This window comes from Carettochelys insculpta, chromosome 27 (genome assembly GCF_033958435.1).
Source record: "Carettochelys insculpta isolate YL-2023 chromosome 27, ASM3395843v1, whole genome shotgun sequence".
NCBI lineage: Eukaryota > Metazoa > Chordata > Testudines > Carettochelyidae > Carettochelys > Carettochelys insculpta.
Window position 1 is genome coordinate 8,458,228 of NC_134163.1, and position 60,948 is coordinate 8,519,175.

Here is a 60,948-nt window from a genome sequence, read left to right on the forward strand (position 1 = left end):
CACCCTAATCCCCACAGTGCATCTAGATCAGTGGTTCCCAACCTTATCAGTAACACAGCACACTTCAGGGAGACAAACAATTCCACATACATCCACTTTTTCTGGCTGATTGATTGCTCATAAAGGTCACGTTGATTTATGTTTACTATGGTTGCAGTCTTACTAGAGAGGTTTACAATTTCCCCTCTCCCACCTTCGCAGAGTGGGGAAAATGACCACCCAGCGCCAGCTGGCGGCTCAACCAGCAATGCTCCCTGAGAGCCTCTGTGAGGGGAAATTGACCAACCCAGCACTAACCAGGAATCAGGCAGCCTTGCTGATTGAGCCCCCAACTGGGTGCATCTAAGCGTGCTGTGACATTTCATCAATTCCCCCACTTCTGGCTCTGCAAAGAACTTCGGGGGGAAAAGGAAACTGATGGAATTTCTGCCACATGCAACAGTTGAAAACCATTGATCGAGATGACTACCAACAGGCGTTCAAGAGACCGAGTTGTCTCTGTCTTTTCCTATAAATTATATATTTCATTCCGGCATGTTTAATTTATAAATGCTTATGGAAAGCAGAGCTAAGATAAAACAAGAGTTACTGTGCTGACCCACAGCTTTTATTGGATGTGTTCGTTACAATAACTCCTATTATGCTGACTGTGTGATACAGCAATTGTCACTTAACACTACCTGTAATTTTTTAAATCCAAAGACTTAAAACCATGCTCCTGCATCTAATCAGATCTGGCATTATTCAACCGTCTGTTAGACTGAGCATCTTTTGCCAGACACAGCCCCCCTGGGCCACAGAGCAAGCTAACTTTTTGAAGATCTCAGTCTGGCTGAAAGATGGGCTGTAAAAATGCCCCATTTAGCTTCACGCCAAAAGGACGTTACCGCTGTTTTGTTAAGTGAACACTTGCTTGGTTGTGTAGTTCAGCCGTGCCCAGGTTGTGATCGCCTCTTAGCTAACTGATCACCCTGCATTTGCAGCAATGTTTTATTGCTCACTATATTTCAGCCACAAGATCAGATAGAAGTCGGGGAAGACGGCTTTAAACAATGGGATGGTAAGAGCGGTGGTCGCTGTAGGAAGCAGTAATGTATATTTTTCCTAAGTATTTCTTTTTCATTATACTATTAAGACTTAATAGTAAAATTTCCATAATTCTATATTACACGTTTATATTTACACACTTTCATGCCTCTGGGGTTTGCGGCTTTTGACTTTTCTCCCCCATATTTTCTTCTCACTAGCAATGGAATCCCTGGATATGGAGGCAATGGTGAACACTGTGCATGCCTGGATGGAGAAGCCAAGGAAGTTTGCTCGCTGCCATGGGGTGAATATTCGGCCTAACCCTAAAGCGCCTGCCCCAGAGGAGCTGCACATTCTGGTCATTGAAGGCTTCCTGCTTTACAACTATCAGTAAAGTGTCTTTTTACTTACAGACCATTTTGTGGCAATGAAAGTGCTAGATGTATAGCTCTGCTGGCAGAAGCCTCCTTGCCATTAATTAACTGATCCTTGCAGAGTGGCTGTGGGGTGCCTTAGGTAAGAACTTCTCTGATGGGGAAACAGACACTAAATATATATGTATATAAAAGAGAGATAAATGTCTCATAGAGCTGGAAGGGGCCTGGGGAAGTCATTGTGGCCAGTCCCCTGCTCTCTCAGCAGGACCAAGTGCCAGCCCTGACAGGTTTTTTTAAATGTCTTTGCCCCAGACGCCTAAATGGCCTCCTCAAGGACTGAGCTCATAACTCTGGGTTTAAGGAGGCCAATACTCAAACCACCGAGCTGTCCCTTCCCCGATCAATGGAAGTTGACTTGTTCAACACGAATTTGGGAGCAACCAGCTGCCAGCCCTCGGCTTAGACCAGAACATCTCACCTGCTGGTCCTGTGATGGTCTTTAAAATTTCCTCAAGAGGGCAGGTCTCAGCCTAGAATGGGAGTGATCCCTGGCAGGGTCACACCATAACTTATTCTTCAAGCCCAGTCAGCCCTTGGCTTCCTGGGAGGTAGACACTCCATTAGGAACTGGGCTGAGCTCATCAATTAACTTCACATTTGAGTTTTGGACGTGCGAGTGGGGAAACAGGCTGGAGAATGAGGAGCTGAAAGGTTCCAGGGCTCACATATAACCTCAATGCAACTTCCCTGAAATACAGTATATAGCTATAACCTTTCAAGACTTTCAGTGGCCTTATATCAGCATCTTAGCTCTCAGCTCCTGGTTTCGTTAGGGTTATGAGGTGACTTGAGTTCCATCTAGCAATGCCTTTGTGGGGAATGAATATTTAATAATGGGCTCTCCAGTCTAGCGGAGAAGGCAAAACACGATCCAATGAGTGGCAGTGAGACAGCTGCCAAGTGGAAATAAGATATGATGTTTAACTGAGGTGGGATGTAGAACCTTTTGTGGTTCAGGGGCCACTTACCTGTAGACAGGTCAGTCAAGGGCAAAAGGGAGGGTGCAGTGGGTGATATGGGCTGCAGTGGGGTGTAGGTGGGGGGATGTGGGTGGGAGGAGGATGCAGGAGAGGGGTGGGGGTGCAGGTCTAGGTGAAAGGAAGAGTGCAGACGGTTTGGTGTGGGGGGTCTGGAAGGGAGGAGTCAGGTATCTGATTGGGGGTGAGGAGTTGGGGGTTAGGGTCAGGAACAGTGAATGGGTGAGGAGTCTGGGCAGAAGGGAGTAGAGGGTTTGGGGTGAGGTGTCTAGGAGGGAGGAGTCGAGATGGGTGTCTGGGTGCGAGGGGGTGCAGGAGCTGTCTGATGTTGCAGGATCTGGGCAACAGGAGTTCACTTACCTCCTCCTCCTGCTCCCTGGCACCACCCTCCACTGCTCTGATTGGCTAAAATTCCAGCTACTCAGAAGAGTATTGAAACAAAAAAAAAAGTAGTCCTGTAGCACTTCAGAGACTAACAATAGAAGTTATTAGATGATGAGCTTGCATGGGACAGACCCACTTCTTCAGATCTGGACAATCCTGACCAGTGATAATTGAGATTAAGAGTATCTAACAGAGCTAGGGTAAAAGATAAAATAAAAGATGACAAATCAGCTAGATAGGACAGAAGCATGGGGAGAAGGAAAACTCAAATAGTTTCTCCAGCTGTCTATACTTGGGCTGCCTGGGATCACTGTGAATATCAAAGGTGGAGAAACTGTCCTGGGCTACATCTACACGTGAAGCCTACATCGAAGTAGCCTATTTTGATGTGGCGACATTGAAATAGGCTATTTCGATGAATAACGTCTACACATCCTCCAGGGCTGGCAACGTCGATGTTCAACATCGACGTTGCGCAGCACCACATTGAAATAGGCGCTGTGAGGGAACGTCTACACACCAAAGTAGCACACATCGAAATAAGGGTGCCAGGCACAGCTGCAGACAGGGTCACAGGGCAGACTCAACAGCAAGCCGCTCCCTTAAAGGGCCCCTCCCAGACACAGTTGCACTAAACAACACAAGATCCACAGAGCCGACAACTGGTTGCAGACCCTGTGCATGCAGCATGGATCCCCAGCTGCCGCAGCAGCAGCCAGAAGCTCTGGGCTAAGGGCTGCTGCACACGGTGATCATAGAGCCCCGCAGGGGCTGGAGAGAGAGCGTCTCTCAACCCCTCAGCTGATGGCCGCCATGGCGGACCCCACTATTTCAAAGTTGCGGGACGCGCAACGACTACACGGTCCCTACTTCGACATTGAACGTCGAAGTAGGGCGCTATTCCCACCCCCTCATGGGGTTAGTGGCTTCGACGTCTCGCCGCCTAACGTCGATGTTAACATCAAAATAGCGCCCAACACGTGTAGCCGTGACGGGCGCTATTTCGAAGTTAGTGCCGCTACTTCGAAGTAGCGTGCACGTGTAGACACGGCTGTTGGAACACACGAGGTAATTGCTATCTCTGTTGAGTCCGAGGTGTTCAAAGTGCCAAACTTGAGAATGAACTCCAGTTCAGGAGTCTCCCTTTCTAACCTGGTGTTAAAGCCTCTTTGTTTCAGAACGCACACTTCCAAATGCTGGGTGCTACCACCTGCTCGATTGAAATGCTCACCTATGGGCTTATGTGTATTCAGATTCCTAATGTCTGATTTGGGTCCATTTATTCGCTGGCAAAGTGATTGCCCACTTTGTCCAACATACATAGCAGAAGGGCTTTGCTGGTGCATGATGGCATATATCACATGGATGGAAGTGCAGGAATATGAGCCCCTGATCGTGTCGGATAGAGGTAGGAAGCCTCAGGGCAGGCTGATGAAGCCAGCAGCTGCTTTCTGCTCCCCAGCCTCCGGCAGAGCCACAGTCTGGATCTGGACTGCAGCTTGCTTGATCCAGCCCGCAAGGTTTGGGCTCTACACCTGCCATGCCCCAGATGCTGTGGAGGGGAGCCCTGAGCCTCAGGGTCCAGATCCAGAGAGGGTGGGGATTCCCCACTCCTGTATTATTGCAACAATTTCATGAGGTTTGGGGTAGGTTCTCCCAAACTTGATTTTAACGTGTCCAGTGATGAAGACATGTGAAGAGTATTTTTGGAGATGTCCTCAGGCCCCTCCCTTCTCGCCTTACAACCCGTCCGTGGCTTTGTGAGGACGACCTACACAATGACGCCTGCTCAATGCTGTGTAAGTGCTGGGCCTATCAAGCTGCACAAGTGCCTGCAACCTGCCAGCTGAAGCAGACTATCAGGTGGAAATGGGTTGTCTCCACACACGATGCATTTGGAGAACCTCATTGAGGCCTACACTGGTAACACGCCAGGGGGTCTACACGTGTACATTGCCTAAAGTGCAGCCACTTTGCCCCAATGAGACTTTGGCTGCGTCTACACGTGCACGCTACTTCGAAGTAGCGGCAGTAACTTCGAAATAGCGCCCGTCACGTCTACACGTGTTGGGCGCTATTTCGAAGTTGAAATCAACGTTAGGCGGCGAGACGTCGAAGTCGCTAACCCCATGAGCGGATGGGAATAGCGCCCTACTTCGACGTTCAACATCGAAGTAGGGACGTGTAGACGATCCGCGTCCCGCAACATCGAAATAGCGGGGTCCTCCATGGCGGCCATCAGCTGGGGGGTTGAGAGATGCTCTCTCTCCAGCCCTTGCGGGGCTCTGTGGTCACCGTGGGCAGCAGCCCTTAGCCCAGGGCTTCTGGCTGCTGCTGCTGCAGCTGGGGGTCCGTGCTGCATATACAGGGTCTGCAACTAGTTGTTGGCTCTGTGTATCTTGCACTGTTTAATGAAAGTGTGTCTGGGAGGGGCCCTTTAAGGGAGCGACTTGCTGTTGAGTCCGCCCCGTGACCCTGTCTGCAGCTGTGCCTGGCTCCCTTATTTCGATGTGTGCTACTTTGCCGTGTAGACGTTCCCTCGCTGTGCCTATTTCGATGTTGGGCTGAGCAACGTCGAAGTTGAACATCGACGTTGCCAGCCCTGGAGGACGTGTAGACGTTATTCATCGAAATAGCCTATTTCGATGTCGCAACATCGAAATAAGCTATTTCGAAGTTGGGTGCACGTGTAGACGTAGCCTTTAGGTCCCATTAGATCAGTGGTTCTAACCTTTACTGAAGCTTGCACCCCGTTGGTTCTCAACATATGTTCTCGCACCCCTTATCAAAAATAAAGATAGGGGGCCTATGCACTTTTAGATGCATATTAAATATATGTAAAATAGTTTTATGCTATTTAAAACATGTAAACTATTAATACATAGGTTTGATGAAACAAAATAGTTGTATGTAGGTGCCTGTGCTTAATTTGTGGTTTTGATGACTTACCTTCTAAAAAAATCTGGCATGTCTCACACCCCCAGAAAGGGAATCATGTACCCCGTTAAGAGCCACTGCATTAGGAAATACTCCCACTTCAGGTGGACAGCCTATATTTAGGCCAAGATAGAATTCAGATGATTTCTTCCATGAAGGCTAGCAGTATTCTCTCAGTCAAACTTCGTCCAACCCTGCTGTATGCATCTGATTTGTCTCAGAGATCCTCTGGTCTGAGCTGACATCACCAATTACTTGGGGATGTGGGGGTGGAGAGAGGTCAGCCTAGTAGGAGCATATTGTCAAATGTGAAAGAATTAAACAGCCTGAATGGGTTTACCACCAGGATGACAGGCTGATTAGCTTTCCTGTGCCATATCTGGCTGTTCAAGGCCTCTTCAGGTCCCTTACTTCTGTGCAATATACAGAAAGTATTTAAGTGGGTCCACATCAGGCTGCTTGAAACATTGCTAAGAGCCTGATCTGCTGCAAACAGAATTTGAACCAATAGCACAACAAATTGTAGAAGAAAGGTAGAAAGAATGTATTTGCTGCAGCATGACCGGGAGCATTGTCTCTGATCTTCTATTGTCTTCCCCACTTCCTCAGACCATTGACTGACTTGTTCAACAGACGCTACTACCTGACAATTCCCTATGATGAATGCAAAAGGAGGAGGAGGTAAGCTTTGCTCTGGTATCCATTCTGTGTGTGAGTGAGAGAGTTGTGCAGCAGTTGTGAGTGAACAGATCTATACTGAGATCCCTTTCCAACCGAAGTTACAGTTGCAACCTTTCCAGGCAGGCTGAGGATGAGAGCAAATTGGGTGTTTCTTGTAGCTGTAGGAAACCAGTGTCTTGGGGGAGTGGCTTTTCTTGCGAGTTCCAGAAAGTGCTTTTTTTGTGCCAGCACCGAGTACTGGCACCTCGGCACCCCCAGCCCCAGGACTGGCTGGGATTGGAGGGTGAACAACCAGCTGAGAACCAGCTCCTCTTTTTGTTTTAAGAAAAAAAAAAGGGGGGGAACGGGGAGGGGCACACTGGTTAGAGATGTGAAAGCTGACATTCGGGGGTAACCTTAAAATACGCACAGCTCCTGTCCCTTAGGACAGGTGAGCAAACTTAAGAACGACCATTACTAGGTCAGACCAAAGGTCCATCTAGCCCAGCATCCCGTCTGCCAACAGTGGCCAGTGCAGGTGCCCCAGACTGGATGGACCAAAGATGCTGATCAAGCAACTTGTCTCCTGCCATCCGTCTCCAGCCTCTGACAAACAGAGCCCAGGGACACCATTCCTACCCCCTGGCTAACAGCCTTTTATGGACCTAACTGCCATGAATTTATCTAGCTCTTCTTTGAGTTCTCTTATAGCCCTGGCCTTCATAGCCTCTTGTGGCAAGGACTTTTTTTTAAAATATGGGGCCCCACTTTACATCCCTGCATTTAGCAGGGACCCCCCACCCCAACCTGTCTAATGTAATCCAAGCTGATGGGAATTTCCATTATGTTTATAGCAAAAAACCACCACCACTTCAGGTATGTATAAGAAAATGAATGTATAAATGTGGCTACACAGACATAAAAACCATAACAGATTTCAACATTTTTAATGGCACTGCTGAGCCTGAGACCCAGAAGCTGATTCTACTGCGCTGCCCTTTATAAAATGTCATGTCCCCCAGGAGCAATCCTGGTCCCCACTCTGCACACCCCTGCCTGAGGAAAGAGGCTGGTCTCAGCAGTTTATTCCACAATACTACAGAACAATCATTAGATAACCCCATTTGATCATTAGCATTGTGCCAGACACAGCTCAAAACATGGCAATCTAACCGATTCCTTTCCATTTGAACACTGACAGCACACGACATTATCCTGTACCTGACCCACCTGGTCTTTTTGACGGACACGTCTGGCCCATGTATCTAAAATACAGGAAAGAAATGGAGAGCAACGAGGTTGATGTTGGTACGTTACTTTTAATGCAAACAGTGGCCTTGTACTGCTGATCTAAGGCAGTTCAGATTTCATCCACGGAAGGGTGAATAATTAAGCCAAGAACGTTGGCCTAGAGGCTGCTCGGCTAAACTTTTATGCCTCGTTAGCTTTGACGAAATTGCTCAGGTGTCACTAACAGCGAGATCTGGCCCAGTGTTGTAAGTGGGTAGATCAGGATGAGCTGCACCTGAAGTCTTGTTTGCAAGACAGGGTGACCCCCGTATGACATCCTTCCCTGCATGCCTGGCTACCTTGACGAAGAAGAATATTGTGGCTAAACACAGAACTGAGACTATGTCTATACTACCAGAGAAGAGCAACCCGCTCAGGGTTGATCTTCCAGGGTTTAATTTCATGCATCTAGTCTGAACATGTGACATCGACCTCACAGGGGTTGCAGTTGACCCTTTACTCCTCACAAGCTGCGAGGAGCAAGAGAGGTCAAAGGGAGAAACTCCCCTCTCGACTTTTCCCAGTATAGACAGCCGATGCAGCCGAGGACGGATAGGTCAATTTTAGCTACACAATTTAGCTAGAATTGTTGACTCGTGACAGAGAGGTCGCCGTGTTAGTCTGTATTCTATCAGAACAAAACAGCAGTCGTGTCACACTTTAAAGCCTAACAAAATAATTTGTCAGGTGATGAGCTTTTGTGGGACAGGCCCACTTCTTCAGTTCTGAAGCCAACAGCAGTAGAACCTGGAGCTGAAGAAGTGGGTCTGTCCCACAAAAGCTCATCACCTAATAAATCATTTTGTTAGTCTTTGAAGTGCTACATGAAGTGCTGCTTTTTCGTTTAGCTGGAACTGTGTATCTGTAGTCAACTTACTCTGCCTACTGTAGATGTAGCCTCAGGCAAGTGGCCTCTACTGTGCTCCCGTCTTTGCTCTGGGACCTTAAACAGGTCATTTCACCTCCATTTCCCCACTCACATGGGCAGCTTTTATCTCCCGTCACCGGGCATTGGGGTGAGCTGAGTCCATGAAAGAAATCTTTCATTAGGAAACACTAGTCAAAGGCAAAGTTATTTATAACCATGCCCCCATAGGAACAGGTTATTCCCAGAAGTCTAAACCCAGAGGAGAGACTCTGTGGAAAGGGAGGGGGACAGGGAAGGGGGCTGGGCGGGGGTGTCATTTCAGGAACGGTTTTAAATTTGACCCTCACAAATGCCTTTCTGACCATAAATTAACAGACTCCTCATTGATTTTTTGTTTTCCCTTTTCAGTTTATCTGGATGGATTGAAGTCCAGAGAGGACCTGTACAATCAGGTCGTTGAAGAGATCCAGAACATGCTTTTTAACTGTTCATAGGTAAACACGCATCTGTTTCTCTGTGCATTGGTCCAAGCCACTAAAACAGCACCACCTGCCTTCCATCCTCAGCTATAATTTTCTTCTTGCTTTTCAGGGTCTGAAAAGAGCTGAAAGACCCAGGTACAGGTTGGATGTAAATAATACGTTGGAAGATAGAAATACGTAGGGTGAACCAGTGATGTACTGTCCTTGCGGACAGCTCTTGTGTATATAAGAACTGGAAAAAATAAGGATATGTTATACAGTTCACCCACAGGCAGTGTTTCAATACATAATGTTTTAAGATGCATTTTTATAACCAAATAAACAAACATGCACATTCAGAAAACCACCTGCTGGTCTGTTTGTCTTTTTAAGCAGCTGTTAAGCCTTTGTTTTTATTGTCTGTGACACCACCTTTGAAGGGATGATATGAAGGAAAGTAGCTGTACGTAAACCAGCCTCTAAATATTTATTTCATGCTTGAATCAAATTGGCACTTGCTATAAAAGACTGTGGCGGTCACAAGCCTAGGTCCTCTCCCCCCTTGGAGGGCTTCACAAACACTGAGATGCCTCTTAATTGTCAACACTGCTGTGAGTTTATTGACCTTATCGCAACAGCAATGCAGAAGACCTACCGGCAGCATCCTTTAAGTCACTGTCCTTTCTCCAAGAAGCAGAAGCAGCCTTTCAGCCAGCCAGAAACATAACCCCCTGCCCACCCGGCCTGGGGTTCTTCTAGCCCTGCTACCTGTGCTTTGTAATTACTGTCTCAGCTGATGGGTTAATTAGCCCATAAGTTCATCAGTCCAGTCTGATTACATAAGTACATCTTCCTCCCCTCAATCAGAGCTTCTTTAAGGGGACTAGTAAATGACCAGAATACTGGGCCATCATAGAGTTGGAAGTAGACCCTGGGGCAAGGTGGGCCCAGCTGTGTGCCCCCCAAGCAGGGGGTTCTAGGGCATTCGGCCCTCAGAGCTGCCTGGACCATGGTGCTGCCCCCACCCCCAATCCCTCATAGCCATGCCAGTTCAAAGGGGCCCAGGGCAACTGCCCCCTCAGCCCCGGGTAACAGGTTGGGTTGGAGGAGAGCTCAGGAGATCAATGAGTCCAACCCCCTGCTCAAAGCAGGACTGGCACCAGCTAATTCACCTCAGCCAGGGCCTTGTCACGCAGGGACTTAAAAAACCTCTAGTGTGACAAAGTCCTGAGCTACTGCTTGTGGGTCCTGCACTTTGGGGCAGTTAAAGAGATGCCTCAGAAGCTCACTGTGCCCCTTTTCCTCTACCACCCAGGTTTCCCAGGGGCAGGCCACAGCCCATAGAGCCCCCCTCAGTCATAAGCAGCGGGAGGTCCACCATGGAGGTTGGGTCTCCTCCTGCTCCTTCCAAGCTGCCCCAGAGGGCAGGGACAGTCTCAGGGGAACCCAATCCCCTCCCACCCAATCCAGGTTCCAGCCCAGGGACCCTAAGTAGCTGCTGCTGGAGGGGTTGTCTCCCTCAGCCTGAAGTGCATCAGCCTCCTCCCCAGGCCGCATTCCCCAGTACCTTCTACCACTGCTGTTCTTTATCCCATCCAGCTTCCTACAGGCTGTCCTCTGCAGGCCTTTCCTGATCTATCCCCTGTCTTCTTCCACCTCCTTACCTGAGGGGAAGCCTTTTAAAAGGGTTCCACAGGCCTTAATTGGCTGCAGGTGTTTGATTAGCCCCAATGGCTGGATTAGCCTGCTGCTGCGGGCTGATCCTGGGTGAGCCTCAGTCCCTGGCAAACTGGAAGGCACCGACCCAGCTGCCCACACATGTGCCCTCCATATGGCGTATGCTACAGGCTGTGGTCCCCCACACTAGGGATGAGGATGCCACCCCCTCCGTAATTAAGCTGCTGGTTCCATGCATTCTGGCCTGTTTCACACTGTATAGTCGATTGCCTTTTGTAAGCGACACAGTGTTGCGTGGGAATACACATCTCCTCTTCCGCTCGCAACCTGAGCAGGAAAGTTATTCAGTCCTGAATTCCCCGCTTGCAAGGGCAGCAGCGAATGCCATACAAGGGAGCTTAAATCTCAGAGGGCAGAATCTGGACCATGGTTGTGTTTCGGCCCTGCCCGCGTCATCGGTGGTGTTGGACGGAGAGGAGGGAGGGTAAAGTTGGCTCCAATTTTAATATTAAACTATTGACCTGTAGTGGGAAACGGATCCCTCTTGGAAAAGGTTTTCAGCTGTTAATCCTGCAAATGTTTCGTGTTCTAAGATAGGTCCTGATCCTGCAGATGTTTAAGCATCTGCTTCAGGCGCCCGTGCAGTTTGAGTGAATTCTGCAGGCCTTGCCTCACGTTTACAGCTCCGTACAGAAACCCCTCGAAATGCACGATTTTGAGTTGCACTTAACTCGTGTTGAGTGCAACTCAAAATCCTGCTCCCCCCGTGCTGGTTCAAGCCCCCTGGCCCTGCATGGCCCCAGTTCAGCACCCCTTCCCTGGCTCACCCCTCCCCCACTGCACGTGGCTCCAGCTTACCCCTCCCCCACCTAGCAGCCCCAGCTCACCCCTCCCCCTGTGTGTGGTCCCAGGTCACCCCTCCCCACCATGCATGGCTCTGGCTTACCCCTCCACCCAGCACACGCCTCCGGTGCAACCCTCCACAGGGCCGCGCGGCCCCGGCTCCACTCCACCCCCCTGCAGCCCTCACCCACCCCAGGCTTATTCCGCCCTCCCCGCCTCCCAGCCCCAAGCCACCACCAGGCTTAACCCTCCCCAGCTGCCCCCCCGCAACCCCAGGACTTACCTTCCAAAAGGAGGTCCAGGTGCTCCTGCTGCTTCCCCGGCTGCACAGTGTGCGCTTCATTGGCGAAAAAAGTCGCCCCCAACTTACGTGAAATTCAAGTTATGCGAGGGTGCGCGGGCCCACAACCCTCATGTAACTCGGGGGGCTGCTGTACGTCAGCGCGTACAATCCCACCGAAGTCACGGGCAGTGCCAAGCTGTGGTCCAGATTCTGCCCTCTGCCCTCCACAGCCTGGCAATTTCTGCTGTTCAAATGCTGGGCTGAATCGGTTTCGGACCGGACAAAACCCTCTCCGATATCATTTCAGGATCAAGCGGCTGAAACGGTAATCAAAATAACGTGCCCTGGAGGGTCGTTTGTCCTCATTAATAAATTGTACACTTGGCAAAAGCTTCCTATCGCAGCAGAAGGCCCTTGTCTCTATTTCCCTGAGCTGTAAACGTCACAAGGCGTTCTGCTTAGCTCCAGTTATTCCTCCAGAAGGGTGAAGAGCACGCAGAGTTTGCTGTGAGAATGCTGCAAGTCCCCAGCAGCGGTTTTTTTTTTAAAGCCAAAGCACAGAGAGCAGCAAAGTCGGAGTCTCGTTTCCTTTGTTCCGTTTGGTCGCCTTTTTGAGAAACTGCAAAACCGCAATGGGATGTTGCTCGCCGTTCCTGCCAGCAGAGTGAAAAAAAGCTTTGAGTCAGGCCCAGTCAGGAGACAGAGACAACGGCTGGGCATCTGAGTGCGGAAGTGGAGAAACAGAACTTGACCTGGAGGATAACTCCACTTGGCGTGGTTCTTTGGAGAGCCCTCGGAGGAGTAATGCTTCTGCCGCCAACGAATGGATCATGGAACAAGAGATCTAGGTTCTAGTCCCAGCTTTACTACACAGATTTTCTAGGGGCTCTTTGGGAAGTCATTCTGTCTCCTCCACACTAAAAGTGCCGCATGGGCCCAGCTGGACCAATGCCACTGTGCCACGGTGGCACTTCTCCCGCTGACAGGAGAGCGCTCTCATGCTGGCGTGTTAATCCACCTCCCCGCAAGGCGGCAGCTCCATCGGCAGGAGAAGCTCTCCTGCAAACAGGGCTGTCTGCATGGGGAGAGGGGAGGTTGGTCAGTAGAACTGCAGGGGTTGGATTTTCACACCCGAGGGATGCAGTTTTGCAGTGCAGATGGACCTTAGTGAAATGGCACTGACAATACCCACAGACCTCAGAGGGCTGTTGGACACTTGTAAAAGAGTCAGATCCTTGTACAGAAAGCACTTTGAAACCCCACAGGAAGTTTAGTCTCCTAAAACACTACATTCTGCCCCTCCACCTGTAGGGTCCACCCACTTTTCTGCTTCTACTGGAAGTACTCTGGGGAGGGTCGCTCTTTCTGTTACATGGATACAATGCCTAGAACAAGGGGAATCAATTGGATTTAGTAGACTAAGTATTATTGCCATGTTTCTAATTAACTAGCAGATGCCTCTGCCCTAGCCCTTCGACAACTCTGATCTAATAATTCTTAGCATTTCCATACTTCTTTGTGGCCATTTATTAGTTAAGCCTCAGTCCCCTGGTAAGCTGGGTTACGGGGCAAGCAGCATCTAACTAGCTATCAAAATTCACTGGCTAAAGACAGATAGTGCCATTAACTCAATGTACTTGAGGACAAGCAGTGCACCAACGAAGACTGAAATCTGAAGCTTTGTCATGCTCAAGTACAAGGCTCCCCACAGAGGCACTGGGCAAATGGAAACTAAAATAACTTAAGGTTTCTGGCCAGCCTTGATACAAAACGCTGCTCCAGGAAAGTACCGGCCATGGATGGATGGCCAGAAGGGGGTTGGTGAGGTTTTGTAGCCTCAAGTGTGCAGATGATCCTGGTGGTTCCTCCTCTTCTTTGCTGTAGTTAAGATGGAGCACTGAGTCAAAGGTAAGTCGCTTGAAGTTTTGATGGGGGCTTTTAGCAGCCAGATGGAAGGAGAGACTCCCCTAGACAAATCGGAAGGTTGAGTCAAGAGGAATCGGATGAGGTTTAAGAAGGACAAATGCAGAGTCCTGCATAAGAATCCCAAGCACTGCTACAGGCTGGGGACCAAATGGCTAAGCAGCACTTCTAGAGAAAAGGACCTGGGGGTTACAGTGGATGAGAAGCTGGACATGAGTCAACAGTGTGCCCTTGTAACCAAGAAGGCCAACGGCACATTGGGCTGCATTAGTAGGAGCATTACCAGCAGATCTGGGGAAGTGACTATTCCCCTGTATTCAACACTGGTGAGGCTGCATCTGGAGTACTGCATCCAGTTCTGGGGCCCCCAATATGAAAAGGATGTAGACGCATTGGAGCAGGTTCAGTGGAGGGCAACAAAAAGAATTAGATAGTTGGAGCACATGACCTGTGAGGAGAGGCTGAAGGATTTGGGTTTATTTATTCCACAGAAGAGAAGAGTGAAGGGGAGATTTGACAGCAGCCTTCAACTACCTAAGGAGGAATTACAAAGAGGATGGAGAGAGGCTGTTCTCAGTGCTGGCAGATGGCCGAATGAGGAACAATGATCTCAAGTTGCGGTGGGAGAGGTCTAGGTTGGATATTAGGAAAAACTATTTCCGCAGGAGGGCGGTGAAGCACTGGAATGCGCTACCTAGGGAGGAGGTGGAATCTCCATCCCTAGAGGTATTTAAGTTCCAGCTGGGATGATTTAGTTGGGGTTGGTCCTGCTTTGGACAGGGGTTTGGACTTGACTTTTGAGATCTCTTCCAAACCCATGATTCTAGGACTCCTCTGGAGTTTTACCACCTTGGTTGTCACCCCACCATCTCTTGGGACCTTCTTCATCCTAATGCCAAGGGGTATCCTGAAAGCCCCACTCCTGACCTGGCTAGAGGGGTGCCACAGTCATCTGGACCCCGCTCTACTCATTCCAGCAGCATCCCAGCAAAGGGCTTTTACAGCAGCCACAATCGCGGCTCCAGCTCTTTTCAGCTGACTTTTCCCCGGAGGGTCGACCGTTATTATCATCTTTCATATTGTCTGACAGACTGTTGGAGGGCACCCATCAGAGGTCAGGAACTTCTGCTGTACACCAATCCTGCACCTTAGAATCATAGAATCCTAGGGCTGGGAGGGACCTCAGGAGGTCTTCAAGTCCAGCCCCCTGCCCAAAGCAGGACCAACCCCAACTAAATCATCCCAGCCAGGACCTTGTCAAGCTGGGACTTAAAAACCTCTAGGGATGGAGATTCCACCACCTCTCTAGGTAACACTTTCCAGTGCTTCACCAATCTCCTGGTGAAGTAGTTTTTCTTAATATCCAACCTACTCCTCTTCTTCTGTAACTTCAGACCATTGCTCCTTGTTCTGCCATCTGTCACCACTGAGAGCAGTTTCTCTCCATCCGCTTTAGAGCTCCCCTTCAGGAAGTTGAAGGCTGCTATGAAATCACCCTTTAGTCTTCTCTTCTGCAAACTAAACAAGCCCAAATCCCTCAGCCTCTCCTCATAGGTCATGTGCTCCAGTCCCTTAATCATTTTTGTTTCCTTCCACCCGCCACATCACTCCCCCATGTTCCTCCAGGCCCATCCTAGAAGATCCCCACCCTTGCTCTGGCTTATTTATACCTGGCCCTGCAGATTTCCAAGACCAGCATCTGATGAAGTGAGTCTGTGCTCACGAAAGCTCATGCTCAAAACTTTTCTGTTAGTCTATAAGGTGCCACAGGATCCTTCGTTGCTGCTTCAGAGTTTGGGGACTTCTGCTCTAGACCCTTCCTGCACCTTGTCCAACACTGTCTAATGTTGGATAGTGACCGGGTTACATAACCACCCTTAGCCCAGATAGTCCTTCCAAATGAATATGTAGGTCAGTCATGCGACCAGGCAGGAGACTGAAGCAGGTATTTCCCACAGGCAGAACACAGTGAATCAGTGGGTGGACTCTGTTTCCCGCGGGGGCCTAGGATAAGAACGGTTGGCAAGAGAAATGCTCCACAAGCTTTGGCGCTATGTGGATCTTGCAGAGCTGCCCGGGGCGGTGGCTTGTTTCCATGCAGCCTTTCCCATGCTGATGGTGGTGACAAGTATCTGTGCAGAAGGGCCGGCTCACAGGAGCAAGGGTGGAGGTGATCCACAGCACAAGGAAGTGGGACAAATTCCACCCTCGTGCAACTGAGGGGGAAGGCAATAGATCTGCACCTGTTTATGCTGGTGCAACCGTTGGTGCTGTGTTAAATGTTTTCCTCCTCAAAGGGGAAAACAGCCTCAGCAGGAGCTACTGGGCATTGGGCAACTTGACTTAAACCTTCATGCTCCAAGGTCACAGGTCATCTACAAGCCTCCTTGCCAGGGCTCCAGGTGCTGCTGTCACACAAATAACTCCAGGTGTGGCCCCCACCAGCCAGGGCACCCCATCCTCACACTTCAGCACATAGATCTAGTTCCCCGCAAGGGCTGGAAGGAGTTCATCCCCTCCCCACTGGCAGCCTTGCAGTCATCCATGTGGGCTTCCTGGAGCCAGGGGGCAGGAGGCTGCTGAATGGGACGTGACCAGTGGTCTGATGGTGGATGGGTAAATCCTCTGCTGGATCGACTGGAACCGGCCTGCTCCCTCCTGCGTGGTGAGCGCCCGGGTTTCATCCGAGCTGTTCCTTCCAGCCCAGCACCCAGGGTGGGCCAGCTCTCAGAGACACAGCTGGAGTAGGGGAGAGGCTGACAGGCTATAATTATCCCCGAGCATGTGTCAGAGTGAAACCTACACCCCTGTTCACGTAAGCAAGCGATCCAGTGTCTGCGAGTCCAGCTAGGGCAGGCTGGCTGCCATGGGAGGGGATGGGCAGCTGGTCATTCTTGTCGTCCATCAGCACGCTCAGCGGGGAAGACGCCAGCCTTACCTGAGCTCAGCGTGACTCCCAGATTCTTTCCAGGAGCTGGATCCCAGACGCCACCTGCTGAGAGTCAGCACTGTGTGACAGCCACAAGAACAGCTGTGTTTGCCCCAACCCCCAGCCATGAGCTGGGTCAGTGCCACAGTCCGTCAGTCCAGCCCTTCCCCTGCCAGAGGCTGCTTTGCCAGGTGTTCTAGTCACAATCACGAGGGGTAGCCAGCAGCCTGGAGCTGTGTCTACACGTGCACGCTACTTCGAAGTAGCGGCACTAACTTCGACATAGCGCCCGTCGCGGCTACACGCGTCGGGCGCTATTTCGAAGTTAACTTCGACGTTAGGCGGCGAGACGTCGAAGTCACTAACCTCATGAGGGGATCGGAATAGCGCCCTACTTCGACGTTCAACGTCGAAGTAGGGACCGTGTAGACGATCCGCGTCCCGCAACGTCGAAATTGCCGGGTCCTCCATGGTGGCCATCAGCTGAGGGGTTGAGAGACGCTCTCTCTCCAGCCTCTGCGGGGCTCTATGGTCACCGTGGGCAGCAGCCCTTAGCCCAGGGTTTCTGGCTGCTGCTGCGGCAGCTGGGGATCCATGCTGCATGCACAGGGTCTGCAACCAGTTGTTGGCTCTGTGGATCTTGTGTTGTTTAGTGCAACTGTGTCTGGGAGGGGCCCTTTAAGGGAGCGGCTTGCTGTTGAGTCCGCCCTGTGACCCTGTCTGCAGCTGTGCCTGGCACCCTTATTTCGATGTGTGCTACTTTGGCGTGTAGACGTACCCTCGCAGCGCCTATTTCGATGTGGTGCCGCGCAACGTCGAAGTTGAACATCGACGTTGCCAGCCCTGGAGGACGTGTAGACGTTATTCATCGAAATAGCCTATTTCGATGTTGGCTTCACGTGTAGACGTAGCCTGGGAGTAAAAGGGTTAACCTCCTTAGCCAGGTGGGGTTGGCCTATAGGAATGTAGGTAAGAATTGAATTTTGGCTCCTCCCTTCTTCTGTTCTCTGTTCTTTTTTCTTCTTTCCAGCCATGAGGGAGAGAGACACAGAATATCTCTCTCCAAGAACAGGCCCTCCAGTCTTCTGTAAGTAGGGTAAAGTTTAGATAGATCCATTAGGCTTTATTGTTTTATGGTTTGGGAAGTGGGATCTGATGTCTGGGCACTTTTTAGAAATGTTCTTTTACTCTCCTTGTAACTAAGTTCTAGGCCCATGGTGAAAACTCCCCATGTGTTTTACTTTATAACTCTTCCATCTAGTCATAAGGCTTACAACACAAATATTGTTGTAATAATAAATGTTCTTTCTTTTTCTTTTTATTAACTTGGTATTAGTTAATGTTTGTGTCCTGGTTTTTACTTTTGGGGCTGAGATTTCCCAAGTCGTCTCTCCCTGGTTTCCTTATTATTACTTGGGTGGTGGCAGCAAATTTTATCCCCAAAATCTAAGGTTTTTAGGATTTGTGGGGGGGGGGAGTTTATACCAAAACCTGGTAAATAAGGCTTTGGAGGTACTTTTGCTGGCCCCCACTTCTGCATTGATCTTGCTAGAGTGGGAAAGGAGCCATGACACCAGGGCACTGAAAGTTTGGCTTCCTCCGGGGTTCAAGGAAGCCAGGTCGCCTAGTGGGTAGTGCAGTAGACAGGCGTTTAGAAGACATGGGCTCTAAGCCAAGCGCAGCTATTGGCCCATTCGGGGACCTTGGTCAAAACATCTTCCCCACTCAGTGCCTCAGTTTTCCCTCCTGCAAAATGGGAATAATGATACTGGCCTCCTTTGAGAGCCACAGAGAGAGTGTGGGGTGAAGAGTGCTCTGTCTGAGCGAGGCATTGTTAGCAGGGGCCTATTTGAAGTGCCTATTTGAGGAGGGCACATAAATTCAGCCAGGCGCGGCTGCCTGTGAATTGAGCTGATAGGATGCCCTCAACCCATGTGGCCTACTGCAGTGGCACAGCACGGCACAGTAGTTGGTGAATGGCAGGCTGACCCCAGCCTCCCGCCTAGAATGGGCTGCGGGGGGGAGTAAATGCCCCCATCCCCCCTCAGTCAGGAGCATCCAACGGGTGTCTAACGGAGCTGGTGACTCATCAATAGCGCAACCCCACAGGTCCGAGGGAAAGAGCCAGCGGATGCTGTCTCCTGAAATACGCCTTATGCATGTACCTGGGGGGACATGAGCGCGTAGGGCTGGGCACAGCTTGGAGCTGAGGCAGTTCAATGCATGTGGTAACCAAACCGCCCCTTTTCCATGCAGAGCAGGCCAAGGCAACAGCTGCATCAACAAGGCTCTGCCGGCCTCGTTGGCAACGCGGGCCCCTGTACAAAGTGAGATGGGAGGGACAGGGCGCGGGGCTCCACAGCCAAGAGGAGAGCGAAACGTACGACACGGGTCAAGCCGCATTCCGCAGTGGGACCAAGTGCGAGTCAGATGACCAGGACGTGTACCCAGGCAGCTCTGGCCCGGACGGTGGACGGTGGATGCTATAGTCGATCGGAGCATGGGGCCCTGAAGGCACAGGGCCCCAGCCAATCACCTTGCTCGCCTGCTGCTGAGGCTGGGCCTGGTCTCCCATTGAACGTAACTGTAATATACACCTAGCTTAAGTCTCCAAGTGGTGCAGAGGGACCTCAAAGTGAATCTGGCCCTGCATTTGCTGCCCTGGAATAGACTCTATGGCCCACCTAGTTCCTGTTTCAATGTCCAAGGCTGGATGCTTTAGACTCGGAGACTGAAAGCTCACGTCTAGCAAGCCTAGAAGGGCAGTAAGAGGTGGCATGATGGAGGGTAGGGGTTAGGGTTCTGAGTGACCTAGATAAATTGGAGGGTTGGGCTAAAATAAACCTGATGAGTTTCAACAAGGACAAGTACAGAGTCTTTCACTTTGGATGGAAGAATCCCAAGCGTTGTTACAGGCTGGGGACCAACTAGCTAAGTAGACATGCAGCAGAAAAGGGCCTGGGGATTACAGTGGATGAGAGGTTGGATATGAGTCAACAGTGTGCCCTTGTAGCCAAGAAGGCTAGCGGCGTATTGGGGTGCATTAGGAGGAGTGTTTCCGGCAAATCTAGAGAAGTTATTATTCCCCTCTATTCAGCACTGGTGAGGCCTCATCTGGAGTATTGCATCCAGTTCTGGGGCTCCCAGAATAGAAAGGATGTGGATGCATTGGAGAGGGTTCAGCGGAGGGCAATGAAAATAATTAATGAGCTGGAGCACATGACCTATGAGGAGAGGCTGAGGGATTTGGACTGATTTAGTTTGCAGAAGAAAAGAGCAAGGAGGGATCGGATAGCAGCCTTCAACTTCCTGAAGGGGGGCTCTAAAGAGGATGGAGAGAGGCTGTTCTCAGTAGTGAGGGAATGGCAGAACAAGGAGCAATGGTCTGAAGTTAGAGAGAGAGAAATCTAGGTTTAGGTATTAGGAAAAGCTATTTCACCCGGAGGTGGTGAAGCACTGGAATGCGTTACTGAGAGAAGTGGTGGAATCTCCAACCCTAAAGGTTTTTAAGTCCCAGCTTGACAAAGCCCAGGATGGGACGATCTAGTTGGGGTTAATCCTGCTGTGGGCAGGGGGCTGGACTCGATGACCTCATGAGGTCACTTCCAGCCCTAGGATCCTATGATTCTATGAGACAGTCTCTCCCAAGAAAAGAGGTGGAAGCTGCATCTGTTGACACATTTAAATGCCAACTAGAAAAAGCTCTGGTTAACACCCAGCAGGGCCCACCCATGAAGCAGCCTAGATGTCTTGAAAGGTCTTTTCCATCCCTAGTTGGTACCCCCAGAAGGAAGCATCTTCCTGCCCTGCAGACAGTGAGGACTCCATGCCCTAAGCCTGGTGACCAAGAGTGGTCATTTGATCCCAGCCAGTGAAACAACTTAAGGGACTCTGCCTCCCACAAGGGCAATGGGGTTACCGAAAGAAAGGTCCAGCGTGACAGAGGGGGAACCAGATTTGTATATTTCAGCCAGCTGTGCGCCCAAGCCAGAATGCAGGCTCAAGATTCCACCCCACCTCCCCAGCACTGCACTGTCAGACCCTCATCTGACTGGCTCAGCTTGGGCCCAGGGCAGGCAGGACCAGCCATGCCCTCATCCTGGCCAGCACTCAGGAGAATCTCTGCTATCCCGCCTGAGCTATTTGGAACACGGCGCCTTTTATCGCCAGGGTCACGCTCCCATCAGACGCCACCCCTGTCCCGCAAGGGAGCAGAACTGCAGGAGGTGAAAAAGGAATGGACGGAAAGCGGTGGCCCACGTGCTGGCGCACACAGGTGGCTGGGGATCCAGGCACCATGAGGGTTTATTATTCTGACACCCAGGGCACCTCACCTGCCACCTAATTGCAGGCTCGCTGAATGCTGAGCCGCGTGGCTGGCAGGGACAAAGCACGCTGACTCCCTGGGCTCCTGTCTGTTTGCCAAGAGCACACAAGTGCCAGGCCAGCCTGTCCTTGTGCAGAGGGCGCTCCACCCCCCCTGAGATTTACCCAGACAATCCTGGTTTTAGTGTCTGTGCCGGGTGCTATTTAGGGTTGCCTGGGTTTTGGGGACCCAACAACTGTAAATGGCACCTGAACCACAACCCCGGTTACTGCGAGCAGGGGAGGCACCATCCTGCAATCTGCCGCTCAGTCGGGGCTACCTTTAACCTGCAGACAGGCTCCTTGAGACCATTTACCAGCAGGGCAGGGAGGAGAGGCTCAAGCAATGGGGGCGTGGCTTCAGGGGAGGAGGCGGGATGGGAGGCAGGCCTTGACGGAAGAGGCGGAGCAGGGGGTGGGGCCTTGGGCAGGTCCAGTTACCAGTGGTTAGAAAGGTGGCAGCCCTAACTGACCCAGAGAGGGAAAGGACAGCGCGTTAGCACCCATGTTAGACAGGACTGGGCCCCTTGCTGTTTCCAATGGGCCACAAGCCAATCATTGTGGTATCTGTGCACCTCGCCCTCTTTACGGCAGCATGGCCCCCTGAGCAGGGCTTTGCTCCCCACGGTGCAGATGGAGGCTTGAGAAGCAAACTGACCTGCTGAAGGTCATGCAGCAAGCCTGCAGTGAAAGAGCAAATTGCACCAGATCTCTCATGTGCCAACCTCGCAGGCTAACCACTAGGCCACCTGGCTGCTGACCATTCCCTGACACTGAAGTACAACTCCAAAAGTTAACCCTCTCCTGCTGGCATGGCTGTGAACACAACACTCCGTGTCTGCCCAGCTCGTCAACAGGTGTTAGACCCCAGTGTCACTTCCTGGTATAAGTATCAGAGGGGTGGCCGAGTTAGTCTGTATCTTCAAAAACAACCAGAAGGTCTATCAAAACAAAAAGCAGTCAAGTAGCTCTTTAAAGACTAGCAAAATAATTTATTAGGTGAGCTTTCGTGGGACAGACCCACTTCTTCAGACCAAGAAGTCAGTCTGAAGAAGTAGGTCTGTCCCACGAAAGCTCACCCCAACCAGTTCTCCCATCTACAGCGCCATCCTACACCCTGCTCCCACCCTCACCCCATCCCTATCCCACACCCTGTGGCCCCCTCCTGCACACTGAACCCCTCATTTTTGGTTTCACCCCAGAGCCCAGGGCTGGGGGCTCACAAAATCTGCCACCGCCAGGACTGCAGAAGAATTAATCCGGCCTGTGCATAGCCCTGAAGCTTGGTCCTCCTTGTCTTCTCTGCCCCACACCTCCTGCTGTGGGGCTGGAGCTCCAGGGGTTTGAGGTATCTCAGATGGGGGCCAGATCAGTGGGATCAGGGGGGAATTTTGGTTTGGGAGGTTCCCTCCCACTTGTCTGACTGATTTTTCTATAGATCAGAGGCCCCCAGCCCAGAAAACATTTCCTCACCCCTGCCACAAATAAAGGCAACCTTGAACCTGTTTGTTTTGGGCATAAATTATAACATGAGGACGGCCATACTGGGTCAGACCAAAGGTCCAGCTAGCCCAGTATCCTGTCTGCCAACAGTAGCCAATGCCTGGTGCCCCAGAGGAGGTGAACTGAAGACAATGATCAAGCAATTTGTGTCCTGCCATCCATCTCCCGCCTTCGACAAAAGCCTAGGCACCATATCTTACCCCTTGCTAATAGCCATCTATGGACCTAACCTCCAAATATTTATCAAGCTCTTTTTTAAACTCTGTTAGAGTCCTGGCATTCACAGCGTCCTTTGGCAAGGAGTTCCACAGGTTGACTCTAGTTCTTATATTATGGGAACAAGTAAATAACTTTTCTGTATTCACTTTCTCCACATCATTCATGATTTTATATACCTCTATCATATCATCCCTCAGTCTCTTTTCTAGACTTTTACTTCCTTTAAAATAAAGGTTGATAAACTAACATGATAAAGTTAAAGTGCTTAATCAGTTTCATTAAGATTTTGATTAATCATATTTCCTTTTTCACCCATTACGCAGGCCCCCTTATGTTATACACTAAACTCTTTCATATATAGCAGCCCCGAGACTGGGAGGTTGCGGGGTATGCAAATATTGTGAAAAATAGAGAGGTGGATAACACTAAAGAAAAACAAGATTCAATGTTTAGAAACAAACAATCTGTGCAGTGTTTGATCTACCCAACAAGTCGTATTGTACACAGGAAATGTACACTGTATTTATTTGCATTTACTCTCACTAGGCTGACAAGTATCAGAGAGGCGTTCGTGTTAGCCTGTAGCTTTGAGAACAAGTCCTGTGGCACCTTAGAGACTAACAGATATTTTGGAGCATGAGCTTTCATGGGCAAAGACCTGCTTCATCAGATGCAGGAGTGGGGGTGGTGGTTTCAGAGGGGTATTTAAAGAGTGGGGGCCCAGTAAAAGGGAGGGCCAGAGCTGACAAGGTCTATTCAGCAAGGTGAAAATGGCCCAGTATCAATAGTAGGTATCAAAAAGTATCATGCATCTGATGAAGCAGCTCTTTACCCACACAGGCTCATGCTCCAAAATATCTGTTAGTCTCTAAGGTGCCACAAGACTTCTCTCACAAGGCTGTTAGTCTTTCAAGTGCTCCTGGGCTGCTTTTTTGTTCTGCTGTACTTGTGGAAAATGGAGCTAAAGTTTACTTATGGTTAAGATGCCGGTTGTTTGAGAGTTCCGGTAATAGTGTGCCGGATCTGGCAGAGTTTACTGTAGCTCCAGTAGCCGAACACGACCAATCTAGTATTTATGTAATTTGGAGATGATTGAAGACATTTTGTCATCATGGGGGGTTGGCTGGTGAGCCCCAGAAAGGATTATAGGGCGGGCCACAGGCTAAAAAATTGAGAAACACAGCTCTGTCCTAGGCAGCTAAAAGGCCCTTGCTAAGGGCTCCCACCTGTACCTCGGTCGCACACTGTCAGGCTGACGCTGGTCCTATATACACCACAACGTGGGTTCAATCAGATCACCAGGGAGAAAACACACGCAAGCGTAAGGACACAGGACTGCTCCCCAGCCCGTTTGCGTGCCTGCTTTCAAGTCAAAGCAGCCAGAGTGTCAGCAGAGGCAGGCTGTGTGCCTGAGACACCTTTTACAGCGTCTCATTTCACTCTCCAGCCGAGTGGGGTGCTGGCCCTCTCGGGGGGAGGTGTGAAATTTCTGAAAGGGAGGGGTGACAATCAGCTGCTGCTCTCAAGCTCATCCAGCTCACTGAAAATGTTGGACTCTGTTAGTTTTTATATCCATCTATTCACATTTATATCCTGCTTAATAAAGTTTTTGCATTCAACAGACTTGTTTTCTCATAGCTGCCGAAAGCAGGTTTTTTTCCATATGAACATAACCGAAATTTCCGTCAGTTTGGATGACATTAGCCGGGCTGGGGAGGCCCTGCTAACTTCAGGAGCAAAAAGTGGGGCTCGCCGTAGAAAGTTTGCTCACCCCGGTCTAGCCGTTACCTAGACTCCCTGGGCTGAGGGTGGGCTTGTAGAGGGGTCTGCAACCCAAATAGTGAGAACAGCCATTTTTTTCAACATTTGGTTGCAAAATCAATACTTCCCGGTTGCAATGCACATGAACACAAGACAATTCTTAATCAAGAACGTCAAGCCGAACTTTTCGTCGCCCCCAGTTTAAGACCAGCAATACACGCACACGCACACAATGATTTGTATCAGAAAGTTTACATTACTTTCACCCCTGGATTGGAGAGCAAATGAGGCCAAGGAAAATGCTGCCCCTGGACCTAGGCTAAGCAGGAAGGAACAATGTTTGCATCAAACCTCCATGCCCACACCCCACAATCCCAGGCTTTACCCCCCCCCGGCCCACAAGCCCACCCCCCTTCTCCAGGCTCTACCTGCCTCAGACTCCAAACCACCCCCCATCCTGAAGCTTTACCCGCCCCCCAGGCTTAACCTCTCTCAGCCCAAACCTGCCCTGTCATCCCCAGGATTAACCCACCTCAGCTGCCAATCTCCTCCAGCTGCACACGCTGCCGCTGCTCTTCTGCGGCCCCCACCTGCCTCTCAGTGGGGCTATGCACCTCCAGCAGGGGCAGACTCCGCCATCCCTCCCCCCAGCTCTCCTGAGCATTTAGTAGTTCCCCCACCTGCAACGTGGGTGGCTCCCTGCCCTGCTGCTGCTGAAATAATGGAACTCAGCGGAATTGGTTTCATGGCCAGATCCCTCCTGCTGCCCGATGGACATTAAACCAATTAAATTGAGTTCCATTATTTCAGCGGCAGCATGGCAGGGAGCTGGAGGAGGAGTCAGTGGCAGCAGCGGCAAATGGCTCCTTAAAGAGGCACATTCAGCTCCAGAGCCACGGGTTGCCAACTCCTGGTCTTGTACTTTCAGGGGTTTAGCTCCCTTTCCCCCAGCAACTTTGGGGGTTGGGGCCCTCAGGGCTGTGGCCATCAGACTCTGCTGACGGAGATGCTTTTCCGGCTCCACCAGCCAATGTCCCATGCATTTAAATCAGCAGAACTGCTGCTGGTGGGGGCGTGTGCCGCTGACCCAGAGGGCAAAGCCGGAACACGAACCACCACAGTAAATACAGCAGTGGCTGTACGTCAACCTAACGGTGGTTGAACTAATGATGACTTTGCTGGGCTCTGGGCAAGTGGGGTATGTGGCTCCAGGTCCCCAGACAGCATGGTGCCTTAGGCAGAAAGGGCAGGGCTGGGTTGGCTGCTCCCATCCAATCCTTCAGCATCACCTGGGCAGGAATCACCCTGTGCCGCTGGGGCGCCGAGCCAGGGGAGGCTCAGTCTCATGCACAGCAAGGCACGCAGTGGCGTTACCCTCTTCACACGCTCAGGTGAGCTTTGCTCATGCAGCAGACAAAAGTTCCCAGCTGCTTTGGGCCCTGCAGGGTGCCTGCTCTCAGCCTGGGGCCTGACCAAAGCAAGCACTGCAGAAATTGCTGCAAGGGGAGAGAAACCAGGGATCTCTGCCCTAGCAGCTGCACGGAATACAGAGCAGGTAGTTATCCCCCCGGGCAGCTCCCATAACCAGAGGATAATGGGTGCCAAGGGCAATACACTGACCCAGCGCCCCCTTAGTGCAGTACCCTGGGGCAGGGGGACAGCCCTTTAACTCAGCCTGCAGAGTTCAGAGCCTGCCTAGGAAGCAGAGCGCTCCTGCCACAGGGCATCCAGCTGCTGCAGAGGTGTGAATTTACTGCCTAGAGGAGGTCATCAGCCTCCCAGACCCGGGGAAGACAGGCCTGTGTGAAACCACAGAACAGCACCCTGCCCTCTGAGACATGGCTGGGGGAAGACGGGAGCAGGTGGGGGGTTACGCTCCCATGGACAGAGCAGACTCGTGTAGGGCAGTCACGGCCACCTACCACCAAGCAGCTTAACTAATCGTTCTGTAACTGGATTCGAACCGGTGGCCAGGAGGCGAGAGGCACCGACAGGTTAGGAATATGCCCTCTCTCTCTCCTGAGACTATTCTGTGCCCCCTTCCCTGCAGCTCCCACCTCAGAACAAAGGCCAGCACCGCAGCCCTTAGATACAAAAATCTTTATTCCTTTAAAATAAAGCCAGGCTGGTCCGACCTCTCGGCGCCGGACTGCGAGTCGCAGCACAGAGCAATACAAGACTTCGTTCATTCCTAAGAAAAACAGACCTGGCCCCCGGGTAGCACATGTCCCTGCAACACAGGCAGGGGGACTTGGCACAGAACACAGCCCATGAGCCCAGACACCAATGAGGGGGGCCCCAGAAAGAGGGCTGAGGCCTGGTCTATCTCGACGACAGTGAGAGTCAGGCAAAGCTGAATGGTCACCGGCTGCTAGGTGTTGCAGCCAATTCTCTGCGGGGGGAGGAGCTGAGCCCATTGGCAGCCAAGATTCTAGGCATGTTCCCAGCCACACCTTGAGAAGCTCGTGGCCCGGCCTTTCCTGGGAGGTGTTAGGAATGGACCATTGCTCCACTCCTGAGACACCAACCAGCTGGAAAGCGAAAGCAGCCTGTGGTCAGGCCAGCTCCATTTCCCTTCAGTAGGAGCATCAGCCACCACCAAGCCAGAGCGCATGCCGCAAGCAGCCACGAATGAGGGGACACAGCAAGGCCCAACCCCGAGGTGGGGCTCAGGGACGCTCACGCTCACCCACTCGGAGACTCCTCGCTCGCCAGGATCTGTGACCTCCCGCCGCCATCCCTGGTCCTGGGAAAGGAGCTCTCGGAGAGACAGCCCCATCCAGAGACAAGCGCCTGCTGCAGCCAGTGGCGCTGTCCATCCAAACAGCCACCTGCTCTCGGGGCCCGGCTCCCAAGGAGAAGGCTTTACACACCCATCTTCCAATGCCAGGTTCTGATACGACCCCGGGAACTCTACATCCCAGGCAACGGCACAGCTGCTCTCCGGAGCCCCTCGCAATTTGTCCTTCGGGGACCCCTTGGCAAAATGGGGACCATGTCCTCGGAGCTCTCCCACAGCAGCGTTTCTAGATGTCACACCCTCAGGATTCCCAGCGATGGCTCTTGGTCCCTCACTGCATCAACATCCGCTCACAGCTACAGGCGCTGCCGAAGAACTTTCCCGTGCAGGCGACAGAAGCTGACCCTTTTTGGAGGGCTGCGGCAGCTCAAAACACGCAGGTGCACCAGGGCAGAGCATCAGAGGGCTCCCAGCTAACCCAAGCAGCTCTAGACCAGACGTGGGCAAACCCCACATCTCACATGGTAGCTCACATCCATCTCCTTCCTCCCACATGGGGGGCACAGCTATTCTAAAACCAGCGTCCCTCCTCCAGCCCCTCGGAGCGCAGCGTGGAAAGAAAAGGGCACTTGGTGATCACACACCACACGCAAGAAAACAGGAACACACACGTCTCGAGCAGACCTGGTCCCAGCTTGAGTATCAGGGCCCTCTAATCCCCTGCACGTCCACCCAGGCCAAGAGATGAACTCACCCCGGTTCAGGCCCTGCCCTCATCTTACACAGACATTTCTGTGCAGCTAGAACAAGCTCGGTTTCAGAGCGCCCCTTAGACGGCCTCCACATAAGGTAGGGGCTGGGTCACGTCACAAGCACTGGGGCTTTTGACTCGGCTTGGCACAAACACACAGGTGCATTTAATCTCTGCGGTGGATGACACAGCTTAGAGTTCGAGAGGTATTTGACAGCCCTTGACATTGCACCTTAGGCAGGCCTGGGGCTGCCTCTCGAAAGCCTGAGCTTTGGCGCTCTGGCACAGGAGAAGGGAATACAAGGGGGATGGTGGCATAAGTGCCGTGGCAAAGACACCGCTCTAGTCTCCGCTAGGCATATTCTTGCTCACTCATTTTACAGTCTGGAAGCCAAATCCTGAAGCTGGGTGAAGGGAACGGTGGAGAGATCTCTAGCTGTAGCTATCACCACCCAACCATACCTAGGAGAAGCCTTGCAGCCTCCCAGCCCTGACCCGTGACCACCAGAGACCAGACTATGTAGCTTGTCAATAAGGGAACGAGCACAGTTTAAGTTGTACCCTCTGCAGAGGTTGAGTCAGATCCTAGGATGCACCGAGTGATCCCTGGTTCCCAGCGAAATCCCCAGGACTGGAGTGTACCTGGCAAAGGCCCCTGTGAAATTTCAAGTCTGGACAGAGATTGTCTCAGCCTTTGCATTCTGCCCCTCCTGCCACTAGAGCCCACAGACTAGAAGAGACCAAACAAGCCGCACGTGCCAAGTTTACAGCCTGATCTTTCAGCTCGAGAGAAGGTTTCTTCCTGCCACAGCCAGTCCGTAGGCAGGCTCGGCCACAGCGGCGGGAAACCAAGAAAGGGCACCGCTTGGACCAGAAGCCACGATACGGCTGCCATGGTCAAAGTCCCAGAAATGGAAATTAAAAGGTGCACCACAGACTCAGAACAGCCGTCAGTACAACCCCGCCAGGTGGAGGAATCAAGACAGTAAACATTTCACTGACGAGAAGTTCAAGCTGGCTGGGTAAGAAGCCACGGAACAGCTGTCACCTGGGTTGGCCCAGGGAGGCAGAACGTGGTTTAGCTCGCAGGCAGGCAGGCAGGCTGGCTGGGGGAGGGAAAGCCGGGATTTCAGGGTTCTGTTCCCATCCATAATGACTTGAATGTGCAGGTTACCTCTAAAAAGATATGCGGGCTCAGCCCACAGGGTCAACTGGGGTTTAACTGGTCTTTTCAAAGAGCTCCGAGGTCCCTGGGAAGTGATCCATCAAGTACTAGAGACCAAGGGCCCCGATCTGGTGCGTGCTGCACCCTGGAGGACCAAATCGGTGGCGTGCTGGGAGAGGGCAAGCGCACGCAGGTCAAGGAACAGCAGAGACACACTCAGCACGCAGTGCTGGAGCAGGGACAGGGGTGGGAAGGGCGCAGCATGGACCAGTGGCTTCTGCCCACACGATGAACAGGAGGAGAAGGCTGGGGAGAAACATGCAAAGGACCAAACACTGAATCAGGCCCCAAGGGCAAGAGAGCAGAGAGAAACGTGTCAGTCACAAGCCACGGTGAGGAACACAGAGAACAAGAAGCAGGAGTCAGGAGAGACCTGAGTGGACCTGCTGTGGCAAAGGACATCGGCTAAGATGAGATGCCCAGGTCAGGCGAGCTTGAGGGCCGGGTTAGGGACTGGCCAGTCGGAAGCACGTTTCCCAAAGGATTTGGCTCTTAGCTCTCCAAATGCAACAGGGCTATAACCTCCGCCTGCCTGTACAATACACAGGCTGAATGTTCCAGCAGTCAAGACCTGACAGAACTTGTGCTCCTGGAAACACCTGTTGGTCACTCTCACCATGAGCTTGCAAGAGCGCCTCCCGCAGCCAGGATGCTCTAGAAGTCCTGGTCTGGAGAACAGCAGCCATGGTGGCAGAGAGTTAGAAGACAAATCACAGCACAAAGGCTGGTGGTCCGAGTAAGAGGAGTAGAGATGGGGTATCATAAGGAAGTCACTTGATGACTGTCCTTAGTTTCAGAGTCAGGAGCAAGGACAAGTCCCACGCGCAAGTGATTAAAAGTTGCCACTGCCAAAACAGGGGCTGGCCAGAGATTGGCCCATAAATAGTACAGCTTTAAAATGGGGGGTGGGGAAGCAACTTGGAGAAGACTACAAGTCCCAGCATGCAGTGGGCTCAGCAGACTATAGCGCAAATCACAAGCAGTGCATGATGGGAGTTGTACTGTCCAGGCTGCCCTAACCACACATTAAATGCAGCTGCAGTCTACTCCCATTTTACGCCAGGAAGGGAGACCCTGCTGGGCTCCTGCTGACTTGATGACCCTCAAAGGGGCAGAGGTTGGGCGGTGACCGCCCCATATAAGCCACAGCAACGAGATTCTCCTCACTGTGGCATCCCACTCACCGCTCCTGCTCTGCCCCTCCCCACCGATAAACTCAGGGGACGAATGCTAGCGGAGGCTACCGTCCCCCTCTCCACCCTGCAGCTTCTCCTGCTCCATTGACCGCACCAGCTCCTGCACGAACTTCATCTCAGAGGCCACCTGCTTGGCCAGGGCCTCGTAGCGGTTCTCCAGCTTCCGGTAGCGCCGTTTGAGCCCATTGGCCACCAGCAGCGTGTTCTTGGTCTCCTCCTGGGTCTGCTTCTTCAGGGCTTCCGTCTTCTGCAGCTCCTGACGGATCTGCCGCAGGTCCTGGCTGATGCTCTCATTCTCCTCCTTGTACCACGACTCCTTTTCCTCGTAGATGGAGCGCAAGGCATCGATGTCCTCCCGGAAGGACTTCTTGTTCCTCTCCATCTCCCGGAGGCTCTCCTCAGCGGCAGCCACCTCCTCCAGGACCTTGGAGAAGCGCTCGAAGTTGATGTAAGTGTTGTTGGGGGGCATGCTGGAGTGGGACTTGATGGTGTACTCCTTGAGGCGAGTGGTCTTGAGACGCCGCCTCTCCGGCTTCTTGCCGTTGTCTTCGTTGCGGACGTTCCTCCTCTTGATCACCTGCAAGGAGAAGATGGGAAACCTCAGTTCTCAGGAGCCACCCAGGCTCAATAACTTTCCCCTCCCACCCGCAGGCTGCACATTTAAACAGCAAGCCCTACGCGCGCACCCGCGCCGTGTTCTTCATGCAGCGTTCACCACCTCTGCGGTGCAAGCAAATATTGACGGAGATGCAGACACCGAGTCCCAGCTCCCCTGCGGGTAGGGAACTCCACACCATTGCTTTACCTCCCCTGCTTGCTTCAAGCTGGGACAGGAGTCAGCCCCTGCTCAGCCACGTCTGCTCCATCTCTCCATGCTGGTGTGGCGAATGAGAAACAGACACCTCGCCTACCGGGAGATGCCAAGTGCCATTTACTGAGCAATTTTGAGACGCCGAGATGAATGACCCGCAGGGCTGAGCACATGCGACCCCGGCGGGGCGACTCACACCGTTTGATACTTTTGGGACCACGAGAGTTTACTTAGTTTTACCTTAATCCAGGGATGCTCCAGGCTCTGGGCAATCGTCATCCGCTTCCTGTAACGACAAGAGGCCTGTTCATTAGGCTACAGAGGCTGAGCCAAGCTTTTGGCACGCTCGGGTCAATAGGTTTCAGATTAAATCCGCACTCAGAGAGTTGGACCAGGTGTATGCAGCCACTGCTTTGGTCCCACCAAGCGCCAGCCTTCCAGATGTCAAGTCAGCAGCCACTTCCCTCTTCCCCCAGCTGACCCAACAGACCCCGCACCGTGTAACTTTCTCCCTCCTGTCAGTGGACCCTACCTCTGCCCAAGGCGAACTCTCTCCTCTGCCAAGTGCAGGATCCCTGTTTGAGGGGAACTGGTACAGGATACAGTCCTGGATAGAGAATAACCAGGCCTGGGGCGCCCTTTAAACCCCCCACACCTGGAACAGCTGGGGACGAGCGGACACTTTTGCTTTGAGGAAAGAGAGAGAGACGGGACCCGCTGGACAGCAGGTAACAAGCATCCGCCAGAGGTTACGGGTGCGAGAAAACAGCACTATTAGCGGATTTCTCACGTAAGACACCCAGTGAGTTTCACCCCACGGATCTCGTACTTGGGATCTTTGACGAGCAGGCGCCGGATGAAGTCCTTGGCCAACTCGCTGGTATTGCTGAAATACTCCTCGTCGAAGTCGTAGTTCACAGCCGAGATGTTGGTCAAGGTCTCCTGCTTCGTTTCGCCCAAGAACGGCGAGGCACCACTGAGACTGCAGGACGAGATCAGACACCTCCTCAGGCCTCGCCACGCCCGGATGCTCATTCCCCCTCCCCAGCTCTGTGACGCTCACACGGCCTCCTGGCCTGGCCCACGCAGGGGGAAAGGACTCGCCCCAGATCAGGCAGCGACCCGGTGCCAGAGCTGGGAAAAGGACCCAGGAGTCCTGAATCCCAGCTCTTGACAACACTGTCTCCTCAAGAATGGAAGGGCACATTCTTACCCAGCGAGAGCAGTACTCACAGGATGTATGTGATGACTCCAATGCTCCTAGGGGCAGAGAGAGGAAGTAAGATCACGGCGCTGTGTTTAGTCAGGCCTTTCCTCACTGTTTTCCCCCAGGTCTTTCCTCACTCCAGATACACCCATCCACCCTGCAGCCAGCTCTCCCGTGGCACAGAGCTTTGTCCACTACAAGGTTTCCTGTTCACCACCTCAGTTAGGGATCAAAGCTCAGGTCAGGGAAGTCAGGCCTGGGTTATTTCACTGGAAGTTTCCAGGGTGCACAGGTCACCCAAAACCCGCTCAGACTTCGAGCAATTATAGGCTTTAGCCTGAATCCTGGTCTACAAGCCCAACCCTGGGATCCCACACCACCCGGTGCCAGATTGAGCAGTCTGGAAGCCGGAGAGACGAGTGGGGTCCACCAGGAATTAACGGCCTACCCTGCTCAGCAAGAGAGGGACCACGGAGCCAGGACTCGACTGATTACCTGGGACAACCCACAGGAACGGCAGTGGGACAAAAAGGCAAACGGAGGAAACGAGACGGGGACACTGAGCAGACAGCAATGGGGTCAGCAGACCCCAGCCACAACACAGCTGGGATACAAGAGCCAGCTAAGGGACCGGCCTCCCAGATGGACTGCCAGTACCAAGCTGACTGACCCGCAGACAGTAGCAACCATTTACCAACAAGAACCTGCTCCATGCATACTAGCATTGCAAGGGGCAGCGTACAGCCTGCTTCCTTCACACTGCCCAGCCAGCACACCCCCACCTTGGCTTAGAGGGACTCCCTGCCAGCAAGACGACGATAGTTCTGTTTCCAGGTATATTTAATTCTTGGGGTCTCTAGAGAAGCTGCCAGCTAGCGACTTCCAACACCTGCCCAGGAAGAACTGGGCCAAAGACACGCCTATCGGTAGGTATTCTACCACCAGCCTGTGAGTATACTGCAGAGTCCCAGCATACTCACCACATGTCAGCCTCCAGCCCCAAGGGCTCATAGTTCACTATTTCAGGGGCTTTAGAAGGAAGGAGAGAGAGAGAGAGAGAAAGTTATGGGGAAGGCAGAATCCGTTTCAGACAACTCAAACCCTCACCCAACCTGGCTAAGCAAGAGCTTTGGTGGCACAAGGCTGACACACTCGTCCAGCAACAGCTGAAATCTGACATGATTTTAGTGCGCCAGGCAACCGCGTATCACGGGTGTGACCAAGTTTTCTGTAGTCCCATCAAGTTTGTTTACAGCCCCCAGTCCTGACTCAATGTTCTGGGCTGTTATTTAGCTGCAATTTACCCCTGAATGTCTTCTAAAAGCCCAGTCACCAGTGGAAGTGTTGGTGATGCTGCTAGACAATACTGACCTCCTGTAGTGTGGCAAATTCTCTCGTCCGGCACTGGTCAGGGCCCGAGGGTGCCAGACTAGAGGGGTCCAACCTTTACTTTGACACACCCAGGAGAAAAGAGCTGTAGCAGGGTGCCCATATCTCACCCTCTTCAGGGCTGCGCTTGCCCCTGTAGCTGATGGAGCCCACAGCAGCCTGCCCGCACTGTGATACACAGGGACAGCTTGAAGAACACAGCGCCCAGCGCACCAGGCCAGGAGACTGCCGGTGAACTCAAGGGAAGCCCCACATTTGCCAGCATTCCCGCCAGCCTCCAGGGAGACACTGCAGGAGGTTCTTGGGAGACGAGGAGCTGAATGAAGAAAAGCACATTCCTGCTGCTCTTCTTAGACACCTGCTTCTAAACTCTTCTTCTCTAGGGGAGAACTTCCTGCGTCCGACTGGGCACCGCACCAGCCACGGCCCAACGAGCCACCTGGACTCTCCTTCACTGCACTGTCCTGGGGCTTCCTGCAGACGCCAACAAGCCTCCCAACCGCCCACAGCCCTCCTGCCCTCATACCTACGAACTCCGGGGTCCCAAAGATGTTTTTGAACTCGTTCCCGGCTTCGATTTTGTGAGCAATGCCGAAGTCGATGAGCTTGATGCGAGGGCTTGGCACGTTCTTGTCCAGCAGCATGATGTTCTCGGGCTGGACGGGACACCAAAGCAGTGGGTAGATTAGGTCTTTATCACATCGGCTTCCCGCTACGTTCTCACTTAAATCCCTGCACGTCTGCGTGCAGCTCAACAAGGGCAGGACAGGCCCTGTGGTCCCCTCACCTCCTTTCCCACCTTGAGCGCGGTCTGCAGAGTTACCTCCCTCTCAAGCAGCTCACACTGTTGGGGGCTGGGGGCTCTGGCTGTCCGTCGCAGGGCAGGGGGCTCCAGCCGCCAGTGTCCCACGCATTTAAATCAGCAGAACTGCTGCTGGTGGGGCGTGTGCCGCTGACCCACAGGGCAAAGCCAGGACACGAACCACCACAGTAAATAGGGCAGTGGCTGTACATCAACCTAATAATGGTGGTTGAATTAATGACGACTTTGCTGGGTCCTGGGCAAGTGGGGTATGTTGCTCCAGGTCCCCAGACTGGGTGGGGCCTTAGGTGGAAAGGGAGGGGCTGGGCTGGTGGCCCCCAGCCAATCCTTCATCATCACCTGGGCAGGAATCATCCTGGGGCTCCAGCAGGGATTTACAGACCCCAGAGCTCTGGCTGTTGCCACTGCCCTTGTGGGGCCAGGAGCTGCAGACCTTGTTAAATCAACCTGCCCCAGGGCAGCTGCCCCCTTCCCCCCACCCTCCATCTGCAGCCCTGGGTAGTGTAGAGAAGGTCTTAGTGATCCCTGCCATGCTTATTGCTCACACCAGAGGTGGGAAAAGTTACTTGAGTAAAAGTGCAGCTGCTTTCACTTCTAGATACTTGAGTAGAATCATGAGGTTGCATGTGTGTACTTAAGTAGTTGTCGGGGGGGGCACCAGTGACTTGTACTTAAGTACATCCCTAGGCAGCTGTACTTTTACTCAGTAACTTTTGGGGTACTTTTTCCACCTCTGGCTCACCCCACAGCTTTCTGAGCTGCCAGCCCAGCAGACTCGGCCTTGGCTCCTTCCTGCTACACCAGTAAGAGAGGCTGGGGCTGGAGTACTGCTTTGATTCTGCCTGGTGAAACAGTGGGTGCTGACTTGCTCTCCCACAGCCGGACCACCACTGCCAAGGGGACGTGAAATCCCCACGGCCGGAGTAAAGCCCAAGCCACTCAGAAAGCACATGTGGCTGGTAGGGACCATCAGAGCACCAGGGCTTAAGCCCCAGCAGAGACTCTGGACTCAGACGAGGCTCAGTGACTCAACACAAGCACTGGGTGTGTTTTGCTGCCATGGTTGTGTTAAGTGGCTCTCAAGAGCCCTTCACGGCTGCTCCCACCTCCACCTGCCACGTGTATCCCAGCTGGGCTCAGCTCTTCGCATCTGCTCTTACACGCACAAGCTTGACCCTGCGCCAGGGGTTCCCAAAAAAACTTTTCAGCATCACGCTCCCCTTTTAACTGTTGAGAAACCTTCACGCCCCCCCCACCTCTTCTCTACCATCATCCAACCCCCCTTAACAAAAAATTCAATTTGCAATTTACAATAAACACAAAAGCTTGATATAAAAATGGTATTTAAAGTTAAAAATAAACACAAATAGTTTTCCTTGGCCCCTTATGGGTGCCTGGTGCAGCCCCAGCTGGCCAGGTGCCTGAGCCCTGTGCCAGCTGTCAGGGCTGCCCACGCCAGCCACCCGCCTGCACGAGGCCTGCGCTGCCAGAGCCACCCGCCCAAGCCCCACGCCGCGGGGGCCGGCCACCTGCACACCCACCAGCCGCCCGCCCAAGCCTGGCACCCACCTGCCAGCCTGAGCCCTGCGCTACCAGAGACAACTGCCCACCTGCCAGCTTGAGCCACCCCAGCCCTGCGATGCCAGGGCCAGCTGCCCAAGCCCTGTGAATCCTGCAAGCTGGCCGCCCACCTGAGCCCCTCCTCTCCCACAAAGCCAGGCACCACTGCCCCCCACTCTTACCCCATCCCCCTTACCTGAGCCAGGCATCCCCAGCCCCCACCCCCAAGCCATTCACTCACCTTTACATGTGGGTCTTTGCCAGCTGCCTGCTTTTTACAGCGGCTGTGCTGGGTCACCCACGTGAAATGGGCAGGGGCTGAGACCCAGAAGCAAAGGCCAGCTCTTCCTTTGAGTGCAGGGGGAGGGAGGGGAATGATTGGGGGGCTGGGTCGCTTCGCCCCCCTGCTCCCTGGAATTTTTTCACATCCCCAATTTGGGAAACCACCAAGCTCTAGCCCATCAGGCAGGATCCTGATCATGGACAGATGTAAGCACCCGGAGTAGCTCCACTGGAGCACACAGACAAGCACCAGTACACAAGAGCAGAATTCAGCCCCTACGCTGGGTTCAGGGCAACGCTGGCTCTTTTCATCATCCAGTGCAGAATAAACTGTGTTACGTGCGTCGAGGTGTGTATGGACGTGCACCACCATAGACACACGCTGCCGGTTGCGGGTGCTCAGCCAGACAGCTGGGCAGCACCTGAATCAATCCTGTGCAGCTGACCAAGCACTCAGCTTACAGGGAACACTGGCTCAAGGGGCCTGGGAAGTAGAGACAGACCAGGCAGTCAGGACCTTGCTTTTATACGTCCCCTATAAGAGCACATCTCATTTTCCCTTCCCCCCACGGAGAAGCGCCGTGAAAACACAAGCGCCAACTACAGGACAATGAACAACTTCTGCAGCAGCCCTTGGAGACTTCCAACCCTGTATTGCCCAGGCTGGGTCTCATTTAGCAGGAGAGATCCAATGAGATCACAGCGCAAGAGGAACCCGGCCTCACAGCCACCAGGTCCGTCCACACCGTAACCTGCCGGGTCTAGCTGGCCGCGGCCCCAGAAGCCCAAAACTCACCTTGAGGTCGAAGTGCGCGATGCGCTTGGAATGTAAGTAGTGGACCCCGTCCAGGATCTGCTTGAGGAACTGGGTGGCCTCCTCCTCCGTCAGGGACTCCTTCTCGGCCAGGAAGTCGAAGAGCTCGCCACCCGAGACCAGCTCCAGGATCAGCACCACGTCCGTCTTGTTCTCGAAGACGTCGTGGAGCGTGATGATGTTGGGGTGTTGGATCTCCCGCAGGATGTCCACCTCCCTCTCGATCTCCTCCCGGCTCACGCCCCGCCGGCTGGACGACAGGCGCCGCTTCTTGATGAACTTGGCTGCGTACTCCAGGCCGCTCTTCTTCTCCCAGCACTTCCGCACGATGGCAAACTGGCCACTGCGCCGGAGAGGGGACGCCTCCGTTAATAAAACGGCTCCTCTCAGCAGCACCCCCTGGGGGAGCCAGTGAGCACAAAGGGGCAGCTATGGGCTTTTGTGCTCCTCAGAGGCCTCCCGTTCATGCATCTCCTTACAAACCTGCAGGGAGCCGGTAAAGTCTTTCCACCCAACTCTAAGTCTAAGCATCTGCCTCCTCCACGCACCACGTAACCTACTCAGGCTATGGCCACACTAACCCTGAAGATCGACTCGCTCAGAGTTGATCTTCTGGGGTTCAGTTTCATGTGTCTGGTAGGGATGGGTGAAATCGACTTATCATGGGACGGCATCGACCCCTTTACCCCCCACGAGACGTCAATCTTGCTCATTGAGGACAGCCAGGTAAGTCGACTGCAGACACAGCCATTCTAGCTGTGCAACGGCAGCAGCCAGAGCTATGTATCTGCAATCGACTCCCTTTCCCCAGTGCGTACGTAGCCACCGGGGCATCACTGGGCTCTGAAAGCTGAGCACAAAGGCAGAATAAAAGCCCAGACTTCAACCGCCTGCGACAGAGCAACAAGCCAAAGAGCTACCAAGCCAGGTCAGATCAACAGCTCTTGGCACTATGCGACGCATCAGAGGCCGGCATCGGCCTAAGCCGCAGCTCCGTGACACTGGGCGGGCACAAAGGAGGAGACTTCCCCCTGGTGGAGCTAGAGCGTAATCAACATCCTGGAGCATGAAGCCGGCCAGCCCTCGCACGTCGTCTCTGCAAACACTATTCTGATTCCTACGACTCCCCAGCCCTTCCTCGAAATACATGAATCTACCTGGGTCTCGGGAAGCGTATCGTATGATGCTTAAGTGTTTGTGCAATAACCTGCTGATGAATAACTGCAAGTCCCAGGGCTCAATACGGCTTCAGGCTGAGTTTCCCCGGCCTGGTGATCACTGTGGTCCCTTCTGGCCTTCAGATCTATGGGTCCAATGGAGCAAGAGTGCCAGCCACAGTCAGAGAACACCCCAGCATGTCAGTTTCACCACAAGGAGCAAGCCAGGAGGCATGTGCCTGGGCAGCTGAACCAGGCCCTGCACTTACAGAGCTCTTTAGATCTGAGCACTTCACACACTAAATTTCCAACACAGGCTCCTGGCTGCGGTATAGGGGAGACTGACAGGTTATGTGACAGGCCTGGTCTCTCCTACAGACACAACCTCCCAGCCTTAGCAGGATTCTCACTGGCAACCACAGGCTATGCCACAACAACACCCATCCTGGAACTTCTCCTTGCAACAGGCCCCGATGCCAACTTTATCCACATATCTATTCTGGAGAGACCAGCACTGGATCTAACCATGTTATTCAGAGAATCACGGGCACATTCTCCTGCTCCTGAACTAACATCATATATGCCATCATGTGCCAACACTGCCCACACACCAGGTACGTAGGACAGACCACAAAACACTCTTCAACAAAGAATGAATGGACAGAGAACAGACATCACAAAAACCTTAACGCACAAACCTGTCAGCCAGCCCTTTAATGGAGTGCACCATTCTGTTAACGGCCTCAAAGCCTGTGTTTTACTGAAAAGGAACTTTAACAACCATTAACAGAGGGGATGCTCAGAACTGTCATTTATATTCAAATTCGACACATTCACACGTGGTTTGAACCCGGACAGCAATTACCTGGCCCATTACAAAGACTCTTTTACACACTTTGTTTTATCTAACTCTTAACTTCCCCAGCCCGCACCCCCCTCCTGCCATCCCTCTGCTCTTCTGATTTGCCCACTTCGATAACAATTTTTGGACCTCTGTATTTTACACCTTCAGTCTGTTCTGGTAGGGCTGTGATCCAAAGAAGTGGGTCTATCCCATGAAAGCTCATCATGTACTAAATTATTTTGTTAGTCTTTAAAGTGCTACATGACTGCTGTTTTGTTCTGCCAAGTTATATTATTGACACACAGAGGCTGTGTCTACACAAGCCCCAAACTTCGAAATGGCCACGCAAATGGCCATTTCGAAGTTTACTAATGAAGCGCTGAAATGCATATTCAGCGCTTCATTAGCATACAGGCGGCAGCCGCACTTCGAAATTCACGCGCCTCGCCGCCGCACGTCTCGTCCCGACGGGGCTCCTTTTCGAAAGGACCCCGCCTACTTCGAAGTCCCCTTATTCCCATCAGCTCACTGGAATAAGGGGACTTCGAAGTAGGCGGGGTCCTTTCGAAAAGGAGCCCCGTCGGGACGAGACGTGCGGCGGCGAGGCGCGTCAATTTCGAAGTGCGGCTGCCGCCTGTATGCTAATGAAGCGCTGAATATGCATTTCAGCGCTTCATTAGTAAACTTCGAAATGGCCATTTGCGTGGCCATTTCGAAGTTTGGGGCACGTGTAGACGTAGCCAGAGAGTCAAAAAACAGAAGCCAAGGAGTTCTGAGCCCTGGTCCCTTGATCTACCCACTAGACCGTGCTGCCTCTAAAAGTTACAGGGCACCTTTCCCAGATTTAAATGCATTTCTTCCTCTGCTCCGCCCCGCCCCGCCCTCTCCACCAGGCTGTAGCCAGCCACCCGCCTCCCACTGTGTTATTTACATTTTTAAGCAGTGACCTCAAAGCTCATTTCATTGGCTGAAGCCTGCGGGGCCTGAACTTTCAATAGAAGGGAACCGTGCAGAGCTGATCAAATGCTAAAGGCTCTTGTTCTAGGCAAGCCTTAAGTCGTCTCCTCCCCCCGGCTGCCAACAAAAGCCAGCAGCCTGGCTGGACTGGAAAGCACCGCGCCGGGGAGGAAGGACGGCTATGGAACAGGAAGCGTTTAACAACCCCCACAGCTTCTAGGAAATGCAGAAATAAGGTCACCTTGTCCTTAACTCACCGTCACAGGCCACAGGAGAGATGCAGCTAGAGCAGCAGACCTAGTGCTCCCTGGGGAGGGGATCCAGGGAATCTAAGAGCATGCTCATTTTAAGAGGTGTTCATTAGTCTAACCCAAGGCACAGACGGACAGGGAGCCACCTGCCCCATCTGTGCCTTCCCCTGCACCCATCTCTCTTCACAACCACCGTCATCCACCTTCCAGCTGCCTGAACAGAAGAGAGCACGAGGTCTCTTGGTCAGCTGGAGGGGTTGGTGACACAAAATTCCTTCGCCCGGGGCTAGAGATTCTGCCAGCCCAGGGACTGGAGGAACCTTATGAAATGAACCTTTGTCTGCTGCACAGGACGGCAGAATTACGGCAGCAGCAGGCTGGCCCAGCAGACTTGAAAAGAAATGCAACCAAAGGCCGACGGGCCCAGGAATGTAATCTGATCAACCATCCCCTCTGAAAGAGCTCACCCGAAGAGCTGCCAGCTCCTATGTCCGCACAGCACCTCGGCAAGAGTCCAGGCAGACCAAAGGATGCATCCACACACTGAAGCATGGGCCAGACTCTCAAAGCCCCAAGCCGGACCCCTGCCCAGGTAACACTGTCTGCCCATTTCATGAAAGCCTGGAAAATGCTTCGAGGCTGTGCAGAGTTCTAACAGGTACCGTTATTATTTAAAACACCAAAGGGATCACCTGCGTGGATGCCATATTCAAAAGGAAAACACTGTCCTTTGCCCAAGGAACCACTGAGCTGCATTCTGATACACAACTCTTCTTAGCTAGCAGTGGAGGATGCTGAAGGGTGTCTAAAGAACAAACAGAACAACAAGAAGTCCTGTGGCACCTTACAGACTAACAGATATTTTGGAGCATCAGCTTTCGTGGGCAAAGACCCGCTTCGTCAGATGCATGAGGTTATTTATACCAGAGACACCACGGCAACCACCAAACTAGGAGACAATGTCAAACTGAAACACCATCCCCATGTCCACATCAGAATTTTCTGGCTCTGCTACACCTGAGCCACTCGAACTGTGCTGCCACGGTTCAGACGTGAAATACGGACTTCTCCCAGGAACACCACAGACGTCAATTTGATTCAGAAGTTTAATGTGGTGGGGAAAGATCGTTAAGAGGCCTATGATCATCAGAAATGTTCCCAGAGGGTTTTGTGTAAAATTCCACTTTTCTTGTAACTTTTGCATGAGTAAGTATTTCCCGATAGAGTCAAGCTCCAAAACTGAAGTGTCGTCATTAGACCAGCAACCCTCACAGCTCAGTGGTTCCAGAGACAAATTGACAAACCTCAGTGTCACCCACAAAAGCCACAGTCAGCTGAGTTCACTTACTATTTTTATATAGCAAAAATGCCCAAGTATTAACATTTTATCAACTACAACTGGTTACTACTACAGGAAAAGCACCCTGAAGGTTTTCTTTATTAACCAAATTACACCTTGTTTTAATATCATGGACTGCAAACAGCCACAGGAGACACATTAAAAAGACACTTGTCACTCATGAGCCTTATTCTGCGTATCGCTGTGTGAGATCATAAACCCTCTAGAACAGGGACTGTGCCTTCCCCCGGGTTTATACACCACCTGGAGCAAAAGCCTCCATCAAGTGGGACCTTTGTGCACTGCTGTGACAAACTGTTTCTCCATTATCAACAATAAAACTCAATGACGACATTCTCTCTATTTTTTTCTATCCATGGGTGGCATAAACTTTGTTATTTGCATCACCCATAGGAACACACACGCTGCCAGCTGTGGGTGCTCTGCTAATCAGCTGGGCACCACCTGAAGCTCTCCTGGGTGGCCATCCTAGCACTCAGCTTACAGGGAACACTGCTCAGGGAGAGGGGTCTTTTCCCCACTAAAGCATGGAAAACACCTTGCACAGTTTTTTCATCCAATCTAAATAAGTTCCACTCCTTTGCAAAGCAACAACCTCCTCTTCCCACTTTCTACAAGCCCAGTGTCTGTCGAAAGGCCACGATGATTCATACCAGAAATGTCCCCCAAACATCCAGAGCCAGTGAGACACCAATGAGGAATGCTGAGGAACTACAGTCATCTCTTCAAGGCAGGGCAGACCCAGCCAAACAGGGATATGTTGGGTGCTCATGGGAAAACAGACACAGCGCCTCTAAAAAAGGAGTGAATTATGAATACAAATGCTTGGCCCTTATACAAGGGCATGTCACCTCCGGTTCTCGTGAGCACAGTGAATACTTAATTAGTTACACAAAGTGGAACAGCTCCGTCAGGGCAGATGGAGACCTCCCGCCCCCCCACCGGACTGAAACTCCACACTGGACAAGGGACCTTTCAGATGTTCCTGAACATCCCCTGTCCAGCTTAGAGTTTCAGGAACATCCGAAAGTTCCCCTGTCCAGTGTGGAGTTTTCCCAGCTACAGTATAATCAGAACTGGCATTCCCATACAACGTGTGTTTCAGTGAATTAACATTGCCTGAGGGGGGAAAAAAGATGGTGTTAAACAATTCCCAGCAGGTTCAAGCTTTAAACAGTTGTTAAGCTTCACAGGACTTACTCCTGGGAGGTTGATAAAGGAAGTAAACAAATCCCCAGAGAAGGTCAGTGCTGCTGATCAGCTGCTTCAGCTAACACTTTAAGACAGCTAGAGGTAGAGAGCCCCAACACCCGACTGAAGGTGCAGAGTGGGAACATGGTGAGACAGGATGTGGAGATGAGAAGTGGTAGCAAAAGAAATGTTTTCAAAGTTAATGAATATAAGTGATCAGGCTCCTGGTTTTGTGGCCAGGAGACAGCATCCCCCTGGTCAGCCCCCTCACCTGCCCAACATCACCCACAGCACAGCCCACTCACCTGCCCAGCTCTTCTCCCATCTCATAATGGTCCTCCACATTTTCCTGCCTGAAGGTGGACATGGCTGACAGACCAAAAGGAGCCTGGCCCACCCTTCTGAGAGACAATGATTCCTCTGCTCCGCATGCACAGCCAGGCACCAGGCAGCTGAATTCAAGTCTGGAAGCAGACAAGGGAAACAGGAGACACTGTCATGCCCCAGTCAGCCACAGACATTCCCGTGCTGTGGGATGAGTAACAGTACCTCGGCATGACACAGCAACCCCTGCTCTACAGGGGCACACTAACGGATACAAGAGAGGGATGAGCACTGCTATTATGTTGCATCTATTTCTGGTTCATTTGCACCCAGCCAAGGCAGGACTGACCCCTACGCTGCTTGTGGGAAGAAATATCAGCCTGGCAGATTATTAGCGGTGATAATACAGTAGCACCTCAAAGCTACCAGCAGAGCCGCATCAAACTAGGTGGTGTACAGACACACAGACTGTCCTGACACTCGCTACACACTCCAGACCTCCAACTAAGGAACAGGAACCACTATCCCCAGGGGTACTGGAACAATCGGGGATGCAGAGAGACATTAATTCAAACATAAACTCTTCAAGCCTGAGGATGCGGCAGCATCCACAATTCCAGCCCTTCTGCCTCTCCCCAGAGGTGGAAAGAGTACCCCCCAAAATCACTTGAGTAAAAGTGCAGCTGCTTTTTGCCTCTGGATACTTGAGTACAATCAAGATGTGAAGTGTGTGTGTCTACTTTTTCTCAAGCAGCATTCCAGAGGGATGCCAGTAACTTGTCCTTAAGTACATCCCCCCAACGCCCCCACCCAATAACCAGCTGCACCTTCACTCAAGTAACTTTTGGGTACTTCTTCCATCTCTGACTTTCCCCAAGTTACACCTGCCCAGACCTCCAGGCCTAACCCTCCCACCCTCCGGCCCCTACACAGGTCCTCCACCCCCAAATCCCACAATCCCACCCCAGGCCCTACTGCCTGCCACCCCACGGCTCCCCATCCTACCCGCAGCCCCCTCCAGCTTGCTCCCCACCCCCAACAGCCCACGCCTTGGGCCCCACTCCCAACCCCACAGCTCCCAGCCCGAGCCCTTCTCACCCACGGGGCCCCCCCACTCCTCAGCAGCCGCAGCCCCAGCCCCAGCCCCCGGGAAAAGCTGCCGTGCCCCGGCCCCGATCCGGCCCCGGAGCCCGCACCTGGGCCCGCGGCCACCGCATTCCAACACTCCAGGCTGGCTCCGCTCGTCCCCTTTGCACAGCGTCCACCATTGGCTGTGCCGCGGCCCTACGTCATTGCGACAAGCGCGGTCCCACGCGCCCCATAGGCGGAGCCGACCGCGCGTCACAGCCTGGCGAAGTCTCGTTCTGCGGGAATCCCAGGGACATCCCCCCCTCGTGTGGCTGGGTTCCCCTATGGCCCCGCCCACCCCCGGGCTCCTCCACACCCCGCCCCCTGGGCTCCCCCGTACCCCTCCTCACTCCACCCCTGGGGTCCCCCCAAACACTTCCCCCCTCCTACCCCCACCCTTGGGCTCCTCCACACTCTGCACTCCAGCTCCTTCCTGGGGTCCCCCATGATTCTGCCCACCCCTGGGCTCCCCCCATACTCCTCACCCCATCTCCTGCGCTCCCCCATGGCCCTGTCCCCCTATCCCGTCCCCACCCCTACAAAGTCGGTTCTCGCTATTGTCCTTCCCCCAGGTAGCAGGGTTCCTCTGTGGACCCTGAGCTCCAATCCCACCCTTCCCCCAGGTATCAGGGGAAGGACCCCAAGTGCCCTGCCAACCTACTCCCCGGGGTTCCTAGTGCTCCCCTTGGCCCATCTGCTGCCCCATCTCCAGTTTCCTCTGCTCCCCCAGTCTCACTGTGTTCCCCCTTCCACTGCTGCTCAAATCCCTCCCTTGGGTGGCCCTAGAAAGATTCCTCCCACCTCATACTACCCCCCAGGGGATGGCAGATCTGCTGCGCTCCACCACAGCTGCAGAAATACCATAGGAGCAGGCTGCACTTTTGTCTGTTTTCACTCTGACGGACACCCTCCTCCGTGTGCCAGTCTGCAATACACTGGGCAGTAGACACAGATCAATGAGCGCCATGTATCCCTGTAGAACAGCAGCGGGGTGGGTTGAGCTGGGGGCATCAATAGTATGGCACTTCCATTCCACACCCACCGTTCTACAGGTGGAGGCACCAGTGATGTGCAGATTGTTCGTCACAAACAATTGTTTTCACTGAACCTTTTAGGAACGGAGTCCCTCCGTGCACGGTGAGGGCAAATTCACAGCACTTACTGTATGGAAAAGTTTGCCCCGGGGTCCTTCAATCCCCTCTTCCCCCATTTTGGTGCAGCCTGTCTGTTCTCAAACTGCAGGTTGTGACACCCAACTGTTGTGAGGACCAGTGTTGCCTGCACGCTGAGCACTGCTCAGAAGACGATCAGGTGCTGCCCAACTGGTAGTAGAGCACTCGCAGTTGGCAGTGTGTGTTTCTCTGGGTGATGCACGTCTGCACATGTCTCTGTGCACATAACAAAATTTATTCTGCCCAGGGATAGAAAAAAATTAGCGGGAACAGTGGTCAGGACAGGTGTTAAAATTGCTGGGGCCAGGGGTCAAAGCCTGACACCAAGCCCTGCCTTCCAGACTGGAGCCCAATCACAACTGCTGAGTCCCATCATCCTGTTCCAAAGCCTGAGGACTGCATCCCTTAGTGGCAGGGCTCAGCTCACACTTGTCCCTGAAACCCTTGGGCTTCCCCCATCACCCTGAGTACTGGAGTTGATGCTTCCTTCCATCCCCACCCTGGGGAGCTGGACTTCAGCAAGCTCAGGCTTTGGTGCCATTGCCTGGGCTCCTGTAGTAATTTTTATTGTCAGAAAGGGAATTGTGGTGCGATAAAGTTCAGGAGCCCCAGGTGTAGCCTTTCTGGCCTATGCTCCATGGAACAGGTAGAAGCTGTTTGAGGCAGGGCTATCATGAAAGATGCATGTAATTTTAACAATATTTTATATTGGTGCTTGCCAGCCTTATGGCATCTCTTCACTCCAGGCTGGATTAAGGACCAGCAACTGATCCAGCAGAGCAGGGAAAGGGTGTTATTTTATTGCACCTAGTTTAGACTCTCGTCCACTCCAGCCCTGCACCAGAATGAGAAGAGTAAGTGGAGTAAAGAGGAGAGGGTCAGCTGTAAACTTACCACGGTGGATACTTTATTAAGCAGGTATATTGAGTTCAGTGACATTCATGTAACTGAAGTTGCACAACTTAGGCTGACGGCCCGTGGTAGCGTAAACAAGGACTCCCGTCTCCAAGTCCTTTATGATGATGTTACGTGTCCTTAACTGTTGCAGCTGTGCCAATTTATTGTTTTTCTGTTCTCCCCAAGTTTAAGAGTAAGCCCCCAAGGTGGGCAGAAAAGACCATTCATGCAGGCAACGCTTTGTGTGGAATGCTACAGAGCTGCTGTGGCTCTGTCTGTCTGTGCTGGGATGACACACGGCATGTTGCTCAAATGCCAAAAACCCTGGTACCTCCTGAGGCAAATCCCAAATGTTGTGTAACAGCACAGAAGCTGTGCTCTTGATGGTGACTGCCCAGCTCCTTTCTTGTAGGCAACAGGGCCAGTTTCCTTGCTGGAGAATAGAGGGAAGAATCAGCTGGATAACTGTTCTGAAAAGCACAGCAGAAAGCCCTAACTCTGGCACCAGCCCAAACCTTACAGTGCAGTTTTATAGTCCCCTAGCCCCAGCCCAGGTCAGCTGACAAGCCAGCTGTTTTATTGCAATGTAGACATGCCACCAACAAACTCATGAGTAAGAGCTACTCCTTTACCTTCGAATGTGAAGGCTCCTTTCTCACATTCAGGACTTACCTTTACTCCACCTGTGACATTAGTGTAGTCACTTGAGCACGGGACCACATTGTAAAACACTTACCTACAGTGATGGGATGGGCAGAAGATAAGCTGTAACTCATGGTTCCACAGCTGCACCATGACACTCCCTGGAGCTTAACCCATGCTGATGAGCCATTTAGTTGGAGCATAAGGCATCCTTAATTTGTGCTAGAGGTGAAAGGTCATGCTCACAGTGCAGTAAAGAGAAGTCTGGGGAGAAGCAGTACTTATGCGATCTAATTACATCCACCTACTGTTAGCAGTTGGAGTTGCATCAAGTAGAGAGATGCAGGGAAGGCAGGTCAGGTAATAATGAACCAGCTGAATTGGTAAGGTTAAACAAGCTTTCAAGCCATACAGCATTCTTCTGAAGGTTTGGGAAAGATCTTCCCAGCTTGGAAGATTGTTTAGCGTAAGTAATTAGCATGTACTAAGGGACCATTCAATGCAGAGCAGCCTCTTATCTCTGCAGTCAGAGTATAAAGGGGGTTATTGCATTACAGATGGTTCAGTGCATGATTTTCAGAGCCTAACACAGTAATGAATTTCAGCTTCCAGGCTTGTCTTTTGAAAGTATCATGTAGACTTCTAGGTAGCTAGGATGGCTTTGTGGGAAAAAGGTTCATCCTCAGGTAAAGTGGAGATTCTGCCAGGGGCACTTTCAGTAAGCTGGGGACAAGCCAATGCAAGTCCCTGACCTGTTGCTGGTTTCCTGTGGGGAGGCCCTGCCAGGCTTACAGCTGTGTGTCAGTCAGTCCCTCCCCGGCTCCCGCAGCAGGAACTGATGGCTGCTGCTGTGCTGGCCAGCAATCAGGCTCACTGGTAGCCCAGGATTGGCTACTGCTCTGTAGCTTGCTGCTGTTTCAGCCCCTCCCAAGACAAAGGTCTCAAAAACCTCTGAGAATCATCACCCTATCATTTATGGTTAGAGTCCACCTTTTCCCAACTTCCTGGGAGCAGATTCAAGCAACTAGTCTTATTGTGGCACTTAGCACCTGCAGGATACTTAGGATAACTTTGTTGAGCAGTGTAGCAGTGGAAATGGCTGCAGGTTTTGCATCTGTTCTGGCAGGATCCAGGGCTGCTTTGAACTGTTGGGTGCTGCTAAAAAGACAGGCCCTTGCTTCTAGTAGGTTTGAAGGACAGATGTAGTAGGTTCAGGATGTTTACAGTGGACTAGAACTTCTGCCACCTTGCATTTTGCTGCAAGTTTGAGTACATGTCCCAGAACAATTGAGGCTAAAAGCTCTTTCATAGTATGAATTGGTCCAAGATGACAGGTTGTTTCTAATAACCTAGGGCTGACAGCCTTTGTGCCCTCATTACATCACTTAAGGATTTGCTTACAAGAAAGGATGAAACAGTTTCAATCTGAATTAAACCAAGGTACTTTTTATACAAGAGGATTAAGTAGTTAAGAGCCTAGCTGACAACCCAGCAGTTGTGTACAGCAGGAAGGGAACATCCCTCTTGGTAAATCATGGCCAAAATAAACTCTCAAGGTTGGCCTCTGCCTGGCTGCATGCTTGCAAAGTCTGCAAGCTAGATTTCCCACAAACTGAAGTCCTGCAGTTGACTCACTCTCCTACACAGAATGACACATTGTGGTACCTGCTGTTCTTTCCTGAAGGTACCTTTTTAGTCCTGTAAACCAATTGACCTGGTCTGCCATTGTCTTCCTGGTGGTGAGACTTGTGGCTACAAATACAGGGAGGCAAGGGATGAGCCTGTAGGGCAAGAGCTGTGATTTCTATTGCCTTCCTCCAAGCCAATTTTTCCTATGGCCCCTTTGGCACCAGCCCTCTAGAAGGGGCATTGCTCTCCTCAGAATCAGACAGGGACCCCTCTTTGCTTTGGCACTTGAGTCAGGAAGCTTCAGCTCACACCCACAAGGGCTGAGGAAAGGGAGAGGAAGTCTACATTCAAGCTGCTCAACTAGAGCTTGAAGGCTTCTTCCTTTAGTAGGCTACCTCTGGACTGAAGCGAAACTGAACAAGAATTCAGCTGAATACTCATCACCATATCAAATTTATTATTCCAATGGCACTAATACATTGGTCGATGTCCATGATGACAAATCACACTGCACAAGATCTTCCTGCCTTTGAGTTTCTGCTCAACTAAAGATTTCCCTTACATACACCCCTCCCCTGGATGGGGAAAAAAATTTAAAAACAAAAACAAAAAAAAAAGCACTAGAGGCTATTACCCCAAGCAAACCCTTGCACTGCACTGTTGCTGGGTTTGCAGTCTGTTGGGCATTTGATTTTTCCCCCCCTGGAGAAGTCAGGTGCCCTATTACCCCACCCTACCTCTTTTTGCCAAATCCCTGCACAGAGGAAATCATCTTTCCGTGTGTGAAATAAATATGGAACCCGGCAACTTGAGTTGCCTCAAGTGGAAATGTTTCTTTAAGTTACAATGGCACCACACAGGGCCCCCCCCACCCCAAGTCATGTGCAACACAGAAACCTATAAGGCTGAATATCAATGTGTTTTTTCTGAAAGTCTCAAGTCGCTATGAAACTGATTAAGTAAAATGCCAAGAGATGGTCACTGCAGTCTACAGTTTGCCTGCTGCATTGATGTTATGCTACTTAGTTTATTCAGAGTCCAATGACAGTTATTTTAAACTGGTGTTGGGGGGTAGCTTTTACAATTTGTCCAGGAAGTTGTCTAGTGCCGGGATGCCTTCCTTCAACCCTTTGCGTTTGCGGGTCTCAGCAACAACTTGAAAAGGACGGCTAGTGTTGTCAAAGGGGTCCCCAGGCAGAATTTGCCAGTGGTCAAATACACACTGTGGGAAGGCCTGGCCCCCTGTGTTGGATCTCAAGTCAGCTGTAAAACCTAAGAGAAAAAAAAAAAAAAAGGCCAGTTTAGAGAAGCATAACTGATGAGGTTGTGTCATGTAACGTTTATGTTCCTATCAAAGTTCCCACTAATCTTTCAGCTCTGTGATTTTTGATCAATGACTAAAATAAAGCTTATGTACACAGCTGTGTGCACCCCCCATAGAAATAACTTAGAGCACCTGCAGGGAGGAGGCAACAGAATTTCTTAAGCAGCTGCAAAAATGCACAGCTGACAGGAACACTGGTTCCTAGGATTCTAGCAGGTGGCAGTTAATAGTACAGTCAGGAAGAGAAAATGGAACATTGTATTTAAAGACACAAAACCTGTTTTGATCCAGTCACATGCGCACCGGGATGGGAGAAGAGAGATCAGTCTTAAAAAGGAGAGGCTACATTCTTCCCTCTCAACTACTAAGGCAATCCTTCAAAACACTGAAGGAAGTAAATCAGATGGAGGAACCCTCTCCAATATTGTGGAAGTCAGTGAATCTAGAGCACCCTCAAAGAAGGATACCCAAGAACAACATGAAAGTTACTTACCAAAAGACTCATTGACAGGCAGGTAGGCTTTAACAACAAACATGGGAGTGCCTGCCACCTGGGACTCCTCAAAGACATGGCCACGCTTTCTGTTCAGGACACCGTAAATACCTCCAACTACTTGCTCTGGACACTGATACACAGAAAGTTTGGATTACAGACATGGCTTTAATTGTAGGACTATGTGCAGCTCATATTACATCTGAAGCTGAGCAAAGTATAAGTACCTGAATCTCAACAAGGTAGATGGGCTCCATAAGTCTTGGCTGAGCAGTGAGCACACAGGCATACAGACACCTCCTAGCAGTTGGGATGATCTGCCCACCACCACGGTGGATAGCATCAGCGTGCAGGGTCACATCATGCACATCGAAACGAACTCCACGCATGTTCTCCTCACACAGAGCTCCCTGAAGACAGCAAAGCCCCAGTATCAGTAACCAACAGAGAGAAATTCTTTGAAACTCCACTATGCTCATTGTCCCACCTTTTATATGGGACAGGTCTCTAACAGTCTGCCAGCCAAGTCCTGCAGAGCCTGGAAGTTCTCCAGAGGCTTGCTGGGTGACAGCAGGCAGCCAGAAAAAGGCTGCTTCTGGCTCAGAGTCAGTAGCCTACTGATCAGCCATTTGCCCATGAACACCCTGTCTAGCCAGACACCAAGACAGGGTACTGCCAAGAGTTATTGTGGGCCTGGCACACCAGAATCCTTGCTGTAGGGGAGAGAGAGATTAAAGGCTGCAGCTGCTAAAATTGCCAAGGTGTCACTAAAGCTAGCAATGATTAGCACATAACCCCCCTACTGCAGTCCTCCCATAGGCTACTGGCATATTTGTGATTTACCTGGGGAAGGCACTGAAGTGAAGGCTTGATCTAAGGCACTCAGTTGTTTCTATTGCCTGATCAATAGCAGTTCACTGCACCTACCTCCTTTGTAGCCCACTGGAAGCCAGCCACAACACTGTCCTTGATTTCATTCAAGTATTGAACTCCCTTGGTGATATCAGTCAAGATGTTGGGGCCAGTCCCATCAGGTCCAAAGCACCAGATTTTACGGGCTTCAGCGACATCCCACTCGTACTTCTCAGCTAGGTAACGTGCACGCTGCTTGAGCTCCTGACGAGCTGAAACATCGCCTTTGTCGATATCCTCTGCCAATCCATCGGGGAAAGGTCGGGCCTTCATGTACAGCCTGTTGTGTTTGTTGGGCGACTTGGAAAGGCACAGCACATTGGATTCCTCGCTGACTGTCTCACGGTAAGATACAACAGGGTCAGATTTCTGCAGGCAAACACAGTCACCAGTTAGTTCCAGAGGGTCTGGCACAAGCAGAGCAATACTGTCACTTAAGTGAGCCATGACGCACGCTACACCACCAGCCATACAAAAAGGACTCTGAAGGGTAAGAATGCAGCCAGCACCATGTTTAGTAGGACATTCAACTGGCATTACTGAAGTGCCAGAAACACGAGATGACTTACTACTCTGAAAGGCTTGCTGTGCTACAAGTCAGCTACTGAGCATCAGTTTCTCTACAAGCAGCATCAAGTACAGCTCTCTACACCATGAGGAATGGCTGCCTCATGAAAGCAGAGTTTAGGACAGTGGCACAGCTGGGTTAGAAGCACCTGATTTTGGCTTATGGTAGGTTCACTAAACCCAGATCCTCTGTATTGCATAGACAAGAAATGATACCCTACTGCAGCCTCATGAATTTGCTACCCGCAGCTGTATCTGTTCCCTGCACTCTAGGAATTTACTGGCTGAATAGATCTGCAGCCATTTCATCCACTCAGACAAAAGCCCAGAAAACCCCACTGAAGGCTAAGAGGAAAGCTATGTGGCAGATTTACCTTAATTGGAATGCATGCATGGTCCTCTTCCAGATCCTTCAGGCAAATTTCCAAATGCAGCTCTCCTGCACCAGCAATGATGTGCTCTCCAGACTCTTCAATGATGCACTGAAACAAACAGTAATTAAGTTGGGGTGTGTGCGGGAAAGAGAACTTTCTTCACTAGGACTCCATTAAATGCATCTCTCTACTGGTGTATATTGTTAGCTAATGATCAAGACATCTCACATGAGCGATAACTACTTTTATTTACAGCTTGAACTGAAATTGTGTGGCCCAGCAAGACTGAGGATATGTACCAGGCTAAGAAGTTTTCTGCCTCTGAACAGGAGAAACAGATGCTGTTCTTCCAACGGGTACCCAGTGGCTCTCCAGTTCCTCCTTCTGAGGGAGGGGAATCACTGACAGCCATTGCAATGTAAGTTGGAGAACACCTTGGAGATGTTCTCCACTTTCCATGAAGTATTAGTCTGTTTACAGCCATCAGGTGGCAAAATAATTACACAAGCCAACTGCTTTGCTCCATGCAACTTCCATCAGCATCCTCAAAATGCATCAAGGGGACAGAAGCATTAGCTAACTCATGCTGTTGAGGATCTGGACTACACTCTGCAGTAGCAACCTGTGCACACAGGAACTGCTAAGACTGAAGATTAGTCAGTGATGAACCTCTATTGGGTGGAGGATTCCGCGAGGAGTTCCACTCCAGCCAGAAAGCCAGTATTGATTAGTGTTCCCTCTAATTTCTCCCATCCATGTGCAGATTAAGTTCTATTATGTGCACCACCAGCTTTTAAAATCACACATACCGCCAGCCATGGGCGCTCTGCTATTCAACTGGGTAACAGTTGAATCGCCCACCCCCATTCCTGATCAGCTTCCAGGGAATATGGATCCAAACCAAGGGCTAGTCAACAGGTGGATTCTGGGACCAATCCAACTAACCTGAATGGACTGCAATATCTTTTGCATTCTCTAGTCCGGATCTGACAAGATGCTGATTTCCCTGGCCCAGAAGCTTTCATACTATGCTAATGCTACCAGTGCCACTCAAGGGAAGTCATTCACTTAGCTGAAGTTTGGAATCTCTGCCACTATTCCATCAATCTCTTCTACTTGAGTATTGTGGCTTGGGGAGATGGAAGAAGGTGATTTTTCTAAGGGACTGGGCAACGCCCTTACCAGTGTAATTTGTGGACAATACTTTGACAGATGTTCTACATCTTCAAGCAACTGCTATTGAAGAATCCCCACGAGACTCACCTGCACCATAGGGTCAGACTTGGCTAAACGCTTCAGTCCTTCTACCAGCTTGGGCAGGTCAGCTGGGTTCTTTGCTTCAACTGCCACACGCACCACAGGGCTGACACTGAACTTCATCACTCTCATGTTATGAGCATGCTCAAAGGTGGTGATTGTTCCAGTCTTGACCAGAAACTGGTCAACACCAACCAAACCAACAATGTTACCACAAGGCACATCCTCAATGGGTTCAACGTAGCGGCCCATCATAAGAATAGTCCTGAATGAGGAACAAAAACACTTGTCAGATTGCACAGCTCCCTAGACAAGATTTCTGTGGTGGAAAGTAGGGTTCAGTGAAGGGCAACAGAAGTGATTAAGGGGCTGGAGCACAAAACCTATTAGGAGAGGCTGAGGGATTTGGGCTTGTTTAGTTTACAGAAGAGGAGACTTAGAGGTGATTTAATACCAGCCTTCAACTTCCTGAAGGGGAGCTCTAAAAAGGAGGGAGAAACTGTTCAGTGGTGTCAGATGGCAGAACAAGGAGTAATGGTCTGAAGTTGAACAGGTGTAGGGTGATATTAGGAAAAACTTCACCAGGCAGGTGGTGAAGCATTGGAATGCGTTGCCTAGAAAGGTGGTGGATTCTCCATCCCTGGGAGTTTGAAGTCCTGGCTGGGATGCCTTAGTGGGGGTTGATCCTGCTTGAAGCAGGGGGCTGGACTAGATGACCTCCTGAGGTCCCTTCCAGCCCTGTAATTCTGTGGATCCCAGCTTACAAGTGACATGTTTCCACACAGACAGCAAGGGACAGGGGAAAGGAAAAAAAAAAAAACACCCAAGACAGGGAGCTACTGAACTGTAGCACAAAGTGCTGGGACCATGGAAGTAAAATATAGAACCTACATAATCAAAAGTGCTGCATTAATCTAAATCTCTTGGCATAGGATCATTCAATCCCCACCCTGCCTGTACTAACCTTTGGATTGGCTTAAGGTACAGATCTTCCTTCTTGCCAGGAGTGTAGTTTGGTCCCATGATTCTGACTTTCAAGCCAGTGGAGACCAGACCAGAGAAGACACGTCCAAAAGCATAGAAACGACCTTTGTCTGAGGTTGGCACCATTTTAGAGATGTACATCATCAGGGGCCCTTTGGGGTCACAGTTCTTAATACCTGGGAAAGAAGAGGAGGTCAATGCTCTGTGGTTTGAGGTAATCACTTACACGGATAGCAGCAGTTGCAACGCTGGTCTGCTGGCTATCATCCAGGCGGTTCGCTAGTCTAACAGGCAAGGAAAAAGCAGTGTGCCAAGAAGTCATTGTAATTAACAGACCAAGCCTTTAGAATACATGCTGGCTACTATCCAGGCCCCCCCCCCCGGTTATCCAAAGCAAAGCTGCTAACTAATAAGCTTGTCCATCTGACCCACACTGGAAAGGAAGCAGCTGCAGGAATTAGAAACTTCAGCCCAGCTGTATATTTGTTTGGTTTTCAACAAGTGGCTCTGGGAATTTTAGAGTCTTCATGCACTTATTCTCCTGCATGTTACTTTTAGTGCGTCATACCCATGCACTTATTCTCCTGCATGTTACTTTTAGTGCGTCATACCCATGGCAGCCTCATCATCAGGGGGGCCCTCGTATAGCAGCTCACAGCGGTACTTCTGAGCTGTGACAGGGGAAGGCAGGTGGATGGTGATCATCTGCAGCAGAGCTTCTCCAGCAGGCAGCCAGCGCCTCATCACAGCCTGAAAAAGCAGATCACAGGTTCAGGCAACTCTGTCTTTGTTCAAGCTATTTCCCCTTCCCCTCCCTTCTCCACACATTCTCATTCACATTATGCAGACTTGATTATCTACCAACAGCCCCACACTGACAGATTAGCTTAGTCTGAGTGATATTAAGTTAGCTGCAGTTTTCTTCCCAGGATAATACTGGCAAGCTCTTACCTTCAGTAGGGGTTTGCCCTCCTTATCTTTATCTTCACTGTCAAGTCTGATGTCTAGTTTCTCAATCAGTTTAGCCGTCTCCTCTTTCCTGAAGTTCATGATTGCATCAAACACCTAGAACAAGAGTTCCAAGTTAGGAGAATGCACCCCCATGACCCAAACACACAAAGAAAACAGCTCAAGACCATTTACTCGAGTGCGCCAATAAGCAGTTTAACTGCCTGACTAACAGAAGCTATAAGCCTTTATATCAGTCTGGAGAGCAGCAGTTCCCAGCTTCCCTTACTGTACAGACCACCTGGACTTGTGTCAGATATTTAAAATTTCTTCAAACTGTCAAGTCAGGTCAAAGTGAAGAAATTTTTCCCATCATCATGCACACACTTGTTGCAGGCAGAGTCCCGTACTAGAGAGAGCTGTAGAGCTAAGGTACCTTGAAGATGGGGTCTAGGATCAGCTGGCAGAAAGTCCTGGGCAGTTTCTTTCCTTCAGGGCTGGTAGCAGATTTGCTGAACTTGCCAGAAGCAGGATCAAAATATCTAGAAACAACAAAACCAGAGGCCATTGCACTGTACACTCTCTCATCCTATTAACATTTCTCTCCATCTTGAAATGCCAGAAGACTAAGTAGTGCTATCAAGTCAAAGCTTTGTTTCAAGATGCTTCTACTTCCTGACAGCTGAGGGACTTTCAAAAACTTGCTCCCCGCAGCAAGTGGATATAGATCTCCCTGTATGAGGTTCTCCCTATCCCCATTCCCTACCAGTTGTCCATCTAGCTAAACTTCAAGCCCTTCACAGTAGGGCATAATGTGTTTATAAATTAGTCAGCGTAAGAGGCAATCCACTTTGATTGGGATTAGTGTATTTGTGTGCACCACATACTGTTGCTTCCTTATTTGCAGGCTGAGTTCTCCAGGTTGTGTCCCTTCTGCAAAGAGCAACAGCTATGTTATACAGGTGTTCCATCACCACCCACTCCCTGGTCTGAGTTTACAGGCCAATTCTGGTTACAGGGTCCCAGTTCCAGTTAGTGATTTCAGGGTGTTGGTCATGTAGTACTAAGCAGGGCAAGATCAAGTTCAGAATTCAGCCATACTAGTGATCCGAGCTCATGGTTCTTACCTGTCTCCCCACAGCTTTTTCATCATGTCCTCCACCTTCTTGGCCCGCTCAGCAGCGCTCAGTTGCCCATCACCCTTTGCAGCAAACTTTGCAACATACATCTCAGCAAATTGCTTCAGGGTAAAAGCCCAGCCATGCAGGCCAGAACCAAAGCCAACAGTACCTAGCACTGGATCAATCTGGAAGAGATCAGAATAACGCTGAGGTGAACTTTGAAATGACAGCTCCCCTTATGTATGGCAGCACCACTGATGAGCAAATCCTGCCTTCAAAAATTAACCCTTAAGAGGTTAGGCTTCCCATGCCTGTGAGCGATGGCCCATGGGCTGAATCTAGCACCTGGCTTAATTTGATCAAGCCTGCAGAAGGTCTCCATGCTGGGGGTAGCCCCAGCCTTACTTCTTTCCCATCTACCCCTTGCAGGCTGGAGCCTAAGTGGAGCCCCAGCTCCTAAAGTTGCATGGGTTCTCTTCTTTTGCATCTCACATGCATGGTCCCTGACTCGTTAGGTGGGTCAGTTGCCCTCACTTGAAAAGCTGTTTCCCTACTCCTTGTTTATGGGCACACAGGATAGATTTGAGGGGGAAGCGCTACTGACGGGACACATTTGAGCTATTGCAGCCCTGCCCCAAAACTATAACTCAAGACCCAGAAGCTCAACTTCGTTCAGCTTTATCAACGAGCCTGAAACCCACACAAGTTACCAGAATGTTTCTGGGCCACTAGCAGTTACCTGCAGCTATTAGCAATTCAGAAAGCCTGTCCCAGTACCGGTGTTGTCCTCCTTACCATGATGTTTCCCATGGGACCGCTCTCTCCTTCCCCATAGGTGGAAATGATGACATTGACATTCTCCACTATACGCTGGAAGGTCTGGTACAGCTCTTCTGGCTCCAACTGCAGCTCCAACAGTGCTCTATCCATCTTATTCATCATCAATACAGGCTTGATTCTCTCAGCAATGGCCTGTCGCAGCACAGTTTCTGTCTGTACGCAGACACCTGGAAAAGGCAGGGGCAGAATCTCGACTGTCACTACTGCAGGACCAGCATGCTACTTAGCAGCATTAGATGCCTGCCATACACAAGTTCTCACCAGAAACACAGTCTACAACGACAAGGGCACCGTCGGTGACGCGGAGAGCAGCTGTCACTTCTGAAGAAAAGTCTACATGTCCAGGAGAGTCAATCAAGTTGATTAAGAAACCAGAACCATCCTTGCTTTGCTTGATAAAGGCCAAGTCATTTTCAGACAGCTCATAGAACAGGGAGATGGCTCTGAAAGAAATACAGAAGACGAGATTCACTTTAGTGCTACCACTATCCACTCATTATCCATGGCCAGTTGCAGTAATGTTATGTACTGTTGGAAGCCACATTCCTTCCCAGAAGTGGCTACTGCTATCCCAGCTATATACAGGTGTAGTACACTATGGGAACCTTTAGCAAGTACAGCTACAGGGTACTCATCTTTAATGCAAGAGTGGATTTCTAGTACATTTCACTCATGTAGCACGTAGGCCTACTCCAAATAAAAAGGTAGTTGTTACAGATAATCAAGGTGCTGGTAAAACAAATGCACTAAAAATAAAGCCACTCCAGGCAGCATCTCATCTGTTAAGACAGAAGAGAGATCAACAAGGAAGTTTTGAAACTTACAATTTTCATTTAATGTTTTGACTACAAGACAAAATTTTTAATCGTTGCACCATGTTGTACTCTTACCATTTAGACAATACTCAATACCCTGTGCTGCAGGGAAGTAAGCAACCCAAGCACCCTTAAGTAGCTTCTTCTTCCCCAACTAAAAACTCAGGAATTCCTGGGTTCTAGTCCTGTTTTGTTCAGTAAAAACCTCAAGGCACTGAAGCAACTGAACACTGGGATACGTGAATGGAAGGAACTTACGTTGACTTGATAGTGATGCATCTTTCCTGCTCATCTTTTCTCGTGTCAGTGAAACGAGTCTCACCAGCACGGGCAGAGGCAATGATACCAGCTTTGCATACCAGGGAGTCAGTCAAGGTAGATTTGCCGTGATCCACATGTGCAATCACAGACATGTTTCGGATATTGGCCTTTTTGTCCATAATGGCCCGAATCTGGTCTACTGTGAAGTTCACCTTGAAGAGAAGGTTATACGATCAGGGGCAAGCTCTTCCAAGAAATCTAAACATGCCAGTGCCAAGTTCAGTCACGCTGACGTAAACTGCTCAGCAGACACTGAGACAGGGCAACTCAGAGAAGAGTGTTTTCCACTAAGTTCCCCTGGCTTTTACTAGTTGCTTTAAGGAACCAACCACACAGCTTCATAGGCTCTTACAGTCAAGATATTACCCTGTGACCCACTCTTAAGATCACCTTCGCTCACAGCCATACCACACACAGCTACCACCCTATTTAACGGAGCAAGTGACTTAGAAGCCTGCCACATCAACTCCCTCTTCCTTCTTCACAAGGCAAGCGGTGATCTTACTCCAGACTGCAGAGTTACATAAGAACCCTAACTACCTCACTGCAGGAAATATTTCCCCCTCCCCCAAGCTGCAGTACCTCCCTTTGACCAGAGAGGAAAAAGACTAGAAACACATCCTGGCACTTGCCTTCCCCCACCCCGCCACATCATTCCCAGCCACACAACAGCTTCAGGGCTCCCCCCTCCATCCTCCCCCGGGCAAACCAACACCTTGACAGTGGAGTAGGGATGGAAAAGCCAGCCAGCCTGCCTGCTTATTTGGAGAGGAGGCCACTCAGCCTGAAGCGGCCCACACAGATGCTCGGAGTGGAAGAGCAACCGACAGGCAGGCTCTCACCTAACCCCACTGCTCAGCAAGGAGGCTGGGAGGAGGCAACAGGCCCCAGCCGCTCCCTAGTGCTTCGATGACACATCCACGCCCTACAGAAGAGCGGGGAAAATTGTCTCCCTGATCACTCAGCCAGGGCAGATCACCCCAAAGGGGGAGGCGAGCGGGGGCCTCGCTGCAAGCGCTTCCCTGGGGAAGGGGTTTCCTTTAACAGGAGTCCCGCAAAACGGTCCAACCGAGAGAGGCGGCAGCTTCCCTACAGATAAGGGAGTCCCTTGGCACCGCCTCCCCCATTAAACCGCCACCCCCCAGTACGCAGCACAGCCCTGGATTGCACAAGGTCCCGCAGCCGTCCAGGAGAAGAAAGGTCACCCACCTCCCTCCGCCCGGCTCCAGCCCCGCGGCTCCCAGGTACCGCACCCAGGAGTGCGGGCAGGTCTCCGGGGTCCAGTCACCCTCCCCCACCACAACCGCCCCACCCCCCACTCCCGAGGTCTTCCCATCGGTGGGCACGGGCCAGGGGGCGGCCATATCCAGCGGCCCGCCGGCGTCGGGGTCCCCCACGTCTCCCCCGACCCCCTCAGAGTGCCAGTGACTCACCATGGCTGCGGATGCCAATAGATTCTCTGGGAGTGGAGTAAAGGAGGGGACCGGTAATGGCGGCGGCTGCGGCCCTGTCTCGCTGGCGGGGACAGAGCGGGCGGAAGAGAAAGCTGACGTCAACGATCAGACCTCTTATAGGCCGGAGCCGGCCTAGAGGCGGGGACAGCGGGCAGCTCAAGGCGCAGGCGTCAGCGCCTCTCTAGGCCTCGAAGGATCTCTATGGTGCGAAGGGCCTTTAACTCCGCACTACCAGGGACCGGCTGTAACCACGTGGCTGTGCATACCCAGTGCACGCAAGTATCCCATAGGGTAAATCCCCGGAGCTGCTTCAGGTACTTAATGGGGGGAAAAGCACTGGGCTGGTCAAGCTTTAACCCAAGTTGTATATTTTCATTGATGATTCTAGACATACAGCGGGGAGTTCCCAGCTCTATGCCTGTAAAGTAAATGAATAAAACGGTGCGAAGGATGGTGTTGGGCACAACAAGAAATCCTGTGGCAGCTTATAGACTAACGGGTATTTTGGAGCATAAGCTTTCGTGGGCAAAGACCCGCTGGGTTTGTTGCAAGCATATAATTAAAACATTTCATATTTACAAGCTTTCTAGGAAGTTTAATTCTTGTCTCTGAAGCACACTACTACTGGCAAAATCAGTTCCA

General features: G+C 51.4%; 3 protein-coding genes across 3 annotated transcripts in view; 1 reads left to right on the plus strand and 2 right to left on the minus strand.

Annotated features, from left to right (window-relative positions):
• The window catches only part of NMRK2 (nicotinamide riboside kinase 2), a 13,238-nt gene extending 3,839 nt beyond the window's left edge, over positions 1-9,399 (plus strand). Inside the window, exons 3-8 of the mRNA XM_074978271.1 lie at positions 1,012-1,060; positions 1,248-1,419; positions 6,374-6,445; positions 7,626-7,732; positions 8,991-9,076; positions 9,174-9,399. Coding sequence (XP_074834372.1) covers positions 1,012-1,060; positions 1,248-1,419; positions 6,374-6,445; positions 7,626-7,732; positions 8,991-9,076 — 486 coding nt within the window. The 3' untranslated portion in view covers positions 9,174-9,399. The remainder of the gene's footprint in view (positions 1-1,011; positions 1,061-1,247; positions 1,420-6,373; positions 6,446-7,625; positions 7,733-8,990; positions 9,077-9,173) is intronic.
• Positions 9,400-26,606: 17,207 nt separating this feature from the next.
• On the minus strand, positions 26,607-44,687 carry DAPK3 (death associated protein kinase 3). Its single transcript, XM_074978424.1, has 9 exons — positions 44,625-44,687; positions 43,410-43,568; positions 37,327-37,687; positions 34,392-34,521; positions 33,457-33,505; positions 32,503-32,529; positions 32,099-32,251; positions 31,510-31,555; positions 26,607-31,035 (listed from the first exon to the last, which is right to left on the minus strand). Exons 2-9 carry the CDS (start codon positions 43,469-43,471, stop codon positions 30,493-30,495), a joined length of 1,371 nt encoding a protein of 456 aa, XP_074834525.1. The 5' UTR covers positions 43,472-43,568; positions 44,625-44,687; the 3' UTR covers positions 26,607-30,492.
• A 4,643-nt stretch (positions 44,688-49,330) lies between these two features.
• On the minus strand, positions 49,331-60,408 carry EEF2 (eukaryotic translation elongation factor 2). Its single transcript, XM_074978132.1, has 15 exons — positions 60,286-60,408; positions 58,790-59,004; positions 57,978-58,159; positions 57,672-57,883; positions 56,883-57,061; positions 56,192-56,297; positions 55,759-55,872; positions 55,419-55,557; positions 54,788-54,983; positions 53,830-54,088; positions 52,567-52,674; positions 51,641-51,994; positions 50,941-51,123; positions 50,714-50,846; positions 49,331-50,168 (listed from the first exon to the last, which is right to left on the minus strand). Exons 1-15 carry the CDS (start codon positions 60,286-60,288, stop codon positions 49,975-49,977), a joined length of 2,577 nt encoding a protein of 858 aa, XP_074834233.1. The 5' UTR covers positions 60,289-60,408; the 3' UTR covers positions 49,331-49,974.
• Between the last annotated feature and the right edge of the window lie 540 nt (positions 60,409-60,948).

Excerpts from the sequence above, each read along its gene's own strand:
- EEF2 (XM_074978132.1), bottom strand. Across the intron at positions 54,089-54,787 it reads TACCTTAAGCCAATCCAAAG|GACTATTCTTATGATGGGCC; the intron begins GTTAGTACAGGC and ends TTCCTCATTCAG. Across the intron at positions 51,995-52,566 it reads ATGCATGCATTCCAATTAAG|AAATCTGACCCTGTTGTATC; the intron begins GTAAATCTGCCA and ends GTTTGCCTGCAG.
- DAPK3 (XM_074978424.1), bottom strand. The coding sequence starts at position 43,471 with ATGTCCACCTTCAGGCAGGAAAATGTGGAGGACCATTATGAGATGGGA. Across the intron at positions 33,506-34,391 it reads TGGGACCCCGGAGTTCGTAG|CCCCTGAAATAGTGAACTAT; the intron begins GTATGAGGGCAG and ends TTCCTTCTAAAG. Across the intron at positions 31,556-32,098 it reads CTGCTCGTCAAAGATCCCAA|GAAGCGGATGACGATTGCCC; the intron begins GTACGAGATCCG and ends TTGTCGTTACAG.